Consider the following 72,089-nt stretch of genomic DNA (forward strand, 5'->3'; position numbering starts at 1 on the left):
TCCAAAGATATTTTCTTTTTCACCATAAGCTTCAATGCACTCCCAAATATCCCTTTGAAGATTCTGCAATGATATTTTTTCCAAACTGCTCAATCAAAGAAAGTTTTAACTCTGTGAGATGAATGCACACATCACAAAGCAGTTTCTCAGATACATTGTCTCTATTGCTTCTCTGAAGTTATTTCCTTTTTCACTATAGGACATTTTGTGCTATCTAAATTTGCTTCACAGATTATGCAAAGACAGTGTCCAAACTGCCTAAGAAAAAGAAAGGTTTAACTCTGTGAGAAGAATGCATACATCACAAAGTGGTTTCTCAGAAAGGTTCTTTCTAGTTTTTCTTAGAAGTTATTTCCTTTTCCACCATAGGCCTCGTGCGCTCCCAAATATCCCTCCACAGATTCTACAAAAACAGTGTTTTCAAACTGATCAATCAATAGAAAATTTTAAATCTGTGAGATGAATGTGCACATCACAAAGCAGTTTCTCAAAAACTTTCTTTCTACTTTTTATCCAAAGACAGTTGCTTTTTCTCCATAGGCTTCAATGTGCTCCCAAGTATCTCTTCTCAGATTGTACAAAACAGAGTTTCCAAAATGCTCAATCAAAAGAAAGGTTTAACTCTGTTAGCTGAATGTAAACATCAGAAAGCTGTTTCTCAGAAAGATTCTGTCTAGTTCTTCTGTCAACTTATTTCTTTTTCCCCCATAGGCCTCAATGCATTCCCAAATATCCCTTCTCAGATTCTACAAAAACAGTGTTTCCAAACTGTTCCAAAAAAGAACTTAACTCTGTGAGATGAGCACACTTCAGAAATCAGTTTCTCACCATGCTTCTTTCCATTTTTTATCTGAATATATTTCCTAGTTCACCATTGGCTTTTCTGTGATAACTTATAACACTTCACAAATTTGGCAAAAACAGTGTTTCCAAACTGTTCAGTCAAAAGAAAGTTTAATTCTGTGAGATGAATGTGCACATCACAAAGAGTTTCTCTTAAACTTCTTTCTAGTTTTCATCTAAAGATATTTCGCTTATCACCATAGGCTTCCATGACCTTCCAAATATCCCACTGCAGATTCTAAAACAACAGTGTTTCCAAACTACTAAATCAAAAGAAATCTTTAACTCTGTGATTTGAATGCCCACATCACAGAGCAGTTTCTCAGAAATCTTCCTTCTAGTTTTTATCTGAAAACTTTTACTTTTTCACTATAGGCCACGTGCACTCATGAATATCCCTTCGCAGATACTACAAAACCAGTGTTTCTGAACTGATCAATAAAAAGAAAGCTTTAACTCTGGTAAATTAATGCACACTTCACAAAGAAGTTTCTCATAAAGTTTCTTTCTAGTTTTTATCTGGAGATATTTCCTTTTCAACTATAGGCCTCAAGGCACTCCCAAATGTCCATTCGCAGATACTATAAAAACACTGTTTCCAAACTGTTCTGCCAAAAGAATGATTTAACTCTGTGAGATGAATGCACACATCACAAAGCAGTTTCTCTGAAAGCTTCCTTCCAGTTTTTATCCAAAGATATTTCCTTTTTCACCATAGGCCTCATGCACTCCCAAATATCCCTTTGCAGATTCTACAAAACAGTGTTTCCAAACTGTTCCATCAAAAGGATGACATAACTCTGTGTAATGAATGCACACATTGGAAAGCAGTTTCTCTTAACGCTTGTTTCCAGTTTTTATCTGAGGATATTTCCTTTTTCACCATAGGGTTTTTGTACTACCTAATGTCTTAGTGCAGATTTTGCAAAAACAGGGCTTCCAAGCTGCCCAGTCAAAGAAAGTTTTAGCACTATGAGATGAAGGCACATATCAGGAAGCAGTCTGTTAGAAAGATTCTTTCTTGTTTTTATCTGAAGACATTTACTGTATCACTATAGGCTTCAATGCCCTCTGAAATATCCCATCATAGATCCTACAAAAACAGTGTTTCTGAAATGCTCAATCAAAAGGTTTAACTCTGTGAGATGAATGCACACATCACAAAGCAGTTTCTCACATAGCTTCTGTCTAGTTCTTCTCAGAAGATATTCCCTTTCCACCGTAAGTCTCAATGCACTCCCAAATATCCCTTCACAGATTCTATAATGACAGTGTTTCCAAACTGTTCCAGCAAAAGAATGATTTAACTCTGTGAGATGAATACACACATCAGAAAACAGTTTCTCACAACAGTTCCTTCCAGTCTATATCAGAAGTTATTGCCTTGTTCACCGAAGGCCTTTTTGTGCTACAAAACTTCACTTCGCAGATTATACGGAATCAGTGTTTCCAAAATATTTCATCAAAAGAAATACTTAACTCTGTGAGATGAATGCACACATCAGAAAGCAGTTTCTCAAAATGGTCCTTTCCAGTTTTTATCTGAAGATATTTCCTTTTTCACCACAGGCTTTTTTGTGCTAGCTAATATCACTTCACAGATTTTGCAAAAACAGTGTTTCCAAACTGCTCAGTCAAAAGAAAAGTTTATCTCTGTGAGTCAAACTCACCCATCACAAAGTAGTTTCTCAAAAAATTTCTTCTAGTTTTTGTCCAAAGATATTTCCTTTTTCACCATGGTCCTCAGTGTGCTCCCAAATATACCTTTGAAGATTCTTCAAAAACAGGTTTTCCAAAGGGCTCAATCAAAAGAGAGGTTTAACCCTGAGAGATGAGGGCAGACATCACAAAGCAGTTTCTCAATAGGATTTTCTCTAGTATTTACTGAATATAATTCCTTTTTCACCATAGGCTTCAATGCGGTCCAATATATGGCTTCTCAGATTCTACAAAAACTGTGTTTCCATAGTGCCCAATCAACATAAAGGTTTAACTTTGTGAGATGAGTGTGCACATCACAAAGCAGTTTCTCAGCTAGCTGCTGTCTATTTCTTCTCTGAAGACATTTCCTTTTCCACCTTAGGCCTCAATGCACTCCCAAATATCCTTTCAAATATTTTATAACAACAGTGTTTCAGAACTGTTCCATCAAAGGAAGGATTTAACTCTGTGAGATGAATGCACACATCAGAAGGCAGTTTCTCATAACACATCTTCCCAGTTTTTATTGGAAGATATTTCCTTGTTTACCAAAGACCTTTTTGTGCTACCAAACATTGCTTGGCAGATTATACAAAAACAGGGTTTCCAAACTACTCAGTCAAAAGAAAAGTTTAACTCAGTGAGGTGAATGCATATATCACAAAACAGTTTAACAAAAAGCTTCTTTGCAGTTTTTGTCTGAAGATATCTCTTTTTTAACCATAGTCATCAGTGCACTCCAAAATATCCCTTTGCAGATACAAAAAAAAAACAGGGTTTCCACTGCTCAATCAAAGGAAATGTTTACCTGTGTAAGAAGAATACACATATCACAAAGTAGTTTTTCAAAAAGCTTCTTTGTAGTTTTTATCCGCAGATATTTCCTTTTTCATCATAGGCTTCAATGCGCTCCCAGATATCCCTTTGCAGATGCTACAAAAACAGTGTTTCCAAACTGCTCAATAAAAAGCAAGTTTTAACTCTGTGAGATGAATGCATACACTGCAATGCAGTTTCTCAGAAAGTTTCTGTCTAGTTCTTCTATGACGATATTTCCTTTTCCACCATAGGCCTTAATGTGCTGTGAAATATCCTACGCACATTCTACAGAAACACTGTTTCCAAACTTCCATGAAAAGAAGGACTTAACTCTGTGAGATTAATGCACACATCAGAAAACCATTTCTCATAACACTTCTTTCCATGTTTTGTCTGAAGATGTTCCCTTTTTCACCATAGGCTTTTTTACATTACCTAATATCACTTCAGAGATTTTGTAAAACAGTGTTTCCAAACTGCTCAGTGAAAAAAACGTTTTACTCTGTCAGATAAATGCACAGATCACAAAGCAGTTTCTCAAAAATCTTCTTTCTAGTTTTCATCCAAAGATATTTCCTTCATCACCACACGGTTCACTGTGTGCCTAAATATCACATCTCAGAGGCTACAAAAACACTGTTTCCAAACTGCTCAATCAAAAAACAGGTTTAACTCTGTGATTTGAATGTACACATCACAAAGCAGTTTCTCAAAAAACTCCTTTCCATTTTTTATCCGAAGATATTTCCTTTTTCACCATAGGCCTCATATGCTGCCAAATATCCTGTTGCAGATTCTACAAAAACAGAGTTTCCAAACTGATCAATCAAAAGAAAGATTTCACTCTGTGAGATGAATGCACACATCACAAAGTACTTTCTCAAAAAGCTTCTTTCTAGTTTTTATACAAAGATATTTCCTTTTTCACCATAGGCATCAATGTTCTCCCAAATATGCCTTTGCGTATTCTACAAAAACAGGGTTTCCAAACTGCTCAATCAAAAGTAAGGTTTAACTCTGTGAGAAGAATGCACAAATCACAAAGCAGGGTCTCAGAAAGCTTGTATCTACTTCTTCTCTGAAGATAATTCCTTTTCCACCATAGTCTTAATGCCTTCCCAAAGATACCTTCACAGATTGTATAAAAACAGTGTTTCTAAACTGTTCCATAAGAAGAAGGACTTAACTCTGTGAGATGGACACACACATCACAAAGCAGTTTCTCAGAAAGCTTCTTTCTAGATTTATCTGAAGGTATTTCCTTTTTCAACATAGTCCTCATGAGCTCCCAGATATCCTTTCGAATATTCTACAAAAAGAGTGTTCCCAAACTGATCAATCCAAAGAAAGGCTTATCTCTGTTAGATGAATGCACACATTAGAAAGCAGTTTCTCACAAAACTGCTTCCTAATTTTTATCCAAAGATATTTTCTTTTTCACCACAGGCTTCAATGTGTTCCCAAATATCCCTTCACAGATTCTACAAAGACAGTGTTTCCAAACTACTCAATCAAAAGAAATGTTTAAGTCTGTGAGATCAATGCACACATCACAAAGCAGTTTCTCATAAGGAATCTCTCTCGTTCTTCACTGATCATATTCCCTTTTCCACTATAGGCCTCAATGCACTCCAAAATATCTCTTTGCACATTCTACAAAAACAATGTTTCCAAACTGTTCCAAAAAAGGACTTAACTCTCTGAGATGAATGCACCCATCAGAAAGCAGTTTCTCATAACTCTTCTTTACAGTTTTTAGCTGAAGATATTTACTTTTTAACCACAGGTTTCTTTTGGGTAAATAATATCACTCGCAGATTTTGCAAAAACAGTGTTTCAAACTGTTCACTCAAAGGAAAGGTTTAACTCTCTGAGTTGAACATACACATCACAAAGTAATTTCTCAAAATGTTCTTTCTATTTTTTTTCTGAAGATATTTCCTTTTTCACCATAGGCCTCAGGGTGCTCCAAAATATACCTTTGCAGTTTCAACAAAAACAGTGTTTCCAAACTGATCAATCAAAGAAAGTTTTAACTCTGTGAGATGAATGCACACATCACAAAGCAGTTTTTCAAAAATTCTCTTTTTAGTTTTTATGTGAACATATTTACTTTCTCACTCTAAGCCTCAGAGTGCTACCAATTATCCCTTTCCAGATTCTACAAATGCATTGTTTGCAAACTGCTCAATCAAAAGGAATGCTTACCTCTGTGAGATGAATGCACACATTACAAATCAATTTATCAGAAAGCTTATGTCTAGTTCTTCTCTGAAGATATTTCCTTTTCCACCATCAGCCTCAATGTGCTCCCAGATATCCCTTCACAGATTCTACAAAAACAGTGTTTTGAAATTGTTCCATCAAAATAAGGACTTAAGTCTGCAAGGCAAACACACACTTCAGAAAGTAATTGCTCATATCACTTCTTTCCAGTCTTTATCTGAAGGTATTTACTTTTTCACTATATGTTTTTCTGCGCTACCTAATTTTGTTTCACAGATGTTGCAAAAAGAGTGTTTCCAAAATGCTCAGTCAAAAGAATGGTTTAACTCTGTGAGATGAATGCACACATCACAAATTAGTTTCTCAAAATGGTTCTTTCTAGTTTTTATCCAAAGATATTTCCTTTTTCACCATAGGCTTCAATGCGCTGCAAGTATCCTTTCACAGATTCTACAAAAACAGTGTTTCCAAATTCTCAATCAAAATAAAGATTTGATTCTGTGAGATGAACCCACACATCAGAAAGCAGTTTCTTGTAACACTTTTTTCCAGTTTTTATCTGAAGAAATTTCCTTTCTCACCATAGGCCTTTTTGCACTATGAAATGGTGCTTCACAGATTATATAAAATAGTATTTCCAAATTGCTCAGTCAAAAGAAAAGTTTAACTCTGTGAGATGAATGCATGCATCACAAACCAGTTCCTCAGAAAGCTTCTTCCTAGTTTTTATCTGAAGATAATTCCTTTATCATTATAGGCTTCATTGTGCTCCCAAGTAACCCTTTGCAGATACTACAGAAACAGTATTTCCAAACAGATCAATCAAAAGAAACATAACTCTCTGAGAAGAATGCACACATCACAACGCTGTTTCTCAGAAAGCTTCTTTCTAGTTTTTATCTGAAGTTATTTCCTCTTGCACCCTAAGCCTCCTGTGCTCTCTAGTAACACTTTGCACATACTACAATAACAGTGTTACCAAACTGATCAATGAGAAGAAAGTTTTAAATCTTTCAGATGAATGCACCCATCACAAGGCAGTGTCTTTGAATGATTCAGTCTATTTCTTCTCTGAAGATATTTCCTTTTCCACCATAGGCCTCAGTGCACTTCCAAATATACCTTTTCAGATTGTACAAAAACAGTTTTTCCTAACTGCTCAATCTAAAGAAATGTTTAACTCTGTGAGATGAATGCACACTTCACAAAGCAGTTTCTCAGACAGCTTCTGTCTAGTTCTTTTCTGAAAATATTTCCTTTTTCCACTATAGGCCTCAATGCATTCCCAAATATCCCTTCGCAGATTCTATAAAAACATTATTTCCAAACTGTTCCATCAAAAGGATTTAACTTTGTGAGATGAATGCACAATTCAGAAAGCAGTTTCTCATAAAGCTTCTTTCCAGTTTTTATCTGAAGATATTTCCTTGTTCACCATACGTCTTTTTGTGCTACAAAATATAGCTTCTAAGATTACACAAAAACAGTTTTTCCAAACTGGTCTGTCAAAAGAAATGTTTAGCTCTGTTACATGAATGCACACATCACAAAGCATTTCTCAAAAAGCTTCTTTCTAGTTTTTATCCGAAGTTATTTTCTTTATTGCCATAGGCTTCAAAGCGCTCCATAATATCCCATCACAGATTCTACAAAAACAGTGTTTCTAAACTGCTAAATTAAAAAACAGGTTTAACTCTGTGAGTTGAATGCATTCATGAGAAAGCAGTTTCTCAAAACACATCTTGCCTAGTTCTTATCCGAAGATATTTCTTTTTTCACCATAGGCCTCAGTGCACTCCCAAATATTGCTTTGCAGAGTGTACAAAAACAGGGTTTCCACACTGCTCAATCAAAACAAAAGTTTAACTCTGTGAGATGAATGCACACATCAAAAAGCAGTTTCTCAGAAAACTTATGTCTCATTCTTCTCTGAAGTTATTTCCTTTGCCACCATAAGCCTCAATGAACTCCCAAATATCCCTTTGCAGATTCTACAAAAACAGTGTTTCCAAACAGTTCCATCATAAGAAGGAATTAACTCTGTGAGATGAATGCACACATCTGAATGCAGTTTCTCATAACGTTCTTTCCAGTTTTTGTCTGAAGATAGTTCCTTCTTCACCACAGGGTTTTTTGTGCTACCTAATATCGCTTCACAGATTTTGCAAAAACAGTGTTTCCAAACTGCTCAGTCAAAATAAAGGCTTAACTCTGTGAGATGAATGCACAAATCACAAAGCAGTTTATCAAAAATCTTATTTCTAGTTTTCATCCTAATATATTTCCTTTTCCAACATAGGCTTCCATGCGCTCCCAAATATCCCTTTGCAGATTCTACAAAATCGTTATTTCCAAACTGCTCCTTCAAAACATAGGTTTAACTCTGTGAGATGAATGCACACTTCACAAAAGAGTCCCTAAGAAAGCTTCTGTCTAGTTCTTCTCTGAAGATATTTCCTTTTCCACCATAGGCCTCAATGTGCTCCCAAAGATACCTTAGCAGATTCTACAAAAACAGTGTTTCCAAACTGTTCCATCAAAAGAAGGACTTAACACTGTGAGATGAATGCACACATCAGAAAGCTATTTCTAATAAAGCTTCTTTCCAGTTTTTATGTGAAGATATTTCCTGGTTCACCATATGTTTTCTTGTGCTACCTAATACCGTTTCTCAGATTTTGCAAAAACAGTGTTTCCAAACTGCTCCATCAATAAAAAAAGTTATAACTCAATGCCCACATCACAAAGCAGTTACTCCAAAAACTTCTCTCTAGTTTAAATCTGAAGGTATTTTATTTTCCACCATAGACCTAACTGTGCTTTCAAATATCCCATTGCAGATTATACAAAATCAGTGAGTCCAAACTGCTCAATAGTAAAAACTTATTTAACTCTGTGAGTAGAACACACACATCACAAAGCAATTTCTCAGATAGCTTCTTTCTAGATTTTATCCAAAGATATTTCCCTGTTCACCATAGGTATCACTGTGATCACAAATATCCCTTTGCAGATTCTTCAAAAACAGTGTTTCCAATCTACTCAATGAAAAGAAACGTTTAACTCTGTGAGAAGGATGCACACACCACAAAGTGGTTTCTCAGAAAGCTTCTTTCTATTTTTTATCTGAAGTTATTTCCTTCTTCACCATAGGTCTCGAATGCTCCCAAATATCCCTTTGCAGATCCTACAGAAACAGTATTTCCAACCTGTTCAATCAAAAGAAAGGTTTAAGTCTGTGAGATGAAAGTACACATCACAAAGCAGTTTCTCAAAAAGCTTCTAGTTCTTCACTGAAGATATTTTCTTTTCCACAATAGTCCTCAATGCACTCGTAAATATACCTCCACAGATTCTTCAAAAACAGTGTTTCCAAACTGTTAAATCAAAAGAAGGACTTAACCCTGTGAGATGAACACACACATCAGAAAGCTGTTTCTCATAACAATTCTTTCCAGTTTTATCTAAAGATATTTCCTTGTTCACTATATGCTTTTCTGTGCTATCATATATCACTTTGCAGATTTTGCAAAAACAGTGTTTCCAAACTGCCCCATGAATAAAAAGGTTTAACTCTGTGAGATGAATGCACACATTACAAATAAATTTCTCTAAAAGCTTCTGTCTAGTTCTTCTCAGAAGTCATTTCTTTTCCACAACAGGTCTCAATGTGCTCCCAACTATACCTTCGCAGATTCTACAAAAACAGTGTTTCCAAACTGTTCCATCAAAAGAGAACTTAACCCTCTGTGATGAATGCACACATCAGAAAGCTGTTTCTCCTAACGCTTCTTTCCAGTTTTTATCTGAAGATATTTCCTTGTTCACAATAGGCTTTTTTGTGCTGCTTTATATCACTTCTTAGATTTTGCAAAAACAGTGTTTTCCAAACTGCTCCATCATTAAAAATGTTTAACTCTTTGAGATCAATTCACACATCACAAAGCAGTTACTGAAAATCATCTTTCTAGTTTATATCTGAAGATCTTTCCTTTTCCACCATAGGCCTTACTGTGTTTTCAAACATCCAATTGCAGATTCTACAAAAACAGTTTCTCCAAACTGTTCAATCAAAAAAGAGGTTTAACTCTCTGAGTTGAATACACACATCACAAAGCAGTTTCTCAAAAATCTTCTTTCTAGTTTTTATCCAAGCATATTTCCTTTTTCACCATAGTCATCTGTGCCTTCCAAACTATCCCTTTGCAGATTCCATAAAAACAGTGTTTCCAAACTGCTCACTCAAAAGAAACGTTTAACTATGTGAGAAGAATGCACTCATCACAAAGCAGTTTGGCAGAAAGCTTCTTTCTAGTTTTAATCTGAAGTTATTTCCTTTTTCACCATAGGTATGCCTCAAACGCTCCAAATATCCCTTTGCAGATTCTGCAAAAACAGTGTCTCCAAACTGCTCAATCAAAGGAAAGATTTAACTGTGTGGGATGAATACACACATTACACAGCAGTTTATCAGAAATCTTCTGTCTAGATCTTCTCTGTAGATATTTCCTTTTGCACCATAGGCCTCAATGGGCTCTCAAATATCTCTTTGCAGATTCAATAAAAACAGCATTTCCAAACTGTTCCATTGAAAGAATAATTTAACTCTGTGAGATGAATGCACATATCAGAAAGCAGTTTCTCATAACTCTTTTTTCCAGTTTTTATCTGAAGATATTTACTTTTTCAGCATAGGCTTTTTTGCGCTACCTAAAATCACTTCACAGATTTTGCAGAAACAGTGTTTCCTAACTGCTCAGTCAAAAGAAAGGTTTAACTCTGTGAGTTGAATGCACACATCAGAAAACAGTTTCTCAAAAAACTTATTTCTAGTGTTTATCCGAAGATATTTCCTTTTTCAGCATAGGCCTCAGTGAGCTCCCTAATATGCCTTTGCTGATCCTACAAAAACAGTGTTTCCAAACTGCTCAATGAAAAGAAAGGTTTATCTCTGTGACATGAATGCACACATCAGAAAGCAATTTCTCAGATAGCTTCTCTCTAGTTCTTCTCAATGATATTTCCTTTTTCACCCTAGGCCTTAATGCTATCCTAAATATCCCTTCCAGATTCAATAAAAATAGTGTTTCTGAACTGTTCTTTTTAAAGAAGGATATAACTCTGAGAGATGGACACACACATCAGAAAGCAGTTTCTCATAATGCTTCTTTCCAGTTTTTATCTGAAGATATTTCCCTGTTCAACATAGGCCATTTTGTACCACATAACATAGCTTCAAAAATTATACAAAAACTGTGTTTTCAAACTGCTTAGTGAAAAGAAAATTTTAACTCTGTGAGATGAACGCATACATCACAAAGCAGTTTCAAAAAGCTGCTTTCTAGTTTTTATCCAAAGATATTTCCTTGTTTAACAATAGGCCTCAGGGCACTCCCAAATATCCTGTGGCAGATTCTACAAAAGCAGTGTTTCCAAACTTATCAATGAAAAGAAAGTTTTAACTCTGTGAGAAGAATACACATATCACAGAGCATTATTTCAGAGAGTTTCTTTATAGTTTTTATCCAAAGATGTTTCATTTTTCACTGTAGACTTAAATGGGCTCCCAAATATCCCTTTGCAGATTCTACAAAAAAAGGGTTTCCAAACTGCTCAGTCAAAAGAAAGTTTTAACTCTTTGAGGTGAATGCACACATCACAAAGCAGGTTCTAAAAAAACTTCTTTTTAGTTTTTATCCAAACATATTTTCTTTTCCACCATAGGCCAAACTGCAGTTTCAAATATCCCATTGAAGAATCTACAAAAACAGATTTTCCAAACTCCTTAATCAAAAGAAAGGTTTAAATCTGTGAGAAGAATGTGCACATCACAAAGCAGTTTCCCAAAAACCTTCTTTGTAGTTTTTATCCGAAGTTTTTTCCTTTTCCACCATCGGGTGAATGCAATCACAAATATCCCTGGCAGATTCTGCCAAAATAGTGTTTCCAAACTGCTCAATCAGAAGAAAGCTTGAACTCTGTTAGATGAATGCACACATCAAAAAGCAGTTTCTTTGGAAGGCTCTTTCTAGGTTTTATCTGGATGTATTTCCTTTTTCACCATAGACCTCAATGCTCTCCCAAATAACTCTTTGCAGATGCTGCTAAAAGGGCTTTTCCAAACGGCTGCATTAAAGATTTAACAATATGAAATGAATGTGCACATCACAAATCAGTGTCTCAGAAAGCTTCTTTCGAGTTTTTATGCAAAGATATTTCCTTTTTCAACATAGGCCTGTTTACACTACATAATATCATTTCTCAAGTTTTACAAAAACATTGTTTCCAAACTGCTCTATCAAAAGAAAGGCTTAACTTGGTGAGATTAATGCACACATCAGAAAGCGGTTTCTCAAAAACTTCCTTCTAGTTTTTGATCTGAAGATATTTCCTTTTTCAACTTAGGCTTCAATGCATCCCAAATATACCTTCACAGATTCTACAAAAACAGTGTTTCCAAACTGTTCAATCAAGAAGGACATAACTCTGTGAGATGAATGCACACATCAGAAAGCAGTTGCTCATAACAATTCTTTCCATTTTTTTTTTTCTGAATATATTTCACTTTTCACCATAGGCTTTTTTGCGCTACCTCATATCACTTCACAGATTATACAAAAACAGTGTTTCCAAACTGCTCAGTAAAAAAGAAAGGCTAAACACTGTGAGATGGATTGGCACATCACAAAGTAGTTTCCCACAAAGCTTCTTTCTAGTTTTTATCCAAAGATGTTTCCTTTTCACCATAAGCTTCAATGCATTCCCAAATATCCCTTCGCAGATTCTGCACAGAAAAAAGTGTTTCCAAACTGTTCAATCAAAAGAAAAGTTTAAATCTGTGAGAGGAATGCATACATCACTGAGCAGTTTCTCAGAAATCTTCTATCTATTTTTTCTTTGAAGATAGTTCTTTTTCCACCATATGCCTCAATGCAATCCCAAATATCCCTTTGCAGATTCTACAAAAAAAGTGTTTCCAAACTGTTTCATCAAAAGAAGGAGTTAATTCTGTCAGATTAATGCACACATCAGAAAGCAGATTCTCAACGCTTCTTTCCAATTTGTGTTTGAAGACATTACCTTTATCAACATAGTCATTTTTGTGCTAATATCACATCACAGATTATACAAAAAAAAAAGTGTTTCCAAACTGCTCAGTCAAAAGGAAGGTTTAACTCTGTGAGATGAATTCAGACATCACAAAGCAGTTGCTCAAAAAACTTCTTTCTTGTTTATATCTGAAGATATTTCCCTTTTCACCATAGGCCAAACTGTGCTTTAAAATATTCCATTACAGATTCTACACAAACAGTGTTTCCAAATTACTCAATCAAAAAGCAGTTTTACCTCTGTGAGTTGAACACACACCTCACAAAGCAGTTTCTCAAAAAGCTTCTTTCTAGTTTTTATATGAAGATATTTCTTTTTTTCACCAAGGCATCAGTGTGCTCCCAAATATCCCTTTGCAGATTCGACACAAACAATGTTCCCAAGCTGCTCAATCAAAAGAAAAGTTTAACACTGTGAGAAGAACGCACACATCACAAAGCATTTTCTCAGAAAACGTCCTTCTTGTTTTTATCAGAAGTTATTTCTTTTTCACCATAGTCCTCATATGCTCCAAAATGACCCTTCACAGATTCTACAAAAAGAGTGACTCCAAACTGGTCAATCAAAAGAAAGGCTTACCTCTGTGAGATGAAAGCACACATCACAAAGCAATTTCTCAAAAAGCTTCTTTCTAGTTTTCGTCGGAAGATATTTCCTTTTTCACCATAAACTTCAAAGCGCTCCCACATATCCCTTCACAGATTCCACTGAAAAACAGTGTTTCCAAACTGCTCACTAAAAAGAAAGATTTAACTCTGTGCCATGAATTCACACATAAACAGCAATTTCTCAGATAGCTTCTCTCAAATTCTCTGAAAGTATTTCCTTTGTCACCCTAGGCCTCAATATGCTTGTAATATTCCCTTGCAGATTGTATAAAAACAGTGTTTCTGAACTGTCCCATTAAAAGAAGTATTTAACTCTGTGAGATGTATGCATACATCACAAGGAAGCTTCTCAGATAGCTTCTGTCTAGTTCTTCTCTGAAGATATTTCCTTTTCCAACATAGGCCTCAATGGGGTCAAAAAAATATCGCTTCACTGATTGCACAAAATGAGTGTCTCTGAACTGTTCCATCAAAAGAAGGATTTTACTCTGTGAGATGAATGCCCACTTCAGAAAGCAGTTTCTCATAATGTTTGTTTCCTGTTTTTATCTGGAGATATTTCCTTTTTCACCATAGGTGTTTTCATGGTAATTAACATTGCTTTGCAGAGTATACAAAAACAGTGCTTCCAAACTGCTCAGTCAAAATAATTGTTTAACTCTGTGAGATGAATGCATACAGCACAAAGCAGTTTTATGAAAAAGCTTCTTTCTAGTTTTTATCTGAAGATATTTCCATTTCAACATAGGCTTCAGTGCACTTCCAAATATCCCTTTGAAGATTCTACAAAAAGAGTGTATCCAAACTATACCATCAAAAGAAGGATGCAACTCTGTGAGATGAATGCACACATCAGAAAGCAGTTTCTCATAATGCTTCCTTCCAGTTTTTTTTTAAATTTTTTTCTTTATTATTATTATTATACAAAAATGAAAAATTCCTGACCTCTTCACTGGAGGAGAACCTTACAGGATTCTTTTTTTTTGTTTTTCTTTTTATTATTATTATTATTATTATTATACTTTAGGCTCTATGGTACATGTGCGCAACGTGCAGGTAAGTTACACATGCATACATGTGCCATGCTGGTGCGCTGCACCCACCAACTCGTCATCTAGCATTAGGTATATCTCCCAATGCTATCCCTCCCCCCTCCCCCCACCCCACAACAGTCCCCGAAGTGTGATGTTCCCCTTCCTGTGTCCATGTGTTCTCATTGTTCAATTCCCACCTATGAGTGAGAATATGCGGTGTTTGGTTTTTTTGTTCTTGTGATAGTTTACTGAAAATCATGATTTCCAATTTCATCCATGTCCCTACAAAGGACGTGAACTCATCATTTTTTATGGCTGCATAGTATTCCATGGTGTATATGTGCCACATTTTCTTAATCCGGTCTATCATTGTTGGACATTTGGGTTGGTTCCAAGTCTTTGCTATTGTGAATAATGCTGCAATAAACATAAGTGTGCATGTGTCTTTATAGCAGCACGATTTATATTTCCTTTAAAAACATAAGCACTTTTGAGCTAAATAATATTGCTTTGCAGATTATACAAAATCAGTGTTTTGATACTCCTCAATCAACATAAAGGTTTAACTGTGTGACAAATATGTACACATCACTAAGCAGTTTCTCTGAAAGCTTTTGCCTCGTTCTTCTCTGAAGATATTTCCTTTTCCACCATAGGCCTCAATGTGCTCCCAAATATCCCTTCACAGATTCTACACAGTGTTTCCAAACTGTTCAATGAAAAGAAGGACTGAACTCTATGAGAGGAATGCACACATCAGAAAGCAGTATCTCATAATGCTTCCTTCCAGTTTTTATCTGAAGATATTTCCTTTTTCATCATATTCTTTTTTGCATTACCTAATATCACTTTGCAGATTTTGCAAACACAGTGTTTCCAAACTGCTCAATCAAAAGAAACGTTTAATTTTGTCAGAAAAATTCACTCATCACAAAGCAGTTTCTAAGGTAGCTTCTCTCTAGTTCTTCTCTAAAGGTATTTCCTTCTCAACATAGCACTCAGTACACTCCCAAATATACCTTTGCAGATTTACCAAAACAGTGTTTCCAAACTGCTCAATCAAAAGAAACGTTTAATTTTGTCAGAAAAATTTACTCATCACAAAGCAGTTTCTAAGGTAGCTTCTCCCTAGTTCTTCTCTAAAGGTATTTCCTTCTCACCATAGCACTCAGTACACTCCCAAATATCCCTTCTCAGCTTCTATAAAAACAGTGGTTCTGAACTGTTCCATCAAAAGAAGGATTTAACTCTGTGAAATGAACCCACACATCAGAAACCTGTTTCTCATAACATCTCTTTCCAGGTTTTTAATTAATTAATTTATTTATTTATTTATTTATTTATTTATTTATTTATTTGTTTGTTTATTTATTTCTCCCCCCTCCCCCCACCCCACAACAGTCCCCGAAGTGTGATGTTCCCCTTTCTGTGTCCATGTGTTCTCATTGTTCAATTCCCACCTATGAGTGAGAATATGCGGTGTTTGGTTTTTTGTTCTTGTGATAGTTTACTGAGAATGATGATTTCCAATTTCATCCATGTCCCTACAAAGGAGGTGAACTCATCATTTTTTATGGCTGCATAGTATTCCATGGTGTATATGTGCCACATTTTCTTAATCCAGTCTATCATTGTTGGACATTTGGGTTGGTTCCAAGTCTTTGCTATTGTGAATAATGCCGCAATAAACATACGTGTGCATGTGTCTTTATAGCAGCACGATTTACAGTCCTTTGGGTATATACCCAGTAATGGCATGGCTGGGTCAAATGGAATTTCTAGTTCTAGATCCCTGAGGAATCACCACACTGACTTCCACAAGGGTTGAACTAGTTTACAGTCCCACCAACATATTTCCTTGTTCACCATAGGCCCTTTTGCACTACATAACATCACTTCATAGATTATACAAAACTCTGTTTCCTAACTGCTCACTCAGAAAAAAGATCTAACTCTGTGAGATGAATGCATACATTATGAAGCAGTTTCTTAGAAACTTCAGTCTCGTTCATCCCTGAAGATATTTCCTTTATCACAACAGGCTTCAATGCAATCCCAAATATCAAGTTGCAGATCCTTCAAAAACAGTTTTTCCAATCTGCTCAATCAAAACACAGGATTAACTCTCAGAATTCAATGCACTCGTTGCAAAGCATTTTCTCAAAAAGCTTTTTTGTAGTTTTTACTGAAGATATTTCCTTTTTCACCATAGGCCTCAGTGCACTCCAAAATATACCTTTGCAGATTCTACAAAAACAGTGTTTCCAAACTGCTACATCAAAAGAAAGGTTTTACTCTGAGATGAATGCACACATCAGAAAGAAGTTTCTCATGATGGTTATTTCCTGTGTTTATATGAAGATATTTCCTGGTTCACCATAGTCTTTTTGCACTACTTAATATCACTTTGCAGATTCTACAAAAACAGTGTTTCCAAACTGCTGAGTCAAAAGAAAGGTTTAACTCTGTGAGATGAATGCACACACCACAAAGCAGTTTATCAAAAAGCTTCTTTATGCTTTTTATCTGAAGATATTTGCTTTATCACCATAAGCTTCAATGTGCTTGCAAATATCCCGTTGCAGATTCTACAAAAACAGTTTTCTAAACTGCTTAATGAAACAACAGTTTTAACTCTGTGAATTGAACCCACACATCACAAAGCAGTTTCTCAAAAAGCTTCTTTCTAGTTTTTATCTGAAGGTGTTTCCTTTTTCACCATAGGCCTCAGTGCACTCCCAAATATCCTGTCGCAGATTCTACAAAAACAGTGTTTCCAAATGGCTCAATCTAAAACAAAGTTTAACTGTGAGTTGAACGTGCACATCACAAAGCAGTTTCTCAAAAGAGTTCTTTCTAATTTTTATCCAAAATATTTCTTTTTACACTATAGCCCTAAATGCACTTCCAAATATACTGTTGTGGATTCTACAAAAACAGTGTTTGCTAACTGCTCAATCAAAAGAAAGGTTTTGCTCTGTGAGATGAATGCACACATCACAAAGCCGTTTCTCAGATAGCTTCTGTCAAGTTCTTCTCTGAAGACATTTCCTTTTCCACCACAGGCCTCAATGTGCTCCCAAATATCCCTCTGCATATTCTATAAACACAGTGTTTCCCCACTGATCCATCTAAAGAAGGGTTTATCTCTGGGAGATTAATACCCACATCAGAAAGCAGTTTCTCATAACGCCTCTTTCTGATTATTATCTGAATATAATTACAAGCTCACATAGGCCTTTTTGCGCTACCTAACAACACTTTGCAGATTATATAAAAACAGTGTTTCCAAACTACTAAGCCAAAGGAAAATTTTAACTCATGAGATGAACATGTACATCAGAAAGCAGTTTCTCAGAAAGCTTCTTTCTAGTTTTTATCCGAAGATTTTTCCTTTTTCACCTTAGTCAGCTGTAAACTCCCAATCATCCCATTGCAGATTCTACAAAAACTGTGTTTCCAAGTTGCCCAATCAAAAGAAACATTTAAGACTGTGAGAAGAATGCACACATCACAGAGCGGTTTCTCAAAAAGCTTCTTTCTAGTATTTATCTGAAGCTATTTCCTTTTTTAACAAAGGACCCATGCACTCCAAAATATCCATTTGTAGATTCTACAAAAACAGTGTTTCCAAACTGATCATTCAAAAGAAAAGTTTAACTTTGAGAGACGAATGCACACATCACAAAGCAGTTTCCTGAAAACCTTCCCACGAGTTTTTATCTGGAGTTATTTCCTTTTTCACCATAGGCTTCAATGTGCTCCCAAATATCCCTTAGCAGATTCTAAAAAAACAGTGCTTACAAACTGGTCAATCAAAAGAAAGTTTTAACTCTGTGAGATGAATGCACCAATCACAAAGCAGTTTCTCAGAAAGTTTCTGTCTAGTTCTTCTCTAAAGTTATTTCCTTTTCCAGCATAGGCCTCAATGCACTCCCAATTATCCCATCACAGATCCTGTGAAAACAGTGTTTCCAAACTCTTCCATCAAAAGAAGGATTTCACTCTGTGAGATGAATGCACTTTTCAGAAAGCAATTACTTATAATGCTTCTTTCCAGTTTTTATCTGAAGATATTTCCTTCTTCACCATAGGCCTTTTTGCACTACAAAACATCATTTCACAGATTATACAGAAAGTGTTTCCAAGCTGCTTAGTCAAAAGAAAAGTGTAAATCTGTGATAGGAATGTATCAATCACAAAACAGTTTCTCAAAATGCTTCTTTCTAGTTTTGATTCAAAGATATTTCCTTTTTCACCATAGACATCAGTGTGCTCCCACTTACTCCTTGCAGATTCCACAAAAACAGTGTTTCCAAGCTGGGCAATCAAAAGAAATGTTTAACTCTGAGAGATGAATGCACGCATCACAAAGCAGTTTCTCAAAAGCTTCTTTCTTGTTTTTATCCATAGATATTTACTTTTTCACCAAAGGCTTCAATGCTATCCCAAGTATCCCTTTGCAGATTATACTAAAACAGTGTTTCCAAACTGCTAAATCAAAAGAAAGGTTTAACTCTGTGAGATTAATGCACACGTCACAAAGAAGAATCTCAGAAAGCTTCTGTCTAGTTCTACTCTGAAAGTATTTCCTTTTCCACCATAGGCCTCAATGCAGTCCCAAATATCCCTTCACAGATTGTACACAGTTTTCCAAATTGTACCATCCAAAGAAGACTTAACTCAGTGAGATGAACGCACAGTCAGAAACCAGTTTCTCATAATGCTTCTTTCCAGATTTTATCTGAAGATATTTCATGATTCACCATAGGGTTTTTTATACTACCAAATATGGCTCCACAGATTTTGCAAAAACAGTGTTTCCATACTGTTCAGTCAAAAGTAAGGTTGAACTCTGTGAGATGAATGCACGCATCACAAAGCAGATTCCCAAAAAGCTTCTTTCTAGTTTTTTTGAAGGTATTTCCTTTATCACCATATGTTTCAATGCACTCCAAAATATCCCATCACAGATTCTACAAAAACAGTGTTTCGAAACTGCTCAGTCAAAAAACAGGCTTAATTCTGTGAGTTGAATGCACACATCACAAAACAGTTTCTCAAAATGATTGTCCCTAGTTTTTATCTGAAGATATTTCCTTTTTCACCAAAGGCCTCAGTGTGCTCTCAAATATCCTCTTGCAGATTCTACAAAAAGAGTGTTTCCAAACTGCCCAGTTAAAAGAAAGGTTTAACTCTGTGAGATGAAGGAACACATAACAAGGCAATTTCTCAGATAGTTACTGTCTAGTTCGTCTCTGAAGATATTTTCTTTAACACCATAGGCCTCAATGCATTCTCAAATATCCCTTCACAGATTCTATAAAAATAATGTTTCTGAACTGTTCCATCAAAAGAAGGATTCAACTCTGTGAGATGAAGGCATGAATCACAAAGCTTTTTGTCAAAAAGCATATTTGTAGTTTTTATCTGAGTATATTTCCTGTTTCATCATGGACATCAGTCTGCTCCAAAATATCCCTTTACAGATTCCACACAAAAAAACAGTGTTTCCAACTGTTCAATAATAAAAAAAAATGTTTACCTCTCTGAGAAGAATGCACACATCACAAAGCAGTTTTTCAGAAAGCTTCTTTCTACTTTTTAACTGATGTTATATCCTTTTTTAAGATAGGATTCTTGCGCTCTCAAATATCACTTTGCAGATTCTACAGAAACAGTGTTTCCAAACTACACAATCAAAAGAAATGTTTAACTCTGTAAGACAAAGGCAAATATCACAAAGTAGTTTCTTAGAAAGCTACTCTCTTGTTCTCTGAAGTTATTATCTTTTCCACCATAGTCCTCAATGCACTCCCAAATATCTCTTTGCAAATTCTACAAAAACTGTGTTTCCAAACTGTTTCATCAAAACAAGGACATAACTGTCTGAGGTGAACACACACATCAGAAAGCATTCTCTCATAATGCTTCTCTCCAGTTTTTATCTGAAGATATTTCCTTGTTGACCATAGGAGTTTTGGCACTAACTAATATCACTTCTCAGATTTTGCAAAAACAATGTTTCCAAATTTCTCAGTCAAAAGAAAGGTTTAACTCTGTGAGATGAATGCATACATCATGAAGCAGTTTCTCAAAAAGTTTCTTCCTAGTTTTTATCTGAAGATATTTCTTTTTTCACCCTAGGCCTCAATGCACTCCTAAATATCCCTTCACAGATTCTACAAAAACAGTTTCCAAACTGCTCAATCAAAAGAAAAGTTTAACTCTTTGAGATGAATGCACACATCTCAAAGCAGTTCCTCTCATCGCTTCTGTCTAGTTCTTCTCTGAGGCTATTTCCTTTTCCACCATCAGCTTCAATGCGCTTCCAAATATCCCTTCACAGATTTTACAAAAACAGTGTTTCCATACTGCTCTATCAAAAGAAAGTTTTAACTCTGTGAGATGAATGCACACACCAAAAAGCAGTTCCTCCAAAAGCTTCTGACAAGTTCTTCACTGAAGTTATTTCCTTTTCCACCTTAGGCCTCAATGCAATCCCAAATATCCCTTTGCATATTCTACAAAAACAGTGTTTCCAGACTGTTCCATCAAAAGAAGGACTTAACTGTGTGAGATGAATGCAAATATCAGAAAGCAGTTTCTCATAATGCTTCTTTCCAGTTTTTATCTGAAGGTATATCTTTTTCCAGCATAGGCTTTTTAGTGCTACCTAATATCTCTCCACTGATTACAGAAAAACAGTTTTTCAAAACTGCTCAATCAATAGAATGGTTTAATTCTGTGACAGGAATGCATACATCACAAAGCAGTTTCTCAAAATGCTTATTTCTAGTTTTTATCCCAATACATTTCCTTTTTCACCATAGGCCTAACTGTGATTTAAATATCCCATTGCAAATTCTCCAATAACATTTTTTTCCAAGCTGCTCAATCAAAGGAAAGAATTAAATCTGTGAGAAGAATGCACATTCCAGAAAGCAGTTTCTCAGAAAGTTTCTTTGTAGTTTTTATCCGAAGTTATTTTCTTTTTCACCATACGGTCTGTGCACTGCCAAATATCCCTTTGCAGATTCTGCCAAAACAGTGTTTCCAAACTGCTCAATAAAAAGAAAGGGTTCCCAAATAGAGCTTTGCAGATTCCACAAAAACAGCACTTCCAAAAAGTCTAGTTCTTCTTTGAAGATATTGTTTTTCCATAACAGGCCTGAAAGTGCTACCAGATATACCTTCACAGATTCTATAAAAACATTGTTATCAAGCTTTTCCTTCAAAAGAAAGACTTAACTCTGTGAGATGAATGCTTATATTATAAAGTAGTTTGTCATAATGCTTCGTTCCAGTTTTTATCTGAAGATACTTCCTTGCTCACCATGGGCCATTTCATGCTTTATAACATTGCTTTGAAGATTAAATGAAAACAGTGTTTCCAAACTGCTCAGTCAAAAGAAAAGTTTAGCTCAGTGAGGTGAATGCATATAAATCAAAGCAGTTTCTCAAAACGCTTCTTTCTAGTTTTTAATCTGAAGATATTTCGTTTTTCACAATAGGCATCAGTGCACTCCCAAATATCCCTTTGGAGATTCCACAAAAAAAGTGTCTACAAACTCTTCAATCAAAAGAAACATTTAACCCTTTGAGAAGAATGAACACATCCTAAAGTGGTTTCTCAGAAACTTTCTTTCTAGTTTTTATCTGAAATTATTTCTTTTTTCACCATAGGCTGCATGCACTCTCAATGTCCCTTCACAGATTCTACAAAAACAGTGTTTCCAAACTGCTAAATCAAAAAAAGGTTTAACTCTGTGAGATGAATACACATATCACAAAGCAGTTTCTTAAAAACTTCTTTCTAGTTTTTAACTGAAGATATTTTCTTTTTCACCATAGGCTTCAATGTGCTCCCAAATATCCATTCACAGATACTACAAAAGCAATGTTTCCTAATATCTCAATCAAAAGAAAGGTTTACCTCTGTGAGAGGAAAGCACACATCCCAAAGCAGTATCTCTGAAAGCTTCTGTGAAGCTCTTCCCTAAAGATATTTCCTTTTCTGCCATAGGCCTCAAAGTGATGCCAGATATCGCTTCACAGATTCAAAAAAAAAGAAAAAAAAACCAGTGTTTCCAAACGGTTCCATCTAAAGACGGACTTATGTCTGTGAGATGAATGCACACATCAGAAAGCAGTTTGTCAGAACGCTTGTTTGCAGTTTTCATCTGATGTTATTTCCTTTTTCACCATAGTTTTTTTTTGCACTAACAAATATTGCTTGGCAGATTTTGCAAAAACACTGTTTCAAAACTGCTCAGTAAAAGGAAAGGTTGAACTCTGTGAGAAGAATGCACACATCACAAAGTGGTTTCTCAGAAAGCTTCATTCTATTTTTTATCTGAAGGTATTTCCTTTTTCACTGTAGGCTTTTTTGCACTACCTCATATTGCTTCACAGATTTTGTATAAACAGGGTTTCCAAACTGCTCAAAGAAAGGTTTATCTCTCTCAGATGAATGTACACAACTCAAAGCAGATTCTCAAAAATCTTCTTTCTAGTTTTCATCTGGAGATATTTCCGTTTTCACCATAGGCCTCAGGGCCATCCCAAATATACCTTCGCAGATTCTAAAAAAATTGTTTCCAAACTGCTCAATCAAAAGAAAGGTTTAACTCTATGAGGGAATGCATGCATCACAAAGCAGTTTCCTCACACAGCTTCTGTCTGGTTCTTCTCTGAAGATATTCCCTTTTCCACCATAGGCCTCAATGCCCTACAAAAATCTCTTCTCAGATTTTATAGAAAGAGTGTTTCTGAAATGTTCCATCAAAAGAAAGATATAACTCTGTGAGATTAATGCAAACTTCAGAAAGCAGATTCTGATAATGCTTCTTTCCAGTTTTTTTCTGAAGATATTTCCTTGTTCACCCTAAGCCTTTGTGCACAACCTAACAATGTTTCACAGATTATACAAAAACAGTGTTTCCAAACTGCTCGGTAAAATGTAAAGCTTAACTCTGTGAGGTGAATGCATACATCACAAAGAAGTTTCTAAAGAGCTTCTTTCTATATTTTATCCGAAGATATTTCATTTTTTTACCATAGGCATAAGTCTGCTCCCAAATATATATTTGCAGATTCTATGTAAACAGTGTTTCCAAACTGCTCAATCCAAAGACACTTTTAATTCTTTGAGAAGAATGCACACATCACAAAGCCATTTCTCAGAATCTTCATTCTAGTTTCTATCACCATATGTGTCAAGGCACTCCCAAAAAAAACTTTCTAATTTTTATCCAAAGATATTTCCTTTGTCACCATAGGCATCAGAGCGCTCCCAAATATCCCATCACACATTCTACAAAAAGAGTGTTTCCAAACTGCTCAATGAAAAAACACGTTTAACTCTGTGAGATGAATGCACACATCACAAAGCAGTTTCTCTAAAAGCTTCTTTCTAGTTTTTGTCCAAAGATATTTCCTTTATCGCCATAGGCATCAGTGCTTTCCAAAATATCTTGTTGTAGATTCTATAAAAACAGTGTTTCTGAAATGTTCCATCAAAAGAAGAATTTAACTCTGTAAGATGAATGCACACATCTGAACACAGTTTCTCGTAATGCTTCTTTCCAATTTTTATCTGAAGATATTTCCTTTTTCACCATAAGCTTTTTTCTTCTATATAATATAGCTCCTCAGGTTTTGCAAAAACAGTGTTTCCAAACTGCTCAGTCAAAAGAGAGGTTTAACTCCGTGAGATGAATGCATGCCTCATGAAGCAGTTTCTTAGAAAGCTTCTTTCTAGTTGCTATCCAAAGATATTTCCATTATCACCATAGGCTTTAATGCACTCTAAAGTGTCCCATTGCAGATTCTACAAAAACAGTGTTTCCATCTACTCAATCAAAAAACAGGTTTAACTCTGTGATTTGAATGCACACATCACAAAGCAGTTTCTCAAAAAGCTTCTTTTTATTTTTTATCTGAAGATATTTCCTTTTTCTCCATAGGCCTCAGTGCACTCCAAAATATACCTTTGCAGATTCTAGAAAAACAGTGTTACCAAACTGCTCAATCAAAAGAAAGTTTTTACTCTGTGAGATGAATGCACACATTACAAACCAGTTTCTCAGATGCCTTCTGTCTAGTTTTTCTCTGAAGTTATTTCTTTTTCAACCATAGGGTTCAATGCACTCCTGAATATCCCTTTGCAGATTCTACAAATCAGTGTTTCTGAACTGTTCCATCAAAGGAATGATTTAGCTCTGAGATATGAAAGTGCACATCAGAAAGCAGTTTCTCATAAGCTTCTTTCCAGTTTTTATCTAAAAGTATGTCTTTGTTCACCATAGGCCTTTTTCTGCTACCTAACATCCCTTCACAGATTATACAAAAACAGTGTTTCCAAACTGCTCAGTCAAAAGAAAAGTTTAATTCTTTGAGGTGAATGGATGTATGACAAAGGAGTTTTATAAAGGGCTTCCTTCTAGTTTTTATCCTAAGATATTTCCTTTTTCAGCACAGGCATCACTGTGCTCCCAAATATCCCTTTGCAGACTCAACAAAAACAGGGTTTCCAAACTGCTCAAACAAAACAAACTTTTAACTCTGTAAGAAGAATGCATACATCACAAAGCTGTTTATCAGAAAGTTTCCTTCTAGTTTTCATCTGAAGGTATTTCTTTATCACCATATGTGTCAAGGCATTCGCAAATATTCCATCACAGATTCTACAAAAACAGAGTTTCCAAACTGCTCAATGAAAAAACACGTTTAACTCTGTGAGATGAATGCACACATTGCAAAGCAGTTTCTCTGAAAGCTTCTTTCTAGTTTTTATCCAAAGATATTTCCTTTGTCACCATAGGCATCAGAGTGCTCCCAAATATGCCATCACACATTCTACAAAAACAGTGTTTCCAAACTGCTCAATCAAAAGAAAGTTTTAGCATGATTAGATGAATGCAAATGTCACAAAGCTGTTTATCAGAAAGATTCTGTCTAATTCTTCTCTGAAGATACTTCTGTTCCCACCAATGGACTCAATGCATTACCAAATATCCCTTCTCAGATTTCTACAAAAACAGTGCTTCCAAACTGTTCCCTCAAAAGGACTTAACTGTGAGATGACCACACGCATCAAAAAGCATTTTCTCATAACGTTTCCTTCCAGTTTTTATCTGAAGATATTTCCTTGTTCTCCATAGGCTTTTTTGTGCTACCTAATATTGCTTTGCAGATTTTGCAAAAAGAGTATTTCCAAACTACACTGTCAAAAAAAGTTTTAACTCTGTGAGGTGAATGCACACATCACAAAGCATTTTCTCAAAAAGCTTCTTTGTAATTTTTATCCAAAGATATTTCTATTTTCACGATTGGCTTCTTTGTGCTCTGAAATATCCCACCACATACTCTACAAGAACAGTGTTTCTAAACTGCTCAATCAAAAGAAAGGTTTAACTCTGTGAGATGAATGCTAACATCACAAAGCAGTTTCTCAAAAAGCTTCTATCTAGCTGTTATCGGTAGATATTTCCTTTATCACCATAGGCTTCAATGTGCTGCCAAATATCCCATCACATATTCTACAAAATCAGTGTTTCCAAACCAATAAATCCAAAAACAGGTTTAATTATGTGATTTCATTGCACGCTTCACAAAGCAGTTTCTCAGATAGCTTCGTCTAGTTCTTCTTGAAGATATTGCCTTTTCCACCATAGGCTTCAATGCGATCACAAATTTCCTATTGCAGATTCCACAAAAACAGTGTTTCAAAACTGTTCCAAAAAAGAAGGACTTAACTTTGTGAGATGAATGCACACATCAGAATGCAGTTTCTCATAACCATTCTTTCCAGTTTTCATCTGAAGATATTTCCCTCTTCACCATAGGCCTTTTGGTGCTACCAAATATTGCTAAGCAGATTTTGCAAAAACGGTGTTTCCACACTGCTCGATGAAAAGAAAGCCTAACTCTATGAGATGAATGCACACATCACAAAGCAGTTTCTCAGAAAGTTTCTGTGTAGTTCTTTGCAGATATTTCTTTTTACACCATAGCCCTCACTGTGCTCCCAAATATCCTTCACAGATTCTACAAAAACACTATTTCCAAACTGCTCAATCAAAAGAAAGGTTTAATTTTGTGAGATGAATGCACACATCACAAAGCAGTTTCTCAGAAGGCTTCTGTCTAGCTCTTCTCTGAAGATATTTCCTTTTCTACCTTAGGCCTCAATGCGTTCCTAAATACCCCCTCACAGATTCTACAAAAACACTGTTTCCAAACTTTTCCATCAAAAGAATGACTTACCTCTTTAGATGAAAACATACATCAGGAAGCAGTTTCTCATAAAGCTTCTTTCCAGTTTTTATCTGAAGATATTTCCCTGTTCACCATAGGCCTTTTTGCACTACTAAACATTGCTTCACAGATTATACAAAAAGAGAGATTCCAAACTGCTCAGTCAAAAGAAAAGTTGGACTCTGTGAGATGAATGCATACATAACAAAGCAGTTGCTCAAAAAGCTTCTTTCTAGTTTTTATCTGAAGATATTTCCTTTTTCGCCATAGTCATCAGTGGGCTCACAAATATCCCTTTGTAGATTCTACAATAACAGTGTTTCCAAATTGCTGAATCAAAAACAACAAAACGTTTAACTCTGTAAGAAGAATGCATATATCACAAATTAGTCTCACAAATAGCTTCTTTGTAGTTTTTATCTGAAGTTATTTCCTTTTTCACCATAGTCCTTGTGTGTTCCCAAATATCCCTTCTCAGATTCTAAAAAAACCAGTGCTTCTAAACTGATCAATAAATAGAAAGGTTTAACTCTGTGAGATGAATGCACACATCACAAAGCTGTTTCTCAAAAAGTTACTTTCTAGTTGTTATCTGAAGATGTTTCCTTTTTCACCATAGGCCTCAGTGTGCTCTGAAATATACCTCTGCAGATTCTACAAAAACAGTGTTTCAAACTGCTCCAACAAAAAAGAGGTTTAACTCTGTGAGATGAATGCACATATCATGAAGCAGTTTCTCAGAAAGCTTCTGTCTAATTCTTCTCTGAACTTACTTCCTTTTCCAGTATTGGCCTCAATGCACTCCCAATTATCCCTTCACAGATTCTATTAAAACAGCATTTCCAATCTGTTAAAGAATGAGCTCTGTGATATGAATGCACACATCAGAAAGCATTTTTTCATAACACTTCTTTCCAGTTTTTATCTGAATATATTTAGCTGTTCACCATAGGCCTTTCTGCACTACTTAACATTGCTTTGCTGATTATACAAAAACAGTGTTTCCAAACTGTTCAGTGAAAAGAAATATTTAACTCTATGAGATGAATGCATACATCACAAAGGGGTTTCTCAAGAAGCTTCTTTCTAGGTTTTATCTGAAGATATTTCCTTTTTCACCAGTCATCAGTGCGCTCCCAAATATCGTTTTCCAGATTCTACAAAAACAGTGTCTCCAAATTGCTCAATCAAAAGAAACGTTTACCTCTGTGAGTAGAATGCCCCCATCACAAAGCGGTTTCTCAGAAAGTTTCTTTGTAATTTTTATCTGAAGTTACTTCGTTTTTCACCATAGGACTCACGGGTTCCCAAATATATTCCTTTGCAGACTCTACATAAAAATTGCTGCCAAACTGACATTTCAATAGAAAGTTTTAAATCAGTGAGGTGAATGTACACATCACAAAGTAGTTTCACAAAATGCTTCTTTCTAGTTTTCATCTGAAGACATTTCCTTTTTCACCATAGGCCTTTTTGAGCTACCTATCATAGCTTCGCAAATTGTACAACAATGGTGTTCCCAAACTGCTCAGTCAAAGGAAAAGTTTAACTCTGGGAGATGAATGGATACACCACAAAGCAGTTTTTCGAAGGAATTCTTTCTATTTTTTATCCAAAGATATTTCCTTTTTTATCATAGGCATTAGTAAACTCCCAAATATCCCTTTGTAGATTTTACAAAAACAGTGTTTCCAAACTGCTCAATGAAAAGAAAGATTGAGCTCAGTGACAAGAATGCTCACATCACAAAGAAGTTCCTCAGAAAGCTCCTTTCAATTATTTTTTTGAATTTATTTCCTTTTTTACCATAGGCCTCGTGCACTCCCAAATATCCCTTCGCGGATTCTACAAAAACAGTGATTCCAAACTGTTCGATCAAAAGAAATGTTTAATTCTGTAAGATGAATGAACATCTTACAAAGCAGGTCCTCAAAAAGCTTCTTTCTGATTTTTATCCACAGATATTTCCTTTTTCACCATAGCCTTCAATGCACTCCCAAATATTCCTTCACAGATTCTACAAAAACTGTGTTTCCAAACAACTCAATCAAAAGAAAGGTTTAAATCTGTGAGATGAATGCAAACATCATAAAGCAGTTTCACAGATACCTTCTGTCTAGTTCTCTGCAGGTATTTCCTTTTCCACCTTAGGCCTCAATGTGCTCCCAAATATCACTTTGCAGATCCTACAAAAGCAGTGTTTTTAAACTGCTCCATCAAAAGAAGGACTAAATTCTGTGAGATGAACGCACACATCAGAAAACAGTTTCTCTTAACGTTTCTTCCAGTTTTTATCTGAAGGTATTTACTTTTTCACGTAGGGTTTTTTGTGCTACAAAATATCGCCTTGCAGATTTTGCAGAAACAGTGTTTCCAAACAGCTCAGTGAAAAGAAAGTTTTAACTCTGTGAGATGAATGCAAACATCACAAAGAATTTTCTCAACAAGCTTCTTTCTAGTTTTTATCTGAAGGTATTTCCTTTATTACCATAGGCTTCAATGTGCCTCCAGATATCCCATCGTAGATTCTACAAAAACCGTGTTTCCAAACTGCTCAATCAAAAAACAGGTTTAACTCTGAGTTGAATGCACATTTCACAAAGCCATTTCTCAAAAAGCTTCTTTCTAGTTTTTATCTGTAAATATTTCCTTTTTCACCTTAGGCCTCAGTGTGCTCCCAATTATATCTTTGCAGATTCTCAAAAACAGTTTTTCTGAACTGCTCAATCAATAGAAAGGTTTAACTCTTTGAGATTAATGCACACATCACAAAGCAGTTTCTCAGATAGCTTCTGTTCAGTTCTCTGAATATATTTCGTTTTCCATCATAGGCCTCAATCCACTCCCCAAATACCTTAACAGATCCTGTAAAAACAGTGTTTCTCAACTGTTCAATCAAAAGAAGAGTTTAGCTCTCTGATTTGAATGCATACATTAGAAAGCATTTTCTCAAAATGCTTCTTTCCAGTTTTTATCTGAAGATATTTCATTTTCAACATTTTCCTTTCTGGGCTACCCAACATCACTTTGCAGATTATACAGAAACAGTGTTTCCAAACTTTGCAGTCAAAAGAAAATTTTAACTCTGTGAGATGAATGCATACATCACAAAGCAGTTTTTCAAAAAGCTTCATTCTAGTTTATATCCAAAGATATTTCCTTTTTCACCATAGGCACCAGTGCACTCCCAAATATCCCTTTGCAGATTCTACAAAAACAACTTTTCCAAACTGTTCAATCAAAAGAAACGTTTAACTCTGTGATAAGAATGCACACAACACAAAGCTGCCTCACATAAAGCTGCTTTCTAGTTTTAATCTGAGGTTATTTCCTTTTTCATCTTAGTCCTGGTGCACTCCCAAATACCACTTTGTAGATTTTAGAAGTGTTTCCAAAATGCTCAATTATAAGAGATTCTACAAAAACAGTGTTTCCAAACTGCTCAATGATAAGAAACATTTAGCTCTGTGAGAAGAATGCACACATCACAAAGCGGTTTCTCAGAATGCTTCCTTCAAGTTTTATTGAAGTTATTTCCTTTTTGAACATAGGCTTTGAGTGCTCTCAAGTATCCCATCGCAGATTCTGTAAAACCAGTGTTTGCAAATTGATCAATCAACCACAAGTTTTAACTCTGTGAGGTGAATGCACACTTCACAAAGCAATTTCTCAAAAAGTTTCTTTCCAGTTTTTATCCAAAGATATTTCCGTTTTCACCATAGCCTTCAATATCGCTCCAAAATAGCCCACCACAATTATACAAAAACAGTGTTTCCAAACTGGTCAATCAAAAGAAAGTTTTAAATCTGTGAGATGAATGGAAGTGTCACAAAGCAGTTTCTCAGGTAACTTCTGTATAGTTTTTCTCTGAAGATATTTGCTTTTCAACCACTGGACTCAATGTGCTCTTCAATATCCCTTTGCAGATTCTATAAAAACAGTGTTTCTGAACTGTTCCATCAAAAGATGGATTTAACTCTCTGAGTTGCACACACACATCAGAAACAAGTTTCTCATATGCTTCCTTCCAGTTTTTATCTGAAGATATTTCCTTGTTCACCGTAGGCCTTTTTGCATGACCCAACATCACTTCAAAGATTATACACAAACAATGTTTCCAAATTGCTCAGTAAAAGTTTAGCTTTTTGAGATGAATGCATTCATCACAGAGCAATTTCTCAAACAGCTTCTTTCTGGTTTTTATGTGAATATATTTCCTTTTTCACCCTGAGCATCAGTGTGCTCCCAAATATTACTTTGCAGATTCTACAAAAACAATGTTTCCACACTGCTCAATTAAAAGAAACGTTTAACAATGAGAAGAATGCACACATCACAAAGGGAATTCTCAGAGAGATTCTTTTTAGTTTTTATCTGAAGTTGTTTCCTTTTGCACCACAGGCCTCATGCACTCCCAAATATCCCTTTGCAGATTCCACAGAAACAGTGTTTCCAAACTGATGAATCAACAGAACAGTTTAACTCTGTGTGATGAAGTCTCACATCACAAAGCAGCTTCTCAGAAAGCATCTTTCTAGTTCTGCTCTGAAGACATTTCTTTTTCCACCACAGGCCTCAATACACTGCAAAATTTTCCTTTGCAGATTCTACAAAAAGAGTGTTTCTGAAATGTTCCATTAAAGAAGGACTTCATTCTTTGAGATGAATGCACACATCAGAAATCAATTTTTCACAACACTTCTTTCCAGTTTTTATCTGAAGATATTTCCTTTACCACAATTGGCCTCAATGCACTCCCAAATATCCATTGGCAGATTCTATAAAGACAGCCTTTGCAAACTCTTCCAAAAAAGAAGGATTGAACTCTGTGAGATAGACACACATATCAGAAAGCAGTTTCTCATAACGCTTCTTTCAAGTTTTTATTATAAGATATTTCTTGTTCAAAATTGTTCTTTTTTCAATGCCTAACATGGCTTCAGATATTATACAAAATGAGTTTCCAAACTGTTCAGTCAAAGGAAAAGTTTAACTTTGTGAGATGAATGCATACATCACAAAGCAGTTTCTCAAAGACCATCATTTTAATTTTTATCTGAAAATATTTCCTTTAAAACCATAGGCTAAAGTGCACTCTCAAATATCCCTTTGCAGATTCGCCAAAAACAGTGTTTCCAAACTGCTCAATCAAGGCAAACGTTTAACTCTGTAGAAGAATTCACACATCAGAAAGCAGTTTCTCAGAAAGCTTCTTTCTAGTTTTGATCTGGAGTTATTTCCTTTTTCACCTTAGGCCTCTTGCATTCCCAAATATCCCTTTGCAGATTCTACAAGTGTTTCCAAATTGATCAATTAAAAGAAAGGTTTAACTCTGTAAGCTGAATGCACACATCACAATGCAGTTTCTCAAATAACTTCTTTCCACTTTTTATCTGAAGATATTTCCTTTTTTACCTTTTTCACCATAGGCTTCAATGCGATCCAAAATATCCCTTTGCAGATTCTACAAACACAGTGTTTCCAAACTACTCAATCAAAAGAAAACTTTACATCTGTGAGATGAATGCACACATCACAAAGAAGTTTCTCAAAAAATTTTTGTCTAGTTTTTATCTGAGGATATATCCTTTTCAACCTAAGGCCTCAATGCACTCCCAAATATCTCTCCACAGAGTCTATAAAAACAATTTTGCAAAACTGCTCAAAGGAAAGGCTTAACTCTGGGAGATGCATGTAAACTTCACAAAGAAGTTTCTCAGAAAGCTTCTTTCTGGTTCTTCTCTGATGATATTTCCTTTTTCACCATAGGCCAGAAAGCACTCCCAAATATCCCATTGCAGAATCCACAAAAACAGTGTTTCCAAACTGCACAATGAAAAGAAAGTTTTAACTTTGTGAGATGTATGCACACATCAGAAATCAGTTTCTCATAATGCTTCTTTCCAGTTCTTATCTGAAGATATTCCCTTGTTCACAATTGGCCTTTTTGCGCTTCATTACATCACTGTGCAGATGATACAAAAACAGTGTTTCCAAACTACTCAGTCAGAAGGCAAGTTTAAATCTGTGACATAAATGCATACATAACAAAGCAGTTTCTCAAAGAGCTTCTTTTTAGTTTTTATCCAAAGATATTTCTTTTTCACCATAGGCTTCAATGTGCTCTCAAATATCCCATTGCAGATTCTACAAAAGCAGTGTTTCAAAACTGCTCAATGAAAAAACAGGTTTAACTCTGTGAGATGAACACACACATAAAAAAGCAGTTTATAAAAAGTTTCCTTGTAGTTTTTTACTGAATGTATTTCTTTTATCATGATATGCCTCAATGTGCTCCCAAATATGCCTTTGCATATTCTACAAAATCAGTGTTACCAAACTGCTCTATCAATAGAAAGGTCTAGCTCTCCGAGAAGAATGCAAACATTACAGAGCAGGTTCTCAGAAAGCTTCCCTCTAGTTTTTTCAGAAGATATTTCCTTTTTCAACATAGGACTTTGTGTGCTCGAAACTATCCCTGCGCTCCCAAATATCCCTTCGCAGATTCTACAAAAACAGTGTTTCCAAAGAGACCAATCAAAGGAAAGGTTTAACTCTGTGAGATGAATTCACACATCACAAAGCAATTTCTCAGAAAACTTCCGACTAGTTCTTCTCTGAAGATATTTCCTTTTCCACCGTAGGCCTTAATGTGCTCTCAAATATCCCTTCATTGATTCTATAAAAACAGTGTTTCCCAACTTTTCCATCAAAAGTAGGATTTAACTCCATGAGTTGAATGCAAACCTCAGAAATCAGTTTCTCGTAATGTTTCTTTACAGTTTTCATCTGAAGATATTTCCTTCTTCATCAGAGGCCCTTTTGTGCTTCCTAACATTGCTTTGCAGATTATACAAAAACGGTGTTTCCAAACTGCTCAGTCAAAAGAAAAGTTTAACTCAGTGACATGAATGCAAACGTCACAAAGCAGTTTCCAAAAAATCTTCTTTCTAGTTTTTATCTAAAGATATTTACTTTCTCACCATAGGCCTCAGTGCACACCAAATATACCTTTGCAGAGTCTACTAAAACATTGTCTCCAAACTACTCAATCAAAAGAAAGGTTTAACCCTGTCAGATGAATGCACACATGCCAAAGCAGTTTCTCAGATAGCTTCTATCTAGTTGTTCTCTGAAGATATTTCTTTTTCCACCATAGGCCTCAATGCACTCCCAAATATCCCTATGCAGATTCAAAAAAACAATGTTTCTGAACTGTTCCATCAAAAGAAGGCTTCAATTCTGTGATGTAAGTGCACACATCAGAAAGCACTTTCTCATAACGCTTCTCTCGTATTTTTATATGAAGATATCTCCTTGTTCACCATAGACCTTTTTGCGCTAACATTGCTTCATAGATTATAAAAAACAGGGTTTCCAAAATGCTCAGCCAAAGGAAAGTTTAACTTTGTGAGGTGAATGCATATATAACAAAGCAGTTTCTCAGAAAGCTTCTTTCTAATTTTACTCTGAAGATATTTCCTTTTTCACCATAGGCATCAGTGTGCTACTAAATATCCCTTTGCAGATTCTACAAAAATAGTGCTTCCAAACTACTCTATTAAAAGAAATGCGTAACTCTGTGAGAAGATTGCACACAACACAAAGCAGTTTCTCAGAAAGCTTCTTTTTAGTTTATATCAGAAATTATCTCCTTTCTCAACATAGGCTTCACTGGGCTCCCAAATATCCCTTCACAGATTTTAAAAAAACTGTTTCCAAACTGCTCAATCAAAAGAAACTTATGACTCTGAGATGAATGCACACATCCCAAAGCAGTTTTTCAGAAAGATTCTGTCTAGTTCTTCTCTGAAGATATTTCCCTTTCCACCCTAAGCCTCAATGCACTTCTAAATTTCCCTTCACACATTCTACAAAAACAGTATTTCCAAACTGTTCCATCAAAAGAAGGACTTAACTCTGTGAGATGAATGCATACCTCAGAAAGCAGTTTCACATGATGCTTCTTCCAGTTTTTATCTGAGGATATTTACTTGTTCACCATAGGCCTTTTTTGCACCACCTAACATCACTTTGCAGATTATATGAAAACAGTGTTTGCAAACTGCTCAATCAAAAGAAAGGTTAAACTCTGTGAGATGAATGCACACATCAGAAAGGAGTTTCTCCAAAAGCTTCTTTCTAGTTTTTATCTGAAATTATTTCCTTTTTCACCATTGTCTTCAATGCACTCCCAAATATCCCTTCACGGATTCTACAAAAACTGTGTCTCCAAATTGCTCAGAAAAAGAAAGGATGAACTCTGTTGACTCAATTCACACATCACAAAGCAGTTTCTCAAAAATCTTCTTTCTGGTTTTTATCTGAAGACAGTTCCTTTTTCACCATAGAAATAGTTCGCTTGCAAATATCCCTGAGCAGATTCTACAAAAACAGTGTTTCCAAACTGCTCTATCAAAAGAAAGGTATAACTCCATGAGATGAATTCACACATCCCAAACCAGTTTCTCAGAAAGCTTCTGTCTAGTTCTTCAATGAAGATAATTCCTTTTCATCTTTAGGCCTCATTGCTCTCCCAAATATCCCTTCACAGGTTTTCCAAAAACAGTGTTTCCAAGCTGTCCCATCAAAAGAAGGACTTAACCTTGTGAGATGAATGCACACATCAAAAAGGAGTTCCTCATAACAGTTCTTTTAAGTTTTTATCTGAAGATATTTCCTTGTTCACCAAACGCCTTTTACCCCTACCTAACATCTTGTCACTTATCACAGAAAAACAGTTTTTCCAAACTGCTTAGTCAAAAGAAAAGTCTAACTCTGTGACATAAATGCATAAATCACAAAGCAGTTTCTCAAAATGTTGCTTTGTAGTTTTTATCCGAAGATATTTCCTTTTTCACCATAGGCATCAGAGCGCTCCAAAATATCCCTTTGCAGATTCCACCAAAACAGTGTTTCCAAACTGCTCAATCAAAAGTAACGTTTAAATCTGTGAGAAGAATGCATGCATCACAAAACGGTTTCACAGAAAGCTTCTTTATAGTTTTTATCTGAAGTTATTTCCTTTTTCACCATAGGCCTTGTGTGCTCCCAAATATCCCTTTGCAGAATCTATAAAAACTTTGTTTCCAAACTGATTAATCCAAATAAAGGTATATCTCTCTGAGATGAATGCATACATCTCAAAGCAGCTTCTCAAATAGGTTATTTCTAGTTTTTATCTGAAGATATTTCCTTTTTCACCATCTACCATGTGCACTCCCAAATATTCAAGCACAGATCCTACAAAAACAGTGTTTCCAAACTGCTCAATAAAAAGAAAGGTTTAACTCTGTGAGATTAATGCATACATCACAAAGCAATTTCTCAGAAAGCATCTGTCTAGTCTTCTATGAAGGTAATTACTTTTTAACCATAGGCCTCAATGCACTCCCAAATATCTCTTTGCAGATTCTACAAAAACAATGTTTCCAAACTGTTCCACCAAAAGAAGGACTTAACTCTGTGAAATGAACACACACATGAGAAAGCAGTTTCTCATAATGCTTCTTTCCAATTTTCTTCTGAAGATAATTCCTTGTTCACAATAGGCTTTTCTACACTATCTGATATCGCTTCACAAAATTTGCAAAAACACTATTTCCAAAGAGCTCATTTTGGAAAAAAAGTTTTAACTCTGTGATGTGAATGCACACATCACAAAGCAGTTTCTCCAAGAGCTTCTTTCTACTTTTTTCCAAAGATATTTCATTTATCACCATAGGCCTCAATGAACTCCCAAATATTCTGTCGCAGATTCTACAAAAACAGTGTTTCCAACCTGCTCAATCAAAAAAACAGGTTTAACTCTGTGAGTGTGACATGTCACCAAAAAGAAGTTCCTCAGAAACCTTCTTTCTAGTTTTTATCCAAAGAAATTTCCTTTTTCACCACAGGCCTTGTGTACTCCAAAATATCCCTTCACAGATTCTGCAAAAACAGTTATTCCAAACTGCCCAATGAAAAGAAAGGTTTAACTGTGTGAGACGAATGGACACATCATGTAGCAGCTTCTCAAAAATCTTCTTTCTAGTTTTTATTCGAAGATATTTCCTTTTTCACCATAGGCTTCAATGCACTCCCAAATATACCTTCACAGATTCTACAAAAAAAGTGTTTCCAAACTGCTCAAAGAAAATAAAGGTTTAACTCAGTGAGATGAAAGGTTTAATTCACTGAGATGAATGCAGAACTCACAAAGCAGTTCCTCAGAGAGCTCAGAGAGCTTCTGTCTAGCTCTTCTCTGATGATATTTCCTTTTATACCATAGACCTCAAAATGTTCCCAAATATCCGTTTGTGGAATCTTTAAATACTGACTTATCAAACTCTTCGATCCAAAGTAAGATTTAACTCTGTGAGATGAATGCAGATATCAGAAAGCAGTTTCTCACATCATTTCTTTTTTTTTTCTTTTTTTGAGACAGAATCTCTCTCTGTCGCCCAGGCTGGGGTGCAGTGGTGCAATCTTGGCTCACTGCAAGCTCCACCTCCTGGGATCATGCCATTCTCCTGCCTCAGCCTCCCAAGTAGCTGGGACTACAGGTGCCCACCACCACACCCAGCTAATTTTTTGTGTTTTTAGTAGAGATGGGGTTTCACTGTCACACATCGTTTCTTTCCAATTTTTATCTTAAGATAATTCCTTGTTTACCATAGGCGCTTTGAGCTACCTAACATCACTTAGCAGATTCTATAAAACCAGTGTTTCCAAACTGTTCAATCAAAAGAAACGTTTATCTGTGTGAGAAGAATGCACACATCATATAACGGTTTCTCAGAAAGCTTCTTTCTACTTTTAATCGGAATTTATTTCCTTTATCAGCATAGGCTTCGTACACTCTGAAATATCCATTTGCAGATTCTACAAAAACTGTTTCCAAACTGATCAACCAAAGGCAAGGTTTAACTCTGTGAGGTGAATGCAAACATCACAAAGCAGTTTATCAAAAAGCTTCTTTCTAGTTTTTATGTGAAGATATTTCCTTTTTCACCATAGGCTTAAATGTACTCCCAAATATCCCTTCACAGATTCTACAAAAAAAGTGCTTCCAAACTGCTGAATCAAAAGAAAGGTTTAATTCTGTGAGATGATTGCACATCACAAAGCAGTTTCTCTGAAAGCTTCTGCCTAGTTTTTCTCTGAAAATATTTCCTTTTCCAACATAGGCTTCAACGAGTTCCAAAATATCTCTTCATAGATTCTACAAAAACAGTTTTTCCAAACTGCTCAATCAGAAAAAGGGTTTACCACTGTAAAATGAGTACACCCATCACAAAGAGGTTTCTCAAAAAGCTTCTTTCTAGTTTTTATCCTAAGATATTTCCTTTATCACCATAGGCTTCAATGTGCTCCCAAATATCCCGTAGCAGATTCTACAAAAACAGTGTGTGCAAACTGCTCAATCAAAAAACAGGTTTAACTCTGTGAATTGAATACATGCATCACAAAGCAATTTCTCGAAAGGCTTCTTTGTAGTTTTTAATCCATAGATATTTCATTTTTCACCATATGCCTCAGTGCACTCCAAAATATACCTTTGCAGATTCTACAAAAACAATGTTTCCAAACTGCTCCATCAAAAGAAAGGTTTAACTCTGTGAGACATATGCCCCCATCACAAAGCAGTTTCTCAGATAGCTTCTGTCTAGTTCTTCTCTGAATCTATTTCCTTTTCCACTGTAAGCCTCAATGCGCTCCCAAATGTCCCTTCACAGTTTCTGTAAAAATAGTTTCCAAACTATTTCATCTAAAGAAAGATTTAACTCTGTGAGATGAATGCACACCTCAGAAAGCAGTGTCTCATAACATTTTCTTCAGTTTTTATCCTAAGACATAGTATTGCTTCACAGATTTTGCAAATACAGTGTTTCCAAATTGTTCAATCAAAATAATGGCTTAATTCTATGAGATGAATGCACACAACACAAAGCAGTTTCTCAGAAAGCTTCTTCCTAGATTTTATCTGAAGATATTTCCTTTTTCACAATAGTCTTCAATGCACTCCCAAATATACCTTTGCAGATTCTATAAAAACAGTGTTTCCAAACTGCTCAATAAAAAGAAAGTTTTAATTCTGTGAGATGAATGGATACATCACAAAGCAGTTTCACAGAAAGCTTCTGGTTAGTTCTCTGAAGATATTTCCTTTTCCATCATAAGCCTAGGTTTGCTACGAAATACCCCTTCGCTGATTCTACATAAACACTGTTTCCAAACTGTTCCATTAAAAGGAGGACTTAACTCTTAGAGGTGAATGCGCACATCAGAAAGTTATTTATCATAACGCTTCTTTCCATTTTTTATCTAAAGTTATTTCCTTTTTCACCATAGGCTTTTTTGCGTTACCTAATATCCTGTCACATATTTTACAAAAACAGTGTCACCAAACTGATCAATCAAAAGAAAGGTTTAACTCTGTAAGTGAATACAAATCACAAACCAGTTTCTCAAAAAGATTCTTTCCAGTTTTAATCCTAAGATATTTCTTTATCACCCACCATAGGCTTAAATGTGCTCCTAAATAGCCAGTCACAAATTCTACAAAAACAGTGTTTCCAAACTGCACAATCAAAAAACAGATTTAATTCTATGAGTTGAATTCACACATAACAAACAGTTTCTCAAAAATATTTTTCTACTTTTTATATGAACATATTTTTTTCACCATAGGCTTCAGTGTGGTCCCAAATATACCTTTGCAAATTCTGCAATAACAGTGTTTCCAAACTGATCAATCAAAAGAAAGGTTTAACTCTGTGAGATGAATGCAATTCACATAATAAAGCAATTTCGCAGATAGCTTCTCTCTAGTTCTTCTCTGAAAATATGTCCTTTTCCACCATAGACCTCAATGTGCTCCCAGTTATCCCTTTGCAGATTCTATGAAAACAGTGATTCCAAACTGTTCAATCAGTAGGAAGATTTAACTCTGTGAGATGAACTTACACATCAGAAAGCAGTTTATCATAAATCTTCTTTCTAGTTTTTATCTTAAGATATTTACTTGTTTACCAGAGGCCTTTTGGCACTACATAGCATAGCTTCCCAGATTATACAAACACAGTGTTTGCAAACAGCTCAGTCAAAACAAAAGTTTAACACTGTGAGATGAATGCATGCATCATAAAGCAGTTTCTCAAAAAGCTTCTTTCTAGTTTTTATCCAAAGATATGTCTTTTATCACCATAGACTTCAATGTGCTCCCAAATATCACGTCACAGATTGTACAAAAACACTATCTCCAATCTGCTCAATCAAAGAAGAGATTTAACTTGGTGAGTTGAATGCACACATAGCAAAGCAGTTTCTCTGCTATCTTCTGTCTACTTCTTCTCTGAGCATATTTCCTTTTCCACCATAGGCCTCAATGCACTCCCAAATATCCCTTCGCAGACCCTGTAAAAACAGTGTTGCTCAACTGTTCCATTAAAACAAGGATTTAATTATGTGAGATGAATGCATACATCACAAAGCAGTTTCTCATAATGCTTCTTTAGAGTTTTTACATGAAGACATTTCCTTATTCACCACAGGCATTTTTGTGATACCTATAATTGCTTCGTAGATTATATAAAAACAATCTTCCCAAAATGCTCAATCAAAAGAAAAGTTTAAGTCTGTGAGATGAATGCTTACCTGACAAAGCAGTTCCTCAAAAAGCTTCTTTCTAGTTTTTATCCAAAGATATTTCCATTTCACCATAGTCATCAGTGTGGTCCAAAATACCCCTTTGCAGATTCTACAAAAACAGTGTTTCCAAACTGCTGAGTACAAAAACAGGTTTAACTCTGTGAGTTGAACGTACACGTCCCAGAGCAGTTTCTCCAAAATGTTCTTTCTAGCTTTTATCCAAAGGTATTTCCTTTTCCATCATCAGGCTCAATGAGCTCCCAAACATCCCTTTGTGTATTTTATAAAAACAGTGTTTCCAAATAGTTCCATCAAAAGAAGGATTTAACACTGTGAGATGAACGCACTCATCAGAAAGCAGTTTCTTATAATGCTTCTTTCCAGTTTTTAGGTGAAGATATTTCCTTGTTCACCATAGGACTTTTTGCACTATCCAATATTGCTTCACAGATTACAGAAAAACAGTGTTTCCAAAGTGCTAGGTCAAAAGAAAAGTTTAACTGTGTGAGATGAATGCATACATCACAAAGCAGTTTCTCAAAGAGCTTCTTTCTAGTTTTTTTCTGAAGATATTTCATTTTTCACCGTAGGCATCAGTGCACTCCCAAATATCCCTTTGCAGATTCTACAAAAAGAGGGTTTCCAAATTGCTCAATCAAAAGAAAGGTTTATCCCCGTGAGAAGAATGCACAAGTCATAAAGCAGTTTCTCCGAAAGCTCTTTCTAGTTTTCATGGGAAGTTATTTCCTTTTTCACCATAGGCCTCATGCGAGCCAAATATCCCTTCACAGATTCTACAAAAACAGTGTTTCCAAACTGATCAATCTAAATAAAGGTTTACCTCTGTGAGATGAATGCACACTTCATAAAGCAGTTTCTCAAAAAGCTTCTTTCTTCTTTTTATCTGAAGATATTTGCTTTTATCACCCTAGGATTCAATGAACTCCCAAATATGCCTTCGCTGATTCTACATAAACAGTTTTTCCAAACTGCTCAAATAAAAGAAAGATTTAAATCTGTGAGAAGAATACACACATCAAAAAGCAGTTTCTCAGAAAGCTTCTATCTAGTTCTTCTCTGAAGATATTTCCTTTCCACCATAGGCCTCAATGTGTTCCCAAATATCCCTTCACAGATCCTACAAAAACAGTGTTTCCAAACTGTTCCATCAAAAGAATGACTTAAATCTGTGTGGTGAACACGCACTTCAGAAAGCAGTTTCTGATAACGCTTCTTTTCAGTTTTTATCTGAAGATATTTTATTTTTCACCATAGGCTTTTTTGCACTACCTAATATCACTTTGCAGGTTTGCAAAAACAGTGTTTCCAAACTGCTCAGTCTAAATAAGTGTTTAAATTTGTGAGATGAATACACACATCACAAAGATATTTCTCAAAAAGCTTTTTTCTAGTTTTTATCCAAAAATGTTTCCTTTTTCACCATAGGCTTCAATGCAGTCCCAAATATCCCGTCACAGATTCTACAAAAACACTGTTTCCATTCCTCTCAATTGATCAAGTTTAACTCGGTCAGTTGAACACACACATCATAAAGCAATTTCTCAAAAAGCTTCTTCTTAGTTTTTATCTGAAGATATTACCTTTTTCACAATAACCCCTAGTGAGCTTCCAAATATCCCATCACAGATACTTCATATGCAGTGTTTCCATACTGCTCAATCAAAAAATAGATTTAATTCTGAGTTGAATGCACACTTCACAAAAAGTGATTTCTCAAAAAGCTTCTTTCGAATTTTTATCCAAACATTTCCCTTTTCACCATGGGCCTCATTAGCTCCAAAATATCATTTTGCAGATTCTACAAAAAAAAGTGTTTCCAAACTGATCAATGGAAAGATTGGTTTAACTCTGTGAGATGAATGCATGCTTTGCAAAGCAGTTGCTGAAGAAGCTTCTTTCTAGTTTTAATCTGAAGATATTTGCTTTATCACCATGTGGTTCAATGAGCTCCCAAGTATCCCTTTGCAGACACTATATAAACAGTGTTTCCGAACTGTTCCTTCAAAGAAGGATTTATCTCAATGAGATGAATGTACACATCAGAAAGCAGTTTCTCATAACGCTTCTTTCCAGTTTTTATCAGTAGGTATTTCCTTGTTCAGAATAGGCATTTTTGAGCTACCTAACATTGCTTTGCAGATTAAACAAAATCAGTGTTTCCAAATTGCTCTGTCAAAATAAAAAATTATCTCTGTGAGATGAATGCAAAAATAAGGAAGCAGTTTCACAAAAAGATTCTTTCTAGTTTTTACCCAAAGATATTTCCTTTTTCACCATAGGCTTCAATGCACTCCAAAATAGCCCATCGCAGATTGTACAAAAACAGCATTTCAAAACTGCTCAAAGAAAAAAAAATTCAAATTTATGTGTTGAATGCACACTTCACAAAACAGTTTCTCTAAAAGCTTCTTTCTAGTTTTTATCCAAAGATATTTCACATTTCACCATAGGCCTCAGTGCACTCCCAAATATACATTTGCAGATTCTACAAAAATAGTGTTTACAAACTGAACAATCAAAAGAAACTTTTAACTCTGTGAGACGAATGCACACATCTCAAAGCAGTTTCTCAAATAGCTTCTTTCTAGTTTTTCTCTGAAAACATTTCCATTTTCACCATAGGCTTCAAGGTGCTCCCAAGTATCCCTTCACAGATTCTACAAAAACAGTGATTCCAAACTGTTCTATGAAAGAAGGATGTATCACTGTGAGATGAATGCAAACATCTGAAACCAGTTTCTCCTAACGATTCTGTCCAGTTTTTAACTGAAGATATTTTCTTTTTCACCATAGGCTTATTTGTACAACCTTGTATCGCTTCACAGATTTTGCAAAAAGAGTGTTTCCAAGCTGCTCATTCAAAAGAAAGGTTTTACTTTGTGAGATGAATGCACACATCACAAAGTGGTTTCTCAAAAAGCTTCTTTCTAGTTTTTATCTGAAGATATTTCCTTTTTTCACCATAAGCTTCAGTAAGCTCTCAAGTATCCCTTTGAAGATTCTACAAAAACAGTTTTTCCAAACTGCTCAATTCAAAAGAAAGGTTTAACTCTGTAAGATGAATGCACACATCAAAAAGCAGTTTCTCAGAAAGCTTCTATCTAGTTCTTTTCTGAAGATATTTCTTTTCCCACGAGAGGCCTCAATGCGCTCCCAAATATCACTTCATAGATTCAATGAAAACAGTGTTTCTGAATTGTTCCATCAAAAGAAGGACTTAACTCTGTGGGATAAATGCACACATCAGAAATCAGTTTCTGTAACACTTCTCTCCAGTTTTCATCTGAAGATATTCCCTTGTTCATCATAGGCTTTTCTGTGCTACCTAACATCACTTCACAGATTTTCAAGAACAGTGTTTCCAAACTGCTCAACAAAAAGAATGGTTTAACTCTCTGAGATGAATGCAGATATCACAAAGCAGTTTCTCAGAAACCTTCTTACTTGTTTTAATGTGAAGGTATTTCCTTTTTCACTGTAAGGCTTCATTATGCTCCTAAATATGCCTTCAAAGTTTTTACAAAACCCTTGTTTCCAAACTGCTCAATCAAAAGAAAGGTTTAACTCTATGTGGTGAATGCACACATTAGAAAGCAGTTTCTATGAAAACTTCTGTCTAGTTCTTCTCTAAAGATATTTCCTTTTCCACAGTAGGCCTTGATGCACTCCCAATATCCCTTCACAGATTCTACAAAAACAGTGTTTCCAAACTGTGCCATCAGAAGAAGGATTTAACTCTGTGAGACGAATGCACACTTCAGAAAGCAGTTTCTCATAACTCTTCTTTCCAGTTTTTATCTGAAAGTATTGTGTAGTTCACCATAGGCCTTTTTGTGCTAAAAATTTCACTTCACAGATTCAACAAAAACAGTATTTCCAAACTGCTCAATCAAAAAGCATGTTTAACTCTGTGAGATGAATGCACACCTCATAAAGCAGTTTCTCAAAAAATTTCTTTCTAATTTACATCTGAAGATATTTTATTTTTCACCTTAGAACTAACTGTCCTTTAAATATCACTTTGTTGATTCTACAAAAACAGTGTTTCCAAACTGCGCAATTAAAAGAAACTTTTAACTCTGTGAGAAGAATGCACACATCACAAGGGGGTATTTCAGAAAACTTCTTTCTAGACTTTACCCAAAGACATTTCTTTTTTCATCATAGTCTTCAATGCATTCCCAAATATCAATTCGTAGATTCTACAAAAAGAGTGTTTCAAAACTTCTCAATCGAAAAACAGGTTTGAATCTGTGAATTGTATGCATGCACACTCATATGAGTTTCTCAAAAGCCTTCTTTCTAGTTTTTATCTGAAGATATTTTCTTCTTCATCATAGACCTCTGTGCACTCCCAAATATTCTTTTGCAGATTCTACAAAAATAGTGTTTCAAAACTTCTCAATCAAAAGAAAATTGGACTCTGTGAGATGAATGCACACATCCCAAACCAGTTTCTCAGATAGTTTGTGTCTAGTTCGTCTCTGAAGTTATTTCCTTTTCCACTACAGGCCTCAATACACTCCCAAATACCCTTCACAGATTCTCTAAAACCGTGTTTCCAAACTCTTCTGTCAAAAGACACATTTAACTCTGTGAGATGAACTCACATACAATGCAGTTTCTCAACACTTCTTTCCAGTTTTTATCTGAAGATATTTCCTTGTTCACCATAGGCCTTTTTGCACTACCTAACATCACTTCACAGATTATGCAGAAACAGTGCTTCCAAACTGCTCAGTCAAAAGAAAAGTTTATCTCTTTGAGATGAATGCATACATCACAAAGCAGTTTCCCAAAACCTTCTTTCTGGTTGTTATCTGAAGTTATTTCCTTTTTTACCATAGTACTCAGTGTGCTCTCAAATGTCACTTCAAAGATTCTACGAAAAAAGTGTTTCCAAGCTGCTCAATGAAATTTAACTCTGTGAGATGACTGCACACATCACAAAGCAGTTTTTCAGAAAGCTGCTCTCTAGTTCTTCTCTGAATGTATTATCTTTTCCACCATAGGACTAAATGTGCTCCAAAATATCCCATTGCAGATTCTACAAAAACAATGTTTCCAAACAGTTCCATCAAAAGTAGTAATTAACCCAGTGAGATGTAAGCATACATCAGTAAGCAGTTTCTCATAATGCTTCTTTCCAGATTTTATCTGAAGATAATTCCTTGTTTACCATAGGCCTATATGCGTTGTCTAACATCACTTTGCAGATTATACAAAAACAGTGTTTCCTGACTGCTCCATCAAAAGAAAGGTTTAACTCTGTGAGATGAATGCACGCTTCATGAAACACTTTCTCAAAAAGCAACTTTCTAGTTTTTATGCAAAGATATTTCTTTTTTCACCTTTGGCTTCAATGCAGTCCCAAATATCCCTTCGCAGATTCTACAAAAACAGTATTTCCAAACTGCTCAATCAAAAGAAATGTTTAACTCTGTTAGTTGAATGCACACATCACAAAGCAGTTTCTCTGAAAGCTTCTGTCTAATTCTTCTCTGAAGATACTTCCTTTTCCACTATAGGCCTCAATGTGCTCCCAAATATCCCCTCACAGATACAACAAAAACAGTGTTTCCAAACTGTTCCATCAAAAGAAGGAATTACCTCTGTGAGGTGAATGCACAAATCATAAAGCCGTTTCTCATAACGTTTCTCTCCAGTTTTTATGTGAAGATATTTCCTTTTTCACCATAGGCTTTTTTGCTCTACCAAATATCGCTTCACAGATTTCACAAAAACAGTGTTTCCAAACTGCTCCATCAAAAGAAAGGTTTAACTCTGTGAGATGAATGCACACATGACAAAGCAGTCTGAGATAGCTTCTGTCTAGTTCTTCTCTGAAGATATTTCCTTTTCCTCCAAATGCCTCAATGCACTCCCAAAAATCCCTTCACAGAATCTATAAAAAGAGTGTTTAAGAACTCATCCCTCTAAAGAAGGATTTAACTCTGTGAGATGAACACACACATCAGAAAGCAGTTTGTCATAACGCTTCTTTCCATTTTTAAACTGAAGATATTTCCTTCTGCACCATAGGCCTTTTTGCACTACCTAACATCACTTTGCAGATTATTGAGAAATAGTGTTTCCAAACTGCTCAGTCAAAAGAAAAGTTCAAATCTGTGAGATGAATGCATACATTACAAATCAGTTTCTCAAAAAAGTCTTTCTAGTTTTTATCTGAAGATAGTTCGTTTTTCACCATAGACATAGTGTGCTCCAAAATATCCCTTTGAGATTCTAAAACAACAGTGTTTCCAAACTGCTCAATCAAAAGATACATTAAAATCTGTGAGAAGAATGCACACATCATAGAACCATTTCTCAAAATCATTCTTTGTCGTTTTTATCTGAAGTTATTTCCTACTTTATATTTGGCCTCATGCCTTCCCAAATATCCCTCTGCAGATTCTTGAAAAACAGTGTTTCCAAGCTGATCAATCAAAAGAAAGGTTTAATTATGTGAGTTGAATGCACACATTACAAAGCAGTTTCTCAGAAACTTCTTTCTAGCTTTATCTGGAGATATTTCCTTTTTCACCATAGGCCATAATGTGCTCCCAAATAACCCTTCACAGATTCTGCCAAAATGGTGTTTCCAAACGGCTTCCTCAAAGGAAAAATTGAACACTGCGAAATGAATGCACACATCACAAATATGTGTCTCAGAAAGTTTCATTCCATTCCAGTTTTTGTCTGAAGTTACTTCCTTTTTCAACATATTATTCTTTGTGCTATCTAATATCACTTTGCAGATTATACAGAAACAGTATTTCCAATGTGCTCTATCAAAAGAAAGATTTAACTCTGTGAGATGAATGCACACATCACAAAGCAGTTTCTCAAAAAGCTTATTTCTTGTTTTTATCCGAAGTTATTTCCTTTTTCCCCATAGGCTTCAATGTACTCCAAAATACACCATCGCGGTTTCAACAAAAACAGTGTTTGCAAACTGCTCTATCAAAAAAAAAGGTTTATCTCTGTGAGATGAATGCACACATAACAAACAGTTACTTAGAAAGCCTCTTTCTAGATTTTATCCGAAGATATTTGCTTTTCCACCGTAGGCTTCAATGAACTCCCAAATATCCCTATGCAGATTCTACAAAAACAGTGTTTTCAAAAGGCTCAATCCAAAGAAAGATTGAACTCTGTGAGATAAATGAAGACATCACAAACCAGTTTCTCAGAAAGCTTCTGTTTAGTTCTGCTCTGACAATATTTCCTTTTCCACCATAGGTGTCAATGTGCTGCCAAATATCCCTTTGCAGTTTGTATAAAAATACTGTTTCCAAAGTTTTCCATCAAAAGGCCTTAACTCTGTGAGATGAATGCACACATCAGAAAGCAGTTTCTCCTAATATTTTTCCAGTTTTTTACTGAAGATATTTCCTTTCTCATCATAGGCTTTTTTGAGCTACCTAACATCACTTCGCAGATTACACAAAAACAGTGTTTCCAAACTGCTCAGTCAAATGGAATGTTTAACTCTGTGAGATGAATGCACACATCACAAACACGTTTCTCAAAAAGTTTCTTTCTAGTTTTTATCCGAACACATTTCCTTTTTCCCATAGGTGTAACTGTGCTTTCAACTATCCCTTTGCAAATTCCACAAAAACAGTGTTTCCAAACTGCTCCATTGAAAGAAAGTTTTAAATCTGTGGCAAGAATGCACACATCCCAAAGCAGTTTCTCAGAAAGATATTGTATTTTTTATCTGAATTATTTCCCTTTTCACCATAAGCCTCTGGGCGCTCCCAAATATCCCTTCACAGATTCTACAAAAACAGTGTTTCCAAACAGTTCGACCAAAGTAAGGTTTTACTCTGTGAAATGAATGCACACATCTTGAAGCAGTTTCTCAGAAAGCTTCTGTCTAGTTTTTTGTCTTGAGATGTTTCCTCTCTCAACTCAGGCCTCAATTGGCTCCCAAATATCCCTTAGCAGATTCCACCAAAATTATGTTTCCAAATGGCTTAAACAAAGGAAAGATTTAACACTTTGTAATGAATGAAGACATAACATATCAGTGTCTCAGAAAGGTTCTTTCCAGCTTGTATCTGATATTTCCTTTTTCACCACAGGCCTCTTTACACTACCTAATACCACTTCACAGATTATACAAAAACAGTGTTTCCAAACTGCTCTATAAAAAGAAAGGTTTACCTCTGTGATATGAACACACACATCACAAAGCAGTTTCTCAAAAAGCTTCCTTCTAGTTTTCATCCGAAGATATTTCCTTTATCACCATATGCTTCAATACGCTCCCAAATATCCCATTGCAGATTCTACAAATACAGTGTTACCAATCGGCTCAATAAAAAACAGGTTTAACTCTGTTATTTCAGTGCACATATCACAAAGCAGTTTCTCAAAAAGCTTCTTTCTAGTTTTTATCTGAAGATATTTCCTTGATCACCATATGCTTATATACTTTCCCAAATATCCCATTGCAGATTCTACAAGAACAGTGTTACCAATCTGCTCAATAAAATACAGGTTTAACTCTATGATTTGAGTTCACATATCACAATGTAGTTTCTCAAAAGGCTTCTTTCTACTTTTTATCCTAAGATATTTCCTTGTTCACTATAGGACTCAGTGCTATATACCTTTGCAGAATCTACAAAAACAGTGTTTCCAAACTGCTCAATCAAAAGAAAAGTTTAACTCTGTGAGATGAATGCACATGTCACAAAGCAGTTTCTCAGATACTTCTGCCTAGTTCTTCTCTGAAATTATTTCATTTACCACCATAGGCCTCAAAGCACTCCCAAATATCAATTAGCAGATTCTAAAAAAAAAAACAGTGTTTCTGAACTATTACATCAAAAGAAGAATTGAAATCTGTGAGATGAATGCACTCATCACAAAGCAGTTTCTCATAACGCTTCTTTCCAGCTTTTATCTGAAGATATTTCCTTGTTCACAGCAGGCCTTTTGGCACTACAAATCATCACATCATGCATTATACAAAATTAGTGTTTCCAAACTGTTTAATCAAAAGAAAAGTTTAACTCTATAAAATGAAAGCATAACTCACAAAGCAGTTTCTCAAAAACTTCTTTCTAGTTTTTATGTGAAAATATTTCCTTTTTTGCCATAGACAAAGTGCGCTCCCAAATATGCACTCCCAAATATCCCAAATATTGCAGATTCTACAAAAACAGTGTTTCCAAACTGCTCAGTTGAAAGAACCTTTTAGGTCTGTGATAAGAATGCACATGTTGCAAAGATGTTTGTCAGGAAACTGCTTTTTAGTTTTTATTGAAAGTTATTTCCTTTTTTACCATAGGCCTCTTGTGCTCCCAAATATCCCTTCACAAATTCTACAAAAACTGTGTTTCCAAACTGATTAATCAGAAGAAACCTTTAACTCTTTGAGATGAGTGCACACATCACAAAGCAGTTTCTCATAAAACTTCTTTCTTTTTTTAATCTGGAGATATTTCCTTCTTCATTATAGGCCTCAATGTGCTCCCAAATAACCCTTCACAGATTCTGCCAAAAGGGTGTTTCCAAAGGGTTCAATTGAAGGAAAGTTTAACACTATGAAATGAATGCACACATCACAAATCAGTGTCTCAGAAAGCTCCATTACAGTTTTTGTCTAATGTTATTTCCTTTTTCAAAATAGGCCTCTTTGCACTACCTAATATCACTTTGCAGATTGTACAAATACAGTGTTTCCAATCTGCTCTGTCAAAAGAAAGGTTTAACTCTCAGATGAATAGACACATCACAAAGCAGTTTCTCAAAAAGCTTCTTTCTACTTTTTATCTGAAGTTATTTTGTTTTTCAGCATAGGCTTCAATGCACTCAAAATACTCCATCACAGATTCCACAAAAACAGTGTTTGCAAACTGTTCAATAAAAAGCAAGTTTAACTCCATGAGATGAACGCACATATAGCACCCAGTTTCTCAAAAATCTTCTTTTTTATTTTTATCTGAAGATATTTCCTTATTCATCCTAGGCCTCAATTCACTCCCAAATAAACATTTTCAGATTCTACATAAACAGTATTTGCAAACTCCTCAATCAAAAGAAACGTCTAACTCTGTGAGGAGAATGCACACATCATCACAAAGCAGTTTCTCAAAAAGATTTTCTAGTATTAAATCAAAGATATTTCCTTTTTCACCATAGGCCTCAGTGCGCTCCCAAATATCCCTTTGCAGATCCTGCAAAAACAGTGTTTCCAAAATACTCAATCAAAAAAAAGTTTAAGTCTGTGACATGAATGCACACATCACAAAGCAGTTTCTCAGGTTGTTTCTGCCTAGTTCCTCTCTGAAGATATTGCCTTTTCCACCATAAGCCACATTGCGCTCCCAAATATCCCTTCACAGATTCTATAAAAACAGTGTTTCTGAACTGTTCCATCAAAAGAAAGTTTTAACTCTGTGATGTGAGTGCCTACATCAGAAAGCAGTTTCTCATGATGCTTCTTTCCAGGACATATCTGAAGATATTTCCTTGTTCACCATAGGCCTTTTTGCACCAACATCACTTTGCATATTATAAAAAAAAAGTTTCTAAATGGATCTGTCAAAAGAAAAGTTTAACTCTGTGACCTGAATGCATACATCACAAAGCATTTTCTAAAAAAGCTTCTTTCTACTTTTTATCTGAAGATATTTGTTTTTCACCATAGACACTGTGTGAGTAAAATATCCCTTTGCAGATTCTACAAAAACAGTGTTTCCCAACTGCTCAATCAAAAGAAACTTTTAAATCTGTAAGAAGAATGCACACATCACAAAGCCGTTTCCAAGAAACATTCTTTTTATCTGAAGTTATTTCCTTCTTGACCACAGGCCTTGTGCACTCCCAAATATCCCTTCATAGATTCTACAAAAACAGTATTTACAAACTGATCAATCACAAAATAGATTGAACTATGTGAGATGAATGCACACATCACAAAGCAGTTTCTCTGAAAGTTTCTTTCTGGTTTTAACCTGGAGATATTGCCTTTTTCACTGTAAGCCTCAATGCACCCCAAAATAACCCTTTGCATATTCTGCCAAAGGGTTGTTTCCAAATGGCTCCATCAAATGAAAACTTTAACAGTGTTAAATGAATGCACACATCACAAATCAGTGTCTCAGAAAGCTCCTATCCAGTTTTTATCTGAAGATATTTCCTTTTTCACTGTAGGCCACTTTTCACTACTTAATATCACTTAGCAGATTAGATAAAAAGAGTGTTTCCAAACTTCTCTATCAAAAGAAAGGTTTAAACCTCTGAGGTGAATGCACACATCACAAAGCAGTTTCTCATAACGTTTCTTTGTAGTTTTTATCTGAAGATATTTCCTTTTTCACTGTAGGGTTCAATGTGCACCCAAATATCCCTTCACAGATTCTACAAAAAAAAAATTTTCCAAAAGTCTCAATGAGAAGAAAGCTTGAACTCTCTCAGATGAATGCAGACATCACAAAGTAGTTTCAGAAAGCTTCTGTCTAGTTCTTCTCTGACGATATTTCCTTTTCCAGAATAGGACTCAATGTGCTACCAAATAGCCCTTTGCAGATTCTACAAAAACAGTGTTTCCAAAGTGTTCCATCAAAAGAAGGACTTAACTCTATGAGATGAATGCACACATCAGAAACCAGTTCCTCATGATGATTTTTTTCCAGTTTTTAACAAAAGATATTTCCTTTTTCATTATAGGCTTTCTTAGGCTACAAAATATCACTTTTCAGATTACACAAAAACAGCATTTCCAAACTGCTTAGTCAAATGAAAGGTTTAATTCTGTGAGATTAATGCACACATCATAAAGCAGTTTCTCAAAAATTTCTTTCTAGTTTTTACTTGAAGTTAATTCTTTTTTTACCGTAGGTTACTGTGAACTCTGAAATACACCATCTCAAATTCTACAAAAACAGTGTTTGCAAATTGGCTGATAAAAAAGATGTTTAACACTGTGAAATGAACACACTCATTACGAGCAGTTTCTCAAAAAGATTTTCTTATTTTTATCTGAAGATATTTCCTTTTTCATCCTAGTTCTCAATGTGCTCCCGAATATACCTTTGCTGATTCTACTAAAACAGTGTTTTCAAACTCCTCAATCAATAGATATTTTTAACTCTGTGAGAAGAATGCACACATCACAAAACTGTTTCTCAGAAATCTTCTTTCCAATTTTAATCTGAATATATTTCCTTTTTCACCATAGGCCTATTTCACTACATAATATTGCAGATAATACAAAAACAGTGTTTCCAAACTGCTCAATCAAAAGAAAGGTTTAACTCTGTGAGATTAATGCAGACATCACAAAGCAGTTTCTCAGAAAGTTTCTGTCTAGTTCTTCTCTGATGATATTTCCTTTTCCATCATTGGCCTTAATGTGCTGGCAAATATCCCTTCACAGATTTTTCAGAAACAGTGTTTCTAAAGTGTTCCATTGAAAGAACACTTAACTCTGTGAGATGAAGAGACACATGAGAAAGCAGTATTTCATAAGGCTTGTTTCCAGTTTTTATCTGAAGATATTGTCTTTTTCATCATAGGCTTTTTGAGGTACCTAATATTGCTTCGCAGATTACACAAAAACAGTGTTGCCAAACTGCTCAGTCAAATGAAATGTTTAATTCTGTGAGATGAATGTACACATCACAAAGAAGTTAATCATAAAACTGCTTTCTAGTTTTTTTCCAATGATATTTCCTTTTTTAACGTAGGCCTAACAGCACTTTCAAATATCTGATTGCAGACTCCATAAAAACAGTATTTCAAAACTGCTCAATCAAAAGAAATGTTTAAATCTGTGACAAGAAGGCACACTTCACAAAGTGGTTTTTCAGAAAGCTGTTTGTATTTTTTATCTGAAGTTATTTTATTTTTCCCAGTAGGCCTCAATGCACTCCCAAATATCCCTTCGCAGATTCTATAAAAACAGTGTTTCCAAACTGTTCCATCAAAAGAAGGATGTAACTCTGTGAGATGGATGCACACTATAGAAAACAGTTTCCCAAAACTCTTCTCTCCAGGTTCTATCTGAAGATATTTCCTTTTTCAGCACAGGCCTTTTCTGCTACCTAGCATCACTTCACAGATTATGCAAAAACAGTGTTTCCAAACTGCTCAATCAAAAGTCACTTTTCACTCTGTGAGATGAATGCACATATCACAAAGCAGTTTCTTTAAAAGCTTCTTTCTAGTTTTTATATGAAGTTATTTCCTTTTTCACCATAGGTCATGTGTGCTGCCAAATATCCCTTCGCAGATTCTACAAAAACTGTGTTTCCAAATGGATCTATCAAAAGAAAGGTTTAAATCTGTGAGATGAATGCGCACATCACCAAGTAGTTTCTCAAAAACTTGTTTCTACTTTTTATCCAAAGATATTTACTTTTTCACCCTAGGCTTCAATGCCCTCCCAAATATCACTTTGCAGACTCTTCAAAAACATTGTTTCCAAACTGATTTAAAAAAAGAAAGGTTTAACTCTGAGAGATGAATGTAGACATCACAAAGCAGCTTCTCAGAAAGATTCTGTCTAGTTTTTCTCTGAAGATATTTCCTTTTCCACCACAGGCCTCAATGAGCTCCCAAATATCCCTATGAAGATTCCATAAAGACTTGTTTCCCAACCGTTCCATTAAAAGAAGGACTTAAATCTGTGAGACGAATGCACACCTCAGAAAGCAGTTTCTCATAACGCTTCTTCCAGTTTTTATCTGAAGATAATTCCTTGTTCACCATAGACTTTTATGTGCTGCCAAATATCACTTTGTAGATTTTGCAAAAAGAATGTTTCCTAACTGCTCAGTCAAAAGAAATGTTTAGCCCTGAGAGATGAACAGACATTTCACAAAGCAGTTTATCAAAAAAGGTTCTTTCTAGTTTTTATCCTAAGATATTTCCTTTTTCACCATAAACCTCAGTGTGCTCCCAAATATCCCTTCACAGATTCTACAAAAGCAGTGTTTCCAAACTGCTCAATCAAAAGAAATATTTAACTTTGTGAGATGAATCCACACATCACAAAGCAGTTTCTCAGAAAGTTTCTGTCTAGTTCCTCTCTAAAGATATTTCCTTTTCCAAAATAGGCCTCAATGCACTCCCAAATCTCCCATTGCAGATTCTACAAAAACAGTGTTTCCAAACTGCTCAATCAAAAAACAAATTTAAGTCTGTGAGATGAATATAAACATCACAAAGCAGTTTCTAAAAAAGCTTCTTTCTAGATTTTATCTGAATATATTTCCTTTTTCACCATAGGCTTCAATGATCTCCCAAATATTCCATCACAGTTTCTACAAAAATAGTGTTTCCAAACTGCTCAAGCAAAAGAAAGGTTTAACTCTGTGAGATGAATGCACACCTCACTAAGCAGTTTCAAAGAAAGCTTCTGTCTAGTTCTTCTCTGAAGATAATTTCTTTTCCACCAAGACCTCAATGCACTCGCAAATACTCTTTTGCAGAGTCTACAAAAACAGTTTTCAAACTGTTCCATCAAAAAAATGACTTAACTCTGTGAGATGAATGCACACATCAGCAGGCAGTTTCTCATAACGCTTCTTTCTAGTTTATATCTGAAGATATTTCCTTCTTCTCCATAGGCGTCAATGCGCTCCCAAATATCCCTTCTCAGCTTCTACAAAAACAGTGATTCCAAACTTCTCAAAAAAAATAAACGTTTACCCGTGTTGACTGAATTCATACATCACAAATCAGTCTCACAAAAATGTTCTTTATAGTTTTTATCTGGAGATATTTCCTGTTTCACCATAGGCCTCAATTTGCTCTAAAATAACCCTTTACAGAATCTGCAAAAAAAGGTATTTCCAAAGGGCTCCATCAAAGGAAAAATTTAACAGTGTTAAATAAATGTACACATCAGAAGGCAGTTTCTCAGAATGCTTCTTTACAGTTTTTATCTGAAGATATTTCCTTTTTTACCATAGGCTTCTTTGCATTACTTAATATCCCTTCACAGACTGTAAAAAAACAGTGTTTCCAAGCTCTTCCATTAAAAGAAGGACTTAACTCTGTGAGGTGAATGCACACATCTGAAAGCAGTTTCTCATAATGCTTCTTTCCAGTTTTAATCTGAAGATATTTCCTTTTTCATCATAGGCTTTTTGAGCTACTTTATATTGCTTCACAGGCTACTCAAAAACAGTGTTTCCAAACAGTTCCATCAAATGAAAGGTTTAACCCTGTGAGACGAATGCACACATCACAAAGCAGTTTCTCAAAAAAACTTCTTTCTAGTTTTTATCCAAAGATGATTTTTCCTTTTTCACCATAGGCCTAACTATACTTTCAAATATCCAACTGCAGATTCGACATAAACAGTGTTTCCAAGCTGCTCAATTAGCAGCCACTTTTAACTTTGTGAGATGAATGCACACATCACAAAGCAGTTTCTGAAAAAGCTTCTTTCTAGTTTTTATCTGAAGCTATTTCCTTTATTACCATAGGCTTCAATGAGCTCCAAAAATCCCATCGCAGATTCTACAGAAACAGTGTTTCCAAACTCCTCAATCAAAAAATAGGTTTAACTCTGTGAGCTGAATGGACACTTCACAAATCAGTTTTTCTGAAAGCTTTTTCTAGTTTTTACCCAAAGAAATTTCCGTTTTCACATAGGCCTCAGTGCACTCCAAAAATATCCCTTTACATATTCTACAAAAACAGTGATTCCAAACTTCTCTATCAAAAGTAAGCTTTAACTCTGTAAGGCAGATGCACACATCACAAAGCAGTTTCACAGATTGCTTCTGTGTAGTTCTTCTCTCAAGATATTAATTTTTCCACTATAAGCCTCAATGAGCTCCCAAATATCCCTTCACAGATGGTATAAAATCAGTGTTTCTGAACTATTCCATCAAAAGAAGACATTAACTCTTTGATATGAACACACACATCCGAAAGCAGTTTCTCATAATGCTTCTCTCCATTTTTTATGAAGATATTTCCTTATTCACTATATGCCTTTTTGTGCTAACATCGTTTCACAGATTCTACAAAAACAGTATTTCCAAACTGATCATCAAAAGAACTTTTTAACTCTGTGAGATGAATGCACACATCACGAAGCAGTTTTTCAGAAAGCTTCTGACTAGTTCTTCTCTGAAGATATTTCCTTTCCACCATAGGCCTCAAAGCACTCCCAAATATCCCTTCACAGATTCCACAAAAGCAGTGTTTCCAAACAGTTCCATCAAAAGAAAGTTTTAACTCTGTGTGATGAATGCACACATCACAAAGTAGTTTCTCAGAAAGCTTCTGTCTAATTTTTTTCTGAAAATATTTCCTTTTCTACCCTAGGCCTCAGTACACTCTGAAATATACCTAGCAGATTCTACAAAAACAGTGTTTCCAAACTGTTCCATCAAAGGAATGACTTAATTCTGTGAGAGAAACTCACATATCAGAGAGCAGTTTCTCATAAAGCTCTTTCCCAGTTTTTATCTGAAGATATTTCCTTGTTCACCATAGGCCTTTTGGCACTACCTAACATCGCTTTGCAGAATATACAAAAACAATGTTTCCAAACTTCTCAGTCAAAAGAAAAGTTTAAATCTTTGAGATGAATGCACACATCACAATGCAGTTCCTCAAAGAGTTTCTTTCTAGTTTTTCTCTGAAGATATTTCCTTTTTCACCATAGGCATCAGTATGCTCCCAAATACCCCTTTATGGATTCTACAAAAAGAGTGTTTTCAAACTGCTCAATCAAAAGACTTGTTTAACACTGTGAGAAGAATGCACACATCACAAATCAGTTCCTCTTAAAACTTCTTTTTTTTTTAAATCTGCATTATTTTCTTTTTCAACGTAGGCCTTGTGAGTTCCCAAATATTGCTTCAGAGATTCTACAAAAACAGTGTTTCCAAACTAATCAATCAAAAGAAACTTTTAATTCTATGAGAAGAATGCACACATCACAAAACAGTTTCTCATATAGCTTCTATCTATTTCTTCTTTGAAGATATTTCCTTTTCCACCATAGGCTTTTATAATTTACCTAATATTGCTTCACAGATTATACAAAAGCAATTTCCAAACTCCTCATTCAAAAGGGAAGTTTAACTCTGTGAGATGAATGGAAACATCACAAAGCAATTTCTCAAAAATTTCTTTCTAGTTTTTATCCGAATATATTTCCTTTTTCACAATAGGCCTAAATGTGCTTTCAAATATCCCATTGCAGATTCTACAAAAATAGTGTTTCCAAACTGCTCAGTCAAAATAAATGTTTAAATGTTTGAGAAGAATGGACACATTACAAAGTGGGTTTTCAGAAATCTTCTTTGTATTCTTTATCCGAAGTTATTTGCTTTTTCACCATAGGCCTCAATGTGCTCCCAGATATCCTTTCACAGATTCTACAAAAACAGTGTTTCCAAACTGAACAATCAAAAGAAAGTTTTAACCCTAAGAGATGAATGCACACATCACAAAGCAGTTTCTCAGAAAGCTTCTGTCTACTTTTTCTCTGAAGATATTTCCTTATCCACTATTGGCCTCAATGCGCTCCCAAATATCCATTCGCATATTCTACAAAAGCACTGCTTCCAAACAACTCTGTGAGTTGAACCCACATGTCACAAAGCAGTTTCTCAGAAAGCTTCTTTCTAATTTTTATCCGAATATAATTCCTTTTTCATCACAGGCCTCAATGTGCTCCCAAATATCCCTTCACAGATTCTACAAAAACAGTGTTTCCAAACTATTCTATCAAAAGTAGGACTTAACTCTGCGAGTTAAATGCACACATCAGAAAGCACTTTATTTCTCATAACGCTTCTTTCCAGTTTTTATCTGAAGTTATTTCCTTTTTCACCATAGGTTTATTTGTGCTACCTAATATCACTTCACAGATTTTGCAAAAACAGTGTTTCCAAATTGCACAGTCAAAAGAAAAGTTAGACTCTGTGAGATGAATGAATACATCACTAACCATTTTCTCAAAAAGCTTCTTTCTAGTTTTTTCCTGAAGTTATTTCCTTTTTCACCATAGGATTTGTGTGCTGCCAAATGTCCCTTTGCAGACTCAAGAAAAACAATGTTTTGAAACTGCCTAATCAAAAGAAAGGGTTAACTCTGTGAGATGAATGCAGATATCACAAAGCTGTTTCTCAGAAAGCTTCTTTCTAATTTTTGTCTTGAGATAATTCCTTTTCCACATAGGCCTCATTGCACTCCTAAATAACCCTTCTCAGGTTCTGTAAAAAGTGTGTTTAAAAATGGCACCATTAAAGGAAAAATTTGTCACTGAGAAATGAATGCATATCTCACAAATCAGTGTCTCAGAAAGCTTCTTTGCAGTTTTAATCTGAAGATATTTCCTTTTCCACCATAGGCCTCAATGTGCTCCGAAATATCCCTTTATAGATTCTATAAAAACTGTGTCTCTGAACTGTTCCATCAAAAGGACTTTACTCTGTGAGATGCATGCACTCATTAGAAAGCAGGGTCTTATGTTAAATGACGAGTTACTGGGTGCAGCACACCAACATGGCACATGTACATATAAGTAAATAACCTGCTCTTTGTGCACATGCACCCTAAAACTTAAATTACAATAAAAAAAGTATAAAAAAAGAAAGCAGTTTCTCACAACCCTTCTTTCCAGTTCTTACCTGAAGATATTTCCTTTTTCAGCTTAGGCCTTTTTGCACTACTTAGAATCACTTCACAGACTACACAAAAACAGTGTTTCCAAACTGCTCAAACAAAAGCCGCATTTAAGTTTGTGAGATTAATGCACAGTCAAAGAGTAGTTTCTCAAAACGATTCTTTGTAGTTTTTATCCAAAGCTATTTCCTTTATCACCATAGGCTTCAATGCACTCCCAAATATTCCATTGTAAATTTTACAAAAACAGTGTTTCCAAACTACTTAAACAAAAAATAAATTTAACACTGTAGTTTAACGTACACCTCACAAAGCAGTTTCACAAAACTTTTTTCTATTTTTTACCTGAATATATTTCTTTTTTCACCATAGGCCTCATTGCACTTCCAAATATCCCTTTACAGATTCTGTGAAAACTGTGTTTCCAAAATGCTCAATCAAGAGAAAGTTTTAACTCTGTGAGATGAATGCATCACAAAGCAGTTTGTCAGATAGTTTCTGTCTAGTTCTTCTCTGCAGATTCTTCCTTTCAAACCATGAGCCTCAATGCACTCCCAAATATCCTTTCACACATTCTATAAAAACAGTGTTTCTGAACTGTTCCATCAAAAGAAGCTTTTAACTCTGCGATGTGAATTCACACATCAGAAAGCAGTTTCTCATAACTCTTCTTTCCAGTTTTTTTCTGTAGTTATTTCTTTATTCACCATAGGCCTTTTTGCGCTAACATCACTTCATAGATTGTCCAGAAACAGTGTTTCCAAACTGCTCTGTCAAAAGAAAAATGTAACACTGTGAGATGATTGCATGTATCACAAAGCAGTTTTTCAAAAACTTTTTTCTAGTTTTTATCTGAAGATATTTCCTTTTTCACCATAGACATAGTGTGCTCTCAAATATCCCTTTGCAGATTCTACAAAAACAGTGTTTCCAAACTGCTCAATCAAAAGAAAAGTTTAACTCTGTGAGAAGAATGCACAGACCACAAAGCGGCTTCTCAGAAACCTTCCTTCTACTTTTTATCTGATGGCATTTTTTCCTTTTTTCACCTTAGAACTCATGCGCTCCCAAATATCCCTTCATACATTTTACAAAAACAGAGTTTCCAAACTGATCTATCAAAAGAAATGTGTAACACTGTGAGATGAATGCACACTTCACAAATCAGTTTCTCAAAAATCTTCTTTTTAGTTTTTATCTGAAGAAATATCTTTTATCACCAGTCTTCAATGCCTTCCCAAGTATCCCATTGCAGATTCTACAAAAACAGTTTTTCCAAACTGCTCAATCAAAAGAAAGGGGTAACTCTGTGAATTGAATGCACACATAACAAAGCTGTTTCTCAGAAAGCTTCTTTCTAGTTTTAATGTGAAAATATTTAGTTTTTCACCATAGGCCTCAGTGCATTCCCAAATATACCTTTGAAGATACTACAAAAACAGTGTTTCCAAACTGCTTAATCAAAAGAGAGGTTCAACTATATCAGATGAATGCACATATCACAGAGAAATTTCTCAGAAACCTTCTGTCTAGTTTTTATATGAAGATATTTCCTTTTTCACCATAGGCCTCAGTGCACTCCCAAATATACGTTTGCAGATTCTACAAAAACAGTGTTTCCAAAGTCCTCAATCAAAAGAAGGTTTAACTCTGTGAGATGAGTGCACACATCACAAAGTAGCTTCTCAGAAAGCTTCTTTCTAGTTTTAATCTGGAGATATTACCTTTTTCACCATATGCTTCAATGCGCTCCCAAATAACCCTTCGTAGATTCTGCCAAAAGTGTGTTTCCAAACTGCGCCATGAAGGGAAAGATTTAAAACAGTGAAATCTATGCACACATCAGAAATAAGTGACTCAGAAAACTTTTTCCAGTTTTTATCTGTAGATATTTACTATTTCACAATAGGCCTCTTTCTGCTACCTAATATCACTTTGCAGATTATACAAAAACAGTGTTTCCAAACTGTTCTATCAAACTAAAGGCTTAACTCTGTGAGATGAATGCACATATCAGAAAGCAGTTTCTCCAAATGCTTCATTATAGTTTTTATCTTAAGATATTTACCTTTTAACTATAGGTTTCAATATGCTGCCAAATATGTCTGCAGATTCTTCCAAAACAGTGTTTCCAAACTGTTCAATCAAAAGAAAGGTTTAACTCTGTGAGATGAGTGCTCACAACACAAAGAAGTTTCTCAGAACCCTTCTGTCTAGTTCTTCTCTGAAGATATTTCCTTTTCCAACATAGGCCTCAATGATGTCTCAAATATCCCTTCACAGATTCTATAAAGACAGTTTTTCTAAAATGTAACATCAAAAGAAGGACTTAACACTGTGAGATGAGCATACACGTCAAAAAGCAGTTTCTCATAACGCTTCTTTTCAGTTTTTATTTTTAAATATTTCATTTTTCACCATTGCCTTTTTTATGCTACCTAATATTGCTTCACAGATTTTGCAAAAACAGTGTTTCCAAACTGCTCAGCCAAAAGAAAGGTTTAACTCTGTAAGATGAATGCACACATCACAGAGCAGTTTCTTAAAAAACTTCTTTCTAGTTTTTATCCCAGGATATTTCTTTTATCACCATTGAGTTCATTGTGCTCCCAAATATCCCATAGCAGATTCTAAAAAAACAGAGTTTCCAAACGGCTCAATCAAAAAACCGTTTTAACTCTGTGAGTTGAATGCATACAGCAAAAACCAGTTTCTCAAAAAGGTGCTTTGTAGTTTTTATCTGAAGATACATCCTTTTTCAGCATAGGCCACATGTGCTCCCAAATATCCCTTCTCAGATTCTACAAAAACAGCGTTTATGAACTGCTCAATAATCACGAAGGTTTAAATCTGTGAGATGAATGCAAACATCATACAGCAGTTTCTCAAAAGGATTCTTTCTAGTTTTTATCTGAAGATATTTCCTTTTTCACCATAGCCTTCAATGCGCTCCCAAATATGCCTTCCCAGCTTCTTCAAAAACAGCAATTCCAAACTGCTCAATGAAAAGAAAAGTTTAACTCTGTGAGATGAATGAACTCATCACAAAGCAGTTTCTTAGAAAATTTCTGTCTAGTTCTTTTATGAAGATTTTTCCTTTTCCACCATTGGCCTAAATGCACTCTGAAATATCCCCTCACACATTCTATAAAATGAGTGTTTTGAAACTGTTCCATCAAAAGAAGGATTTAACCCTGTGAGATGGATTCACACATCAGAAAGCAGTTTCTCATAATGCTTCTTTGCAGTTTTTATCTGAAGATATTTCCTTGTTCACCATAGGCCTTTTTGCACTACGTGACATCTCTTCACAAGTTATAGTAAAACAGTGTTTGCAAACTGCTCAGTCAAAAGAAAAGTTTAACTCTGTGAGATGAATGCATACTTCCCAATGCAGTTTCTCCAAAAGCTAGTTTTTAATCCAAAGATATTTCACTCATCACTGTTGGCATCAGTGAATTTAAATATCCCTTTGAAATTTCTACAAAAACAGTTTCTCCAAACTGCTCAATCATAAGAATGGTTTAACTCGGTGAGAAGAATGCACACCTCACAAAAAGCGTCTTTCTAGTTTTTATTTGAAGTTATTTCCTTTTTCACTGTAGGCCTCATGCACTCCCAAATATCCCTTTGCAGATTCTATAAAAAGATGGTTTCCCAAATGATCAATGAAAAGAAATATGTATCTCTGTGAGATGAATGCACACATCACAAAACAGTTTCTCAAAAAGCTCCTTTCAAGTTTTTATCAGAAGATATTTCCTTTTTCACCATAGGCTTTAAATGTGCTCCCAAATATTCCTTTGCAGATTCTACAAAAACAGTGTTTCCAAGCTGCTCAGTTAAAAGAAACTGTTAACAACTCTGTAAGATGAATGCACACATCATAAAGCAGTTTCTTTGAAAGCGTCTGTTTATTTCTTCTCTGAAGATATTTCCTTTTCCAATGTAGGACTCAAAGCACTCCCAAATACGCCTTCACAGCTTCTACAAAAACTGTGTTTCCAAACTGATCAATCAAAAAACAGGTTTAACTCTTTGAATTGAATGCATACATCACAAATCAGTTTCTCAAAAAAATTATTTCTAGTTTTTATCCACAGATATTTCCTTTTTCAACATAGGCCTCAATGTGGTCCCAAATACACCTTTGCAGATTCTACAAAAACAGTGTTTCCAGACTGCTCAATCAACCAAAAGGTTTAACACTGTGATATGAATGCACACATCACAAAGAAGCTTCTCTGAGAGCTTCCGTCTAGTTCTTCTCTGAAGATATTTCCTTTTCCATCATAGGCCTCACTTCGCTCCCAAATATCCCTTTGCACATTCTACAAAAACAGTGTTTCCAAACTGTTCCATCAAAAGAGGACTTAACTCTATGAGATGAACGCACACATCAGAGAGCAGTTTCTCATAACAATTCTTTCCAGTTTCTATCTGAAGATATTTACTTTTTCACCACAGGCTTTTTTGCACTACCAAATATAGCTTCACAAATTTTCCAAAAACAGTGTTTCCAAACTGCTGAGTGGAAAGAAAGATTTAACTCTGTGAGATGAATGTATACATCACAACACAGTTTCTCAGAGAGCTTTTGTCTAGATTTAATCTGAAGATATTTCCTTTTACACAATAGGCATCAGTGTGCTCCCAAATATCCTTTGCACATTCTAGAAAAACAGTATTTCCAAACTGCTCCATGAAATACAGGCTTAACTCTGTGAGTTGAATGCACATATCACAAAGAAGTTTCTCAAAACGCTTCATTATAGTTTTCATCCTAAGATATTTCCTTTTTCACCATGGGCCTCAGTGTGCTCCAAAATATCCTTCTAGAGATTCTCTAAAAATAGTGTTTCCAAACTTCTCATTCAAAAGAAACATTTACCTTTGTGAGAAGAATTCACATATCACAAAGAAGTTTCTCAGAAATCTTTCTAGTTTTTATCTGAAGTTATTTCCTTTTTCACAATAGGCCTTGTACACTCCCAAATATCCCTTCACAGATGCTACAAATACAGTGCTTCCAAACTGATCAATCAAAAAAAAGGTTTAACTGTGAGATGAATGCACACAGCACAAAGCAATTTCTTCAAAAGCTTCTTTCTAGTTTTTATCCAAAGATGTTTCCTTTTTCACCATAGGTCTCAGTGCGCTCCCAAATATACCTTTGCAGATTCTACAAAAACATTGTTTTCAAACTGCTCAATCAAAAAATTAGTTTTTCTCTGTGAATTGAATGCATGGCACAAAGCAGTTCCTAAAAAGCTTCTTTCCTGTTTTTATCAGAAGATATTTACTTTTTCACCATAGGCATAAATGTGCTTCCAAATATCCCTTCAGAAATACTACAAAAACAGTGTTTCCAAAGTGCTCCATCAAAAGAAAGGTTTAACTCTGTGAGATGAATTCACACATCACAAAGCAGTTTCTCAGAAAGCTTCTGTTTAGTTCTTCTCTGAAGATAGTCCCTTTTCCACCATCGGCTTCAATGGGCTCCCAAAAATCCCTTCGCAGATCCTATACAAACAGTGTTTCCTAAAGGTTCCATCAAAATAATAATTTTAACTCTCTACATTGAACACACACATTGGAAAGCAGTTTCTCATAATGCTTCTTTCCAATCTTTATCTGAAGATACTTCCTTGTTCACCTTAGGCCTTATTGTGCTACCTAACATCACTTTGCAGATTATACAAAAACAGTGCTTCCAAACTGTTCAGTCAGTAGGAAAGTTTAACTATTTGAAATTATTGCTTACATCACAAAGCTGTTTCTCCAAAAGCTCTTCCTAGTTTTTATCCAAAGATATTTCCTTTTTCACTATAGCCCTCATTGCTCTCTCAAATATTCCATTGCAGATTCAACATAAACAGTGTTTGCAAACTGTTACATCAAAAAAAGGACTTATCTCTGTGAGATGAAAGCACATATCACAAAGCAGTTTCTCATAACGCTTCTTTCCACTTTTTATCTGAAGATATTTTCTTTTTCACCATAGCCTTTTTCACACTGCATAATATCGCTTCACAGATTTTGCAAAAACAGTGTTCCCATAAAAGAAAGGTGTAGCTCTGTGAGATGAATGCACACATCACAAAGTAGTTTCACAAAAAGATTCTTTCTAGTTTTTATCAGAAGTTACTTCCTTTGTCACCATAGTCTTCTATGCATACCCAAATGTCCTGTTGCAGAATCTACCAAAACAGTGTGTCCAAACGGCTCAATCAAAAAACAGGTTTAACTTTGTGAGTTGAATGCACACATCACAAAGCAGTTTCTCAAAAAGCTTCTTTCTACTTTTTATCTGAAGTAAATTCCTTTTTCTCCATAGGCGACAGTGTGCTCCTAAGCATTCCATCACAGATTCTACAAATACAGTGTTTCTAAACAGCTCAATAAAAATAAAGGTTAAAATCTATGAGGTGAATACACGCATCACACAGCAGTTTCTCATAAAGCTTCTGTCTAGTTCTTTTCTGAAGATATTCCTTTTTCCACCATAGGCCTCATCATGCCCCCAATTATCCCTTCACAGGTTCTATTAAAACAGTGTTTCTGAACTGTTCCATCAAAAGAAGGATATAACTCTATGAGATGAAGGCACACATCAGAAAGCAGTATCTCATAACCCGTCTTTCCAGTTTTTATCTGAAGGTATTTCCTTGGTTACCATAGGCCTTTTTGCACTACCTAACATCACTTCACCGATTATCCAAAACAGTGTTTCCAAACTGCTCAGTCAAAAAAAAAGTTTAACTCTATGAGATGAATGCATAAATCACAAAGCTGTTTCTGAAAAATCTTCATTCTCATTTTTATCTGAAGATATTTCTTTTATCACCATAGGCTTCAATGCGCTCCCAAATATCCCATCATAGATTCTATAAAAACAGTGTTTCCAAACTGCTCAATCAAAAAACCATTTTACCTCTGTGTTGAGCCCACACATCACAAAGCAGTTTCTCAAAAAGCTTCCTTCTAGTTTTTATCCAAAGATACATCCTTTTTCACCATAGGCCTCAAAGTGCTCCATATTTCCTTGGAATAGTCTACAAAAAAAGTGATTCCAAACTGTTCCATCAAAAGAAGGACTTAACTGTCTAAGATGAACACACACATCAGAAAGCAGTTTCTCCTAACGTTTCCTTCCAGATTTTATGTGAAGATGTTTCCTTTCTCACCATAGGCTTTTTTGCGCAACTGAACATCGCTTAGCAGATTTAGCAAAAACAGTGTTTCCAAACTGCTCCATCAAAAGAAAAGTTTAACTCTGTGAGATGAACGCACACATCACAAAGCAGTTTCTCAGATAGCTTCTGTCTAGTTCTTCTCTGAAGATATTCTGTTTTCCACCTTAGGGCTTTTATGTGCTCCCAAATATCCCTTTGCAGATCCTATAAAAACAGTGTTTCCAAAAGGTTCCATCAAAAGAAAGACCTAACACTCTGAGCTGAATGCACACATCAGAAAGCAGTTTATCATAACCCTTCTTTCCAGTTTTTATTTGAAGATGTTTTCTTGTTCACCATAGGCCATTTTGCACTACCTAACATTGCTTTGGACATTTGGAAAAAAACAGTGTTTCCAAAGAGCTCTGTCAATAAAAAAGTTTAACTCTTTGAGATTAATGCAGACATTACAAAGATGTTTCTCAAAAAGCTTCTTTCTAGTTTTTATCCTAAGATATTACCTTTCTCACTGTAGGCCTCAAGGCACTCCCAAATACCTCACTGCAAATTCTACAAAAACAGTGTTTCCAAACTGCTCATTCAAAAAACAGTTTTATCTTTATGAGTTGAACACATACATCACAAAGCAGTTTCTCAAAAAGATTCTTTTTAGTTTTTATCTGAAGATATTTCCTTTTTCACCATAGGCTTTTTGACACTACCTATCACTTCACAGAATTTGCACATACAGTGTTTCCATACTGCTCATTCAAAAGAAAGGCTTAACTCTGTGAGACAAATGTGCACATCAGAAAGCAATTTCTCATAACACTTCTTTCTAGTTTTTATCCGAACTTTCTTCATTTCTCACCATGGGCTTCAAGGCATACCAAAATATCCCATCTCAGATTCTACCAAAACAGGGTGTCCAAACTGCTGTATCAAAAAACAGGTTTATCTCTGAGAGTTGAATGCACACATCACAAAGCAGCTTCTCAAAAAGCTTCTTTATACTTTTTATCCAAAGTAATTTCCTTTTTCACCATAGGTCTCAGTGTGCTCCGAAATAGTCTGTTGCAGATTCTACTAGTACAGTCTTCTAAACAGCTCAATTAAAAGAAAGATTTAACTCTGTGAGATGAATGCAGACATCACACGGCAGTTTCTCAGAAAGCTTCTGTCTAGTTCTTCTTTGAAGTTATTTCCTTTTCCACTGCAGGTCTCAATGTGCTCCCAAATATTCCTTTGCAGATCTTCTAAAAACATTGTTTCTCAGCTGTTCTTTCAAAAGAAGGATTTAACTCTGAGAAATGAATGCACACATCAGAAAGTAGTTTCTCATAATGCTTCTTTCCAGTTTTTATCTGAAGATATTTCCACTTTCAACAGAGGCCTCTTTGTACTCCTTATTATCACTTTGCAGATTATACAAAACAGTATTTCCAAATGTCTCTATCAACAGAAAGGATTAACTCTGTGAGATTAATTCACACATCACAGTGCAGTTTCTCAAAAAGCTTATTTCCGGTTTTTATCTGAAGATATTTCCTTTATCACCATAGACTTCAATACACTTCCAAATATCCCATCACAGATTCTACAAAAACAGTGTTTCCAAACTGCTGAATCAAAAAACAGGCTTAACTCTGTGAGACGAATGCACACATCAGAAAGCAGTTTCTCAGAAAGCTTCTTTCTGCTTTTTATCTGAAGATATTTCCTTTTTCACCTTAAGCCTCAGTGTGCTCCCAAATATACCTTTGTAAAATCTACAAAACCAGTGTTTCCAAAATGCTCAATCAAAAGAAAGGTTTACCTCTATGAGATGAATGCACTCATCACAAAGCAGTTTCTAAGATAGCTTCTGTCTAGTTCTTCTCTGAAGATATATCCTTTTCCACCATAGGCCTCAATGCACTCCCAAATATCACATCACAGATGCCATAAAAACAGGGTTTGTGAACTGCTCCATCAAAAGAAGGATTTAAATCTGTGAGATGAACACACACATCAGAAAGCAGTTTCTCATAAAGCTTCTTTCCAGTTTTTATCTGAAGATATTTCCTTGTTCACCACAGACATTTTGTGCTACCTCACATGGCTTCGCAGGTTACACAAAAACAGTGTTTCCAAACTTCACCATAGACTTCAGTGTGCCCCCACATATCCCTTTGCAGATTCTACAAAAACAATGTTTCCAAACTACTAAATGAAAAGAAAAGTTTAACTCTATGAGAAGAATGCACACATTACAAAGTTGTTTCTCAGAAAGCTGCTTTCTAGTTTTTATCTGAAGTTATTCCATTTTTAACCTTAGGCCTTGTGCACTCCCAAATATCCCCTCACATATTATACAAAAACAGTGTTTCCAAAGTGATCATTCAAAGAAAGGTTTAACCCTGTTATATGCATGCAAACATCAGAAAGCAGTTTCTCAAAAAGCTTCTTCCTAGTTTTTGTCTGAAGATATTTCCTTTACCACCATAGGCATAAGTGTGTTCCAAAATATCCCTTTGCAGATCCTACATAAGCAGTGTTTCCAAACTATTCAATTAAAAGAAACTTTTAACTCTATGAGAAGAATGCACACATCACAAAGCGGTTTCTCAGAAAGCTGTTTCTAGTTTTTATCTGAAGTTATTTCCTTTTTCACCTTTGGCCTTGTGTGCACCAAAATCTCCCATTGCAGATACTACAGAAACACTGTTTCAAAACTGTTCAATCAAAATAAAGGTTTAACTCTAAGATAAATGCACACATCACAGAGAAGTTTCTCAGAATGCTTCTGTCTACTTTTTATCTGGAGATATTTCCTTTTTTACCATAGGCCTCAATAGGCTCCCAAATAACCCTTTGCAGATACTTCCAAATGGTGCTTCCAAAGACTCCATCAAAGGAAAACTTTAATTCTCTGAAATGAATGCACACATCACAAATCAGTGACTCAGATAGCTTCATTCAAGTTTTTATCTGAAGATGTTTTCTTTTTCACTATATGCCTCTTTGTGCTACCCAATATCACTTCACAGATTAAACAAAAACAGTTTCCAAACTGCTCTGTCAAAATAACAGTTTAACTTTGTGCGATGAATTCACACATCACAAAGCAGTTTCTCAAAAAGCTTTTTTGTAGTTTTTATCCAAAGATATTTCCTTTATCACCATAGGCTTCAATGTGCTCCCAAATATCCTGTCGTAGATTCTACAAAAACAGTGTTTCCAAATTGCTCAATCAAAAGAAACGTTTAACTCTGTGAGAAGAATGAACACATCACAAAGCAGTTTCTCATAAAGCTTCTTTCTAGTATTTATCTGACTTTATTTCCTTTTTCATAATAGGCCTCTTGTGCTCCCAAATATCCCTTCACAGATTCTATCATAACAGTGTTTCCAAACTGCTCAATCAAAAGAAAGATTTAACTCCTTGTGGTGAATGCACACATCACAAAGGAGTTACTCAGAAAGCTTCTTTCTAGTTTTTATCTGGAGATATTTCCTCTTTCACTGTAAGCCTCAAAGTGCTCCAAAACAAACCTTCACAGATTCTGCCAAAAGGGTGTTTCCAAAGGCTCCATCAAAGGAAAGATTAACACTGTGAAGTGAATGCAAATATTACAAATCAGTGTCTTAGAAAGCTTTTTTCCCGTGTTTATCTGAAGATATTTCTTTTTTCACCATAGGCTTCTTTTCGCTAGTAAATATCACCTGGAAGATTAAGCAAAAACTGTGTTTTCAAACTTCTCTATTTGAAGAAAGGTTAACTCTGTGAGATGAATGCACACATCACAAAGCAGTTTCTCAAAAAGATTATTTCTATTTTTTGTCCGAAGATATTTCCTTGATCACCATAGGCTTCAATGTGCTCCCAAATATGCCATCACATATTCTACAAAAACAGAGTTTCCAAACTGGCCAATGAAAAAACATATTTAACTCAGAGAGTTGAATGCATATATCACAAAGCCATTTATCAAAAAGCTTCTTTCTTGTTTTTATTTGAAGATATTTCCTTTTTCAGCATAGGCATCAGTGCACTCCCAAATATACGTTTGCAGATTCTACAAAAAGAGTGTCAACAAACTGCTCAATCAAAAGCAAGGTTAACTCTGTGAGATGAATGCATACAACACAAAGCAGTTTCTCAGAGAGCTGCTGACTAGGTCTTCTCTGAAGATATTTCCTTTTCTACTGCAGGCCTCAGTATGCTCCTGAATATTCCTTTGCAGATCCTATAAAAACAGTGTTTCTGAACTGTTCCATCAAAAGAAGGCGTTAGTTCTGTGAGATGAATAGACACATGAGAAAGCAGTTTCTCATAACGCTTCTTTCCAGTATTTATATAAAGACATATCCTTGTTCACCGTAGGCCTTTTTGTGCCACTTAAGATCGCTTTGCAAATTATAAAAAAACAGCTTTTCCAAATTGCTCAGTCAAAACAAAAGTTTAACTCTGGAAGATGAATGCACACATCACAAAGTAGTTTCTCAGAAAGCTTCTTACTAGATTGTATCAGAAGATATTTCCTTTCTCACCATAGGCTTCAAGGCACATCCAAATATCCCTTCACAGATTCTAAAAACACAGCATTTCCAAACTGCTCAATCAAAGACTTCTTTAATTCATGAGATGAAAGCATTGACCACAAAACAGTTTCTAAAAAGGCTCCTTTCTAGTATTTATGTGAGGATATTTCCCTTTTCACCATAGGCCTCAAAGCACTCACAAATATCAATTTGCATATTCTACAAAAACAGGGGTTCCAAACTGAACAATGGAAAGAAAGGTTCAACTCTATTAGAGGAATGCACACATCACAAAGCAGTTTCTCAGAAATCTTCTGTCTAGTTTTTATCAGAAGATATTTCCTATTTCACCATCGGCCTCAAGGCAAATCCTAATATCCCTTCACAGATTCCACAAACACTGTGTTTTCAAACTGTTCAATCAAAACAATGGTTCTTATGTGAAGTTAATTCCCGTTTCACTATGGGCCTCAAAGCACTCCCAAATATCCCTTTGCAGATTCTACAAAAAAGTGTTTCCAAAAGGCTCAATCAAAACAAAGTTTCAGCTCTGTGAAATGAATGCACACATCACAAAGAAGTTTCTCAGAAATCTTCTGTCTAGTTTTTATGTGAAGATATTTCCTTTTTCACCACAGGCCTCAAAGCACTCATAAATATCCCTTTGCAGATTCGACAAGAAGAGAGTTTCCAATCTGCTCAATGAAAAGAAACGTTTACCTCTGTGAGATGAATGCACGCATCACAAAGCAGTTTCTCAGAAAGCTTCTTTCTAGTTTGTATCAGAAGATATTTCCTTTTTCACCACAGGCCTCCAAGCAAATCCAGATATCCCTTCACAGATTCTACAAACACCATGTTGCCAAACTGCTCAATGAAAACCATTTGTTAAATTCTCTGAGGTGTATGCACACATCACAAAGCAGTTTCTCAGAAACTTTCTTTCTAGTTTGTGTCTTAAGATATTTCATTTTACACCATAGGCCTCAATGCACTCTGAAATCTCACTTTGCTGATTATAGAAGAACAGTTTCCAAACTGCTCAATGAAAAGAAATGTTTAACCCTGTGAGATGAATGCACAGATCACAAAGTAGTTTCCAACAAACCTCCTTTCTAGTTTTTATGTGATGATATTTCCTTTTCACCGTAGGCCTCAAAGTGCTCACAAATATCCATGTGCAGATCCTGGAAAAACAGTAGTTCCAAACTGGTCAATCAAAAGCATGGTTCAACTCTGTTAGGGGAATGTACACATCACAAAGCCGTTTCTCAGAAAGCTTCTGTCTAGATATTATGTGAAGATATTTCCTTTATCACCATAGGCCTCAAAGCATTCTGAAATGCCCCTTTTCAGATTCTACAGAAGCAGTGTTACCAAAATGCTCAATCAAAAGAAAGTTTTAACTCCGTGAGATCAATGCACATATCACAAAGCAGATTCTCTGAAAGTTCCTTTCTAGTTTTTACATGAGGATATTTCGTTTTTCACCATAAGACTCAAATGGCTCAAAA

The sequence above is a fragment of the Pongo pygmaeus genome, chromosome 13 (genome assembly GCF_028885625.2).
Source record: "Pongo pygmaeus isolate AG05252 chromosome 13, NHGRI_mPonPyg2-v2.0_pri, whole genome shotgun sequence".
NCBI lineage: Eukaryota > Metazoa > Chordata > Mammalia > Primates > Hominidae > Pongo > Pongo pygmaeus.